Below are 64,554 nucleotides of genomic sequence, written 5' to 3'. Positions count from 1 at the left end.
AATTTTGAAATCCTTCTTAATGCCGCTAAGTGTATCAAGTGGCACAAAACAAAGGAATCTGATTAAAATATCAACCTTTCTTAATTCTATGTACATTACTATTCTTAATTCTATGTACATTAATCATTCACAATACAATTGTAATACATATTAGTTGGCATGTAATAAGAGGAAAATGTGCGATGAAACCTCAACACATATATTTTATTATATCGAAAGTGAAAGAATTATAATAAAAGGTAATCAATTTTTTTTAGAAGCAAGGAGTAGAGCCAAGGCATTTTGCGTGACTTTTATCTTCTCCAGGAAGAAACGAAAGAAAGGATTTGGCGTGACATTTCTACTCCTCCTATGAAGGAATCATGCTGTGTTGGGCCTGAATTTTAGGGCAAAGAGGGAGGTAATCTATATCGTGAGGTATTTTAGTCAGGTTTTTGGAAAAAAAAAACGGGACACATTTTCTTCTTCTTCTCTTGGACGCGAGAAGATATTTGGCTTTGCGACTTGAAGGGCAAAGGTTCTGTGCAACGCGGAGACTAGAGAGGTTTCCTTGTGAAGGGCATTGGAAGGTTTAGCTCAGTTGTTCCATTCCTCTTTGTCAGGCCATGATATGCTTCTCAAACCCTATGATTTGAGTACATATTTTTCCAAAATGAGTAAAGGAAATATGAAAGAAAGGGTTCAGTAGAAGTACTTAGCAGTATGCTGTTCTTTTACCTTTTTAATGTGCATAATAAAATTGGAAACTCCCTCTCTCATGTTGTTCTTAACTGAGAAAAAAATTTATCAATGCTATATATGTATGTTTGTATGTACGTGTATGTGTGTAGACATAATGTAGGTCTGTATATTTATATTTATATATACCTCTCTCTGAAAAATTTGTGAGGATGGATTATAACTTATAATCAAATGAGTACAACTAAAGTGAAAATATAAGAGTCGTATCACTCAGAACTAGGACTGTTACTTCCAAAAATAAATTTGAAACCCTTATGAAACCTGCAATAATATTATACACTTCCAGAGTTATACCAAAATGGAAAAGATTCACTAGCTGGGTACCCTGCCTTAAACAATTAAAAGAAAAAGGGCATGAACAGTCTTATAGTACTGTTATAACACCATTATCACATGCAAAACAATATGAATAGTTGGAAGGTTCTTAGCCAACTGAAATCTAAAATTGACAAACCTAAAATATATTACAACAGAGTTAAACTTTAATGTATCATTTGTATTTACATAATCATACGTATACATGCATACATACATACATACTTACTTATATACATATATATACATATATACATAAATTTACATACATATATACATATATGTACTTACATATATACTTATATGTACACACACACACATATATACACACATATATATATGTGTGTGTACATATATATATATGTACACACACACACACACATATATATATATAGGTGTGAGATATAGCTTGGAAGAAAGGCGAGTGTAACTGTTTAGTTGTGCAGAATGATATCGCTCAGATTAGAGGGTGTGTATATCCAAAAGACTTGTAATATGAAGAATTCACCCTGTTTATTTGAGTTGTCTCAGAAATTGTCTAAGTTTGAAAAATCATAACAATAGTAAGGATGGTCTATTTATTTGAGCTTTACCATCTCTAGCTCATGTTAAAACTAAAACCTTGGTCTAGGAAGGAAATGTGTAAGAGGAGCATAGTTGTACCATGATGCAGTTAGCATCTCAATTAAAGAGAATACCCTCAAAATTGCAACGACAACAGAGACATGTCATGCATGGTGTTTATTCCAAACTTAAGGATCAAATGGACAACTGGTGGCTCTTAAGCCCCTAACCTTTCCAATCCAGGGAATTAATTGTATTGTTAATACATTTTTGCAATCTTGAATGAGAAAAATAAAACAAAAACTTCTTATGAGAATTAGTGCTAATAACGAAAAGAATTGAAAACAATTGTGTGGCCAATAGTCTTTATGTGAGTGCAAATATGGTCAACTGTAAGTTAAAACTCACTTGTTTCTAGACCTATGCCCTATAACCTTAAGTTGCAGCCGAGAAGGGTGGAACTTTGATTTCACGCTTAAGAGTGATTGCAGCTATTTGAAAAACCTTTGAGCCAAGGAAGTGCTCATACTAGAGCGTCAATCAAGATGGTTAAGTTAGCTTTAGCTTGGTAAGAAATGATCGACTAGAGTAGTATTTCAGTGCTCATTAATCCAGTTGAGCATAATAAATATTATATGAGCACTTAGACTTTTAGTGAACATTACCTCAGTGCGAGAAGGTTTGTTAGACGAGGGAGCTTATAACACCTCTTAATGCAGATAGTCATATGTATAGAAATACACAACTTGACAACTTCCTAATGCAGTTTGGCATTCAAACAAAATAAATAGTTTCACTAAACAATATAGTAGCAACACGTATGCTCATAATATGCACAAAACATAGAAGATAATGTTGAGGAGGGAGATAGAAGCTTGTTGTCTATCTCATCATTCCCACACTAAGGTAAGTTTACTGATTTGGGTAAGTGCAAGAAGTTGTGTCCACTTAATGTGGAAGTTTTAGACTTCGAAAAAAGTGAAAATCGGGCGGAGCCAGTAGGAGACGAATTGGGATCCCGATTAGGCACAAGATCTCGAGCCCAAAAACAAACGAGATCCTGAGCCTGAAACCCCAAACAGGACCGTGTTTTAAAATGAAACGAAATCCTATTTTAAAATGAAACGGGATCTCGTTTCGATATTATAATTTTATTTTTTTCAACGGGGTAGAGTTCATTTTTTCCATACGGGATCCCAATTGAAGCAATGGAGCCCTCAACAGAAGCCGCCGTCAAGTCTTCTATGTATGCCCTTTACCGTTTTTTTTCAATATTTCATATTAAAATTAATTTTTAGTTAAAAAAATTAAATTTTTAGTTTAAAAATTATTTTTTTAGTTAAAAAAATTAGATTTTGTTTAATTTTTTTTTTCATTAAATTTTTTGTTTTTTTAGTTTAAAAATTAGTTAAATTTAGTTTGAAATTTATTTTTTTAACTGATAATGGAATAAAACTAGAAGGGAACAATTTACAACTAAAATAAAATAAGGCCTTAAACCTCAGGATGAGGTAGAGTACTGACCGATACAATCAAACATGTCGGACTAGGGAGAACTATTGATTGTTTGATATTCATGTGTGAAAAAGGGCATCATATGTTAATCATTTGCAACTTAATGGTAGATGTCAGTTAATAAAGGCCAAATATGGGCTACTTCTCATGTGTAAACAATACTAAGACTGTGTGAAATGTGAATTATTCAACTATTGTACTTGCGAGAGAGAGTAGGTTGCTAGCTCAAGGGCACAAGGATGAATTCCGTATTAAATTAATCTAGGGTTCTGTCAAAGTAAGAATACATTATAAGAGTATAAGTCATCTCGATTTTGTTGACCAACATGGGAAACTTGGGTCCAAACATGTATGACAGTCAATTACCCTCATAGAGTTAGAATGCAGTAGCATAGAGATAGACATGAGGACTTGGTCACCTTCAGGAATTCAATCCAACCAAGCAGGATGATGAACAATGGACTTCATGATTTAGCGTGTTTTCATTAACATAGAAACCCTCAGTCAAGGTGAGGTTACTTCTATAAGCGTCAACTAGTATGTTAATCCAGATACACAATCCAGTCAGAGGTCATACTAGTTAGGGGTAGCCTCTAGTGTATGGTCGACTAGGGATCTGTGTGGGATTACCCTCCAGTTTAGGTGGCATGAGTCAGACCTTTGTTACCTCCTTGCGAAGGGTCAAGCCAATCCATTTGGATATGGAACAAGGGACTAGTAAGTCCATGGTTGGGTGGAAAAGCGCCCAGATGACACTTTCCCTCCTCAATGGTCAGTGGATAAAGTTATGAAAGATTCAAAATATTGGCATATGGAGAAATGTATTTTCTAAACCTCTCCTTTCAATTTAATAGAAATGATTAAAGTTACATTTGTATCGTCATGCCTACAACATAGATCTTTGTTTAATTCAAGCTTTCAGTTAAGATCTAGTTTCATTTCAGTTATTTGATGATAAAAAAAAACAGTGGTTTTTCCCTCCTTTTCCATTAAAAAGATTTAAAAGTTGTTATTTCAAATTTGCATAAGTTGTTGCATGTTACAATTCTACCTTTGACTGCATTTTAATTGACATTGACATCTCTATGCCTCTCCCTAGGGATGTGGTTCTCATGGTTGGGGATAAGCCATAAACTCAATCATTGGATTATGAGGGCCTCCCCTTTCGTTGTCAGAGATGCTTCTCAACGGGTCATTTAACTTCAGATTGTTCTATGTCTTGCCATAAAGGTGTTGCTACTTGGTGGAAAGACGCTACTGTTGATCATTTGACTGTCATGGCTTATAATTCTGATGATGATGTCTCCTCATATGAGGTTGAGGACCCCTCTCGAGATGAGGTTGTGTCACTGACTACTGTTGTGGCTTCTGTTGGTCCCCTTGTCGCTTCTGCTTTGGCCTCCTTTGGACTTGAGCTTCTTCTCTCGATGCTCTTGTTTTTCAGCAATGGTCTTCTCCTGGTGAGTCTACTCCTGATGTTGTTTTGCAACAATAGTATGCTCCAATTGCAAACATAAACACTGAGGGGATCTCCCAGCTTGATCCTTCTTATGATGTTCCTAATAATAGTATTGCATGGACTATAGTTTGTCGCGGGTGAAAAGGGAAGTCTCCCCCCCCACAAACTCCTCTAAATTGAGTTCTTGGTGTTTCTCCTCACTCTTGAGTCGAGTAATTTTAGTTTGTTACTGGTTTGGCATACCTTTAACAATGGTTCTGCTTTGATGTTAAAGGCATATCGGACCTATGCTTGTTTAGGGTTAGCACCCTTATTTTGTTGCCTTTCTTTTTTTCCGCCTATAGGATGTTTGTATAAAGGGTCAACACCCTTGTTTTGTTGCCTTTTTAGTCAAAAAAATCCCCATGTTACATAATTCTCCACATGGAGATAGGTGGACTAAAAATATTTGATGAATGCATTCAATATTTTATAAAAACATAAGGTGCAAGTAGAGACATGGACATCTATTCAAGATAAACAATAGTAGAACTTGCCTCACTATGCTTCTAAACTTCATCCAAGGAAAGGGACAAACACATCCACCCAATATCAAAGTTATGAATAGGGACACACATATGTTCACAAGAATCATGATTGAGGACTAACACATTAAATCATAATCACCCATTTACAATCACATTTACATTTAATCACTATCACTCATCAAATGTGATTGAAGATGTACACCCAATCACACAACATACACTTGTGATTGGAGACATGCACATCCAATTACAAACAACCAACAAATGTTATTTGAGGCATACACATCCAATTACAAATGTAAGCTTTTTATTTTATTTAGAACATATATCTTCCTCAGTGTTCTCATGTGGAGGGTCTTCAATAGTTGCTTCAAAAAGGCATTCTTCATAATTGTTTGTTATAAATGCTTTATTTCTATTTTTCTTGCCATCAAGGATATCCTTGACATATTGAATGTAGTTCATAATAATGTACCCCTCTTTCTTGCAATAGTAGCACAAAATTCTGTGACCAAAAGTCAATGCGGTGGAGGTATGCATTTGAGAGTCTAAAACCAATCAAATCTATTGGTCTTTGATCCTCGACAGTCCATTTTGTGATTTTGATGTAGCTCCACTCGCCACATCCCATAGATCCTTTTCAATTATAATCAATTGTAGCTTGAATTACTATGTGTGGCAGTCTTTACCTTCAAAATTTTCAATTAATATGCTAATTTTCAACAAAATAAAAGTGTCTACTCCCCAAACAATGTCAAAGGTGTTGGTTTCACGGAAATGCACCTTGAAATGATTGACACTTTTACAAATCATAATATGAACTTTCCTTCCACCCTTTAATAGATCTTCCATCTAATATTAAAACAAATCTAATTCAATATTTACATAAAATTGTTTTTCACTCTATTGAATTAAACTTTTGATGAATTTTAAGAAGTGTAATTTACCATGATCTATCAACTGTTCCTTAAGTTGAAGATTAAAATGTTTGTTGAGATGACAAATATTACTGATAATAAATCACCACAAAAAGAAAAACAATTTCTTCAAACTTGCATATTGAATACTTACCTGGGCGAGGTCAATTAGTGATCAGGAAGGTTGATGGCATAGAGAGAGAACCTTCATTGCACTTGGAAGGGGGCTCTATCTAGAATCTCCCTATGTGGAGAGTGCATTCCATAGTTTGTGACAGAGAGGGCTCACGTTCGTGCGACTCCCAAACAATTTCAAAAAAAAAACTGCGTATTGAAATCACATTCATGTCCCTTATTTTCGATGCAAAATGGTTCTCATTATGAACAATATATTCAAAATTCTTTTGAATTATGTTCTTTGTCTAAGCTTTGCAAAAACATTTTGAATTTTTATTTTTCATTAAGGTTTGAAAAAGAAATCATGATTTTATTGAACTAAAAGTAAAGAAGATATTTGGATGCCTAGCTTTGATACCATTTCAAAGATTTAAGTAGAAATTATAAAAGCTAAATATTTTTGTTTTCGCGTAATAATATTATGCTTCTATATGTTCATTTTATTCAATACATTTATACATATTTTTAGGACATGTATGTCCTATATTATAGGAAACCTCCTATAACAACTCCCTTACATATATAATTATGAGACTAACAAGTAAATAGACATATATATATATATGTCAAACTACTAAATATACGAATTATTTTTTATTAGTAAAGCAACGTTAACTAGGGCGCCGACCCTTAACATAGTAAAAAACTATCAACTAAGAACAAACAACACCAAAAACCATGATGTTGGCAACAAAAACAATTGCCTGAAGGCAGTAAGAAACAAAACAAAGTTAGATAGAAAAGAGAAGCCCAATCAAACTGGGGGACACCCAAAAACGTGATCAAAGAGGGGGAGAGACACCCAAATCCTGACAAATGGGGGTTTGGGGAAGGGAAAAAGACTTCCCCTTTTGCCTACAAGCAACCACATTCCAGGCGATGTTGTCATTGGGACCATCAAAAGAGAGATCAATCGGGAGGGACCCCACAAAGTTATAGTATGTGGAGTTAACAGAGTGCTGCAACATAATAGGTTGCTGCAAAACATTAGCAGGTTGAGGCAAAACAACACTAGAAGTAGGTCCAGTAGGAGTAAAATGTGGCTGCAGAACAAAAGAAGCTGTAGTGGGGACCTCACGAATTGTTATAAAAGCTCATGATATAATTATACTCTCAATTAATAGTCATTGTATGACACATTAACAATCTTTCAAGAATGATATAATATTCCCAATAATGAGAAGGGGAAATGGAAAGGTAAGAAAAATGACATTGCATTGTGTGTTAGTAATGATCATTAACATTATCTTAAGTGTGGAAGTTACATTTAGAATTACATCTAATTAATTATTCTAGTGATGACTATAAGAGATCTATGACATCTTTGTGAGAAATAAAAAGTGGAATTTTGGAAATTTTTGACATAGATAGGCTATTGGTTTGCCCAATTACTAATATGTCTAGTGAGAAATAAGAGAGAAGAGCAGATCATTTTTTTCCAAAATGTTTCACATGCATTAAAATCAATCCCTTTGATTTAGATGAAATTGTTAAGAAGCAATATTTAGAAACTTATGATAGTTGTCATTTGTACCCATTGAGTTGGATGGAATGTGGTTTGGAAATCAAAGTAACTAAATGATGCGAATTCAAACTTTTGTTAATCCATAATATATTAATGTGTTTACTCTAAATTTCCTTCGTGTGGTGATTAGAAGTCCTTGTATTTAATACATGATATTTTCATGATGAGGGCTAACAAATATAAATTAGTCAAGGATGAGGTTAATTATAGCATCAAAATCATCAAGACAATATTAATTTTTCGAAGTGTCAATAAATTTATAATATTTTTTTTTGGAAAATAGATGACTTTGGTTACTCTTTTGAAGGATAAAAAACCATGTATTGTAAATTTTCACTTTTGTTAGTATTAATAAGAATTTGAATAGTTTGGATGATTTGTTTAAGAAGGTTTTAAATATTTAATGTTTACCATCAAAGAGGGAGGAAGAGCATGAGATTTAATTAATGTGGGTGTAAGGAAGAAATAGAACTGGAGGCACTTGATCAGATAACTATTTATATTTGATCTCCTTAACTAGTTACCCTTAGAATAGTAGGAGCTCTCCCGGTTGGGGGAGAATATAGATAGATAGTAGGGATCAATCTATATGGGATGGGTTTAAGTCTAAATCTTCGTTCCTGAGCTAAATTGAGTCTAGTGGGGCATCGACTAGATAATAATGTTCATTACCTCATGTTATATACAAACAATTAATTTTGGAAAGAAATGAATTAAATACAAAAACTTTATAGTTTCAAGGAATGGGCTCATATGCCCAATCACTTTTCTATGTGGATCACCACAGATGGATGTTGGATGATTTTTAAATATTATAGAGCCTCAAACAAGAATAACATGAAAGATAAATGTTCAATCCAATGCATGGATGATTTGTTAGACCAACGAAAAGATGCAAAGTTTTTATTAGGTCCCTAATATAGCTAATGATATGACCCTAATATCATATATTCCTAAGTATTTATCATATACTCCTAAGTATAATAAGTTAAGCACTCATGGCATGCTTAATCTTAAAATTAATTATAGTTAGTATGTTAAATACTCTTAACTAGGATGAAGGGGTATGTCCTTACATAGTTGAGCTTATAAATAAAGGTGGAGATGTTTCTTCCAAAGAATCATATCTTCAATATTGAATTCATATATTATAATTGATTATTGGATGTCACCCCCTCAAAGTGGTCTACTATATTTATGATTTTTACAAATCTTTTCAAGAAATATCATAACAAGTGGTATCAAAGCTATAATTTGGGCCGAGAATTTTTTTCCATCAAACTCCTAAACCACTAGGAATATTTATCTATTTTTTTCTTTTATTTTTTGGGTTTTGACATTGTCTTAGATAAGCTCCCGAAGAAAGTTAAGACTCCCAAGGTATGTTTCTAGAAAGTTATTAAGATTTTATTTTTTTTCATAAATTTTCTTTATAGGTCACAATTTTAGGTTTTTTTTTTTTTAAATTTATATTTTTTGATATCTTATCAAAAAATATAAAGTGTTTCTTCCTTGTAATTTATTTTTAGACATAAAATAGTTCCTTTAATTTGGTTGTCAAAGTTAAGTCAAAGTTTTCTTAAATTTGCTTGATAGCTATAATTTTTGAATTTTTTTCTTTTAAATTTACATTTTTAGAAAACTTATTAAAATAAAGTAAGGTTAGTTCTTTGTAACTTAATATTAGACATAAAATAAGTTCCTTAATTTAGTGGTCCAAGTTTAGACAAAACATAAAAAAATTATGGTTACAACTCAACTAGATATTATCCTTCCATAATTAATAAAAAAGAATCTATAATCCAAAATAAAAATACACTTGAAGCCATGCCATCTATAGGAGAGGAATCTTTTATGAATGTGGAAACCAATAACACCCTTTATTGTCAACCCCCTAAAATTGAGGGAATAATTCAATTGAATTGTAAAAGGGTGATACATTTTATTAAGGATAAGTTATTAGACCCATTTACAACATTTATAAATGAGGGCTTAAATTGGGTTCAAAATGTAACATTCTCAAAATTGAGGGGCTCTCAAAGCCACCAAAGTGGGTACAATCCTAAAAGACAAAATCAAGGGATAGGATAATCTTTTCAAAGTCTCGTGGAACAATATTTTAAACTCCATAATATATCTGATGATGCAAAGGTTGACATAGGTTCAATACATTTGGAATTGGAAACATCAATGCTACCAATGGATGATGAGTGAAAAAAAAGGAAAATTACTTAGTTGGAGAGAATTTACTAATGAATTAGTAACCCACTATGAGAAACAATGGTTCAAGGGGAGCTATTTTACCCAACTTACAAATTTAAAGCAAATAGGTTATGCAACTCACTATAATGTTGAACATATCAGATTGATAGTTCAAACACAAGTTGTCACACCTTATCAAAGGCTACAAACCTACATCAATAGACTTAATGAATATATTGAACATGGCGTTCATTTATTGGAACTTTGTATAGTTAGAAAATCTATGTAGCATGCCTTACATATTGAGCAATTAAACCTAACCATAAAAAGATCAACATAGGGCCAAACCATAGTATGGAAAGATAAAAATGTCACTAATCCTATTAACAAGAATGGAGCCAACTTATTTAGCCAAAGACAAATAACTAAGCTTTCTCCTCAATAAGAGGTAGAGAAAATAGAAAAAGGTCTATGTTGGAATTGTGATAGAAAATGGTATAGGGGCCATAAATGCGGTAATAATCAGAAGAGAATAATGATTATTGAGAATGAGGTTAAAGAAAAGGAAGAGGTATCTAAAGAAGAACCAAATATGGAACTAAACCATGAAATTTTAGAGGAATAAAACAATACTACTATCTCATACATGCATCAAATGAAACAAAAACACCATACACACTTAAAGTGTTTGGTTATATAAAAAAGAGAAAGGTGATAATGTTGCTTGATACAAGTATTATACATTACTTAATTGATAAAAGATTATCTCATGAGCTTAATTGTTTTGTGTATCTAGTCTCTACCTTTCAGGTCATGATAGTTGATGGAAAACAACTCACTTATGGTGGTAAGTGCCATCATATAAAACTTTCATTGGGAAACCACCATCTAGATTTTTCAAAAAAATAAATTGTTGTAGTAGGAGAAAATGTAGCTTTGGGAGTGCAATATCTTAAATAATTGGGAGCAATGTCCTTCGATTTCCAAGAATTTTTTACAACTTTTAACTCTAAAAGACAAAATTATAAACTTTTAGGAGTAAAATCACCACCATGTCAAATTATTAGCTCCCATAGGATGGAAAAATTACTTAAGAAGGGTTGTTTTGGTCTAGTGGCATAACTAAACTTTGTAGAAGCACAAGATATGAAAACTTAACATCCATTAGAACTTCAAAAGATCATTCAAAACCACCAATAAATTTTTCAAGAACCCAAGGAATACCCCTAATTAGAGACCATGATCATGCCTTTGAATTAATGCCTATAAGCATTCCTCCTAACATTAGACCTTATCATTAATTTAATAAACAAAAAAGGTAAAATTAAAAAATTAGCAAATGAAATGTTAGATTTAGGAACCATTCAGCCTAGCAAAATTTCCTATTCATCTCTAGTGGTTATTATTAGAAAGAAGGGAAAGTCATGGAGAATGTGTCCTAATTATAAGGAATTGAATAAGCTCACTCTTAAGGATATTTTTTCTATTCTTGTTACCGATGAATTATTAGATGAATTAAATGGTGCAATTTCCTTTACTAAGTTAGATTTATGTTCTCGTTATCATCAAATCCATATAAACAAATAAGATATAAATAAATTTATCCTTAGAAAATATGATAAATAAATATATGAATTCTTAGTAATGCCCTTTGGTCTAACTAATGCCACATCAACTTTTTAAAGCCTTGTGAAATCAATGTTCTACCCATTTCTTCATAAATTTACGTTGTTATTTTTTGATGTCCTTATCTATATTAAATTATGGAAGAACATTTGCAACATGTAGAGAAGATATTAGAAGTTCATGGAAGATAATCAACTCTATGCCAAGAAATCCAAATGTGTCTTTGGGTTAAAAGAAGTAGAATACTTGGGACATGTGGTGTCACATTAAGGTGTTGAACTAGACCCCAAGAAGATTGGTGCAGTAAAAGAATGACCTAAGCTTAAAAATATTAAAGGTTTGAGAGGATTTTTGGGTCTGATAAAAATTTCTTTGTAATTATGCTCATATCACAATACTCGCAACAATATTATTAAGAAAGATTCCTTTTCATGGTTAGAGCTAGCCAATGCCTTTGAACAACTAAAGAAGCTCTCATCGCAACTCGAATGCTCACTACACCAGAATTATCTAAGACATTTTTGGTAGAATGCGATGCTCATGGACATGGAATTGGGATAGTACAAATACATCAAGGATGTCCACTAGCATTTGAGAGTCAACAATTCAAAGGAAAAAACTTACTAAGGCCCACATATGAAAAGGAAACGTTAGCTATTATTCATGCAATTAAATAATTGTGTCAATATTTAAGGCATTTTGAAGTCAAGATAGATAATGGAAGTCTAAAATATTTTTTGGAAGAACTATCCTTACCAAAACAATAAAAATGGGTTACCAAGATGCTAGGGTATGACTTTGGAATCATTTATAAAAAGGTTAAAGACTATTTCCTTATTAAAACCTAAATGGTTATAAGTTACAAAAGAAAAGTGACAACATGATCTTCAAATACATAATCTCATTCTAAAAATTCAACAGGACCCATCTTCTTTTGATAAGTATGTTTGGAAAGAAGATTCATTATGGTACAAAGGTAGATTGTTTTTATGTAAAAATTCTCATTTAAAAAAAGACACACCATCTCAAATGCATGATTCACCAATAGGACATTTAGTTTTTTTGAAATACCAATCATTGTATAAGGAAATATTTCTCTTGGGAAGGTCTAAAAGTATATGTCAAGAAAATAATTGTTGAATATTTAATATACCAAAGAAATAAAGGTGAAACAATAAAGAATCCATGTCTCTTACAACCATTACACATTCCAACACAACATTGAGAGGAAATATCAATGGACTTCATTACGAGGCTGCCAAAGTCTAATAATCTTGCTATAATTTTAGTTGTTGTGGGTAGACTCACTAATTATGCACATTTTTGTGGACTTTCTCATCCATTTCATGCTAGTTGCATGGGTAAAGTATTTATGGAAAATGTACAAAAACTTCATGGAATTATTAAAGATCATTGCGAGTGATCTTGACCCTACCTTCACTAGCATATTTTAGACAAACTTATTTACAACATGGGGTAAACAACTAGCACATAGTTCCTCCTATCATTCACAATCAGATGACAAAACAAAAAATGTGAATAAATGTTTGAAAGGATATTTACATTACTTTTCTGCTGATAAAAAAACACAATGGTCCAAATTGCTACCACTAGCAAAGTGGTAGTATAATGCATCATTTCACATACCCACTAAAATGTTTCCATTTGAGGCTCTTTATGGATACCCCCATCATCTACTACTTTTTATATACAATCTCATCCTAAATCTCATGCTATAAAGGATCATATTCAACATCAATAAGAAATAGTACAAATCCTTAAGGATAATTTAGTTATCACTAAAAATAGAATGAAACAAGTTGATCAACATCTTAGTGAGAGGAATTTTGAAGAGGGAGATTGGTTATTTCTTTTATTACAACTTTATAAACAAAATTTCCTTCAAAAAAATGAGAACATGAATCTTGCATCTAAATTTTATGGTCCCTATAAAGTTATCCATCCAATAGGAATTGTAGCTTACAAACTAGAAATTTCACCCTTTTTTCCAAAACTCATTCTATCTTCCACGTCTCTTGTTTAAATAAAGTAATAGGTAACAATATTCCACTTGAATTAGAATTTCTAGAGTTAGATGAAGAAGGCAAGTTTATTTAGAACCCGAGGATATTATTGAGAAAAGAGAAACAATTACGAAATAAAGCTATCTTTGAGTTCATAATCAAGTGGAAGAATATGCCAATTGAAGATGCAACATGGGAAGATGACCAATATATACTAAAACATCCAGAATTGTTGAGCATTAATGATAATGCTTTTCTAAAGGGGAGAGGCATGTCAGATCCCTAATATTATAGCTATTGATATGACCCTAATATCATACATACATATATTCCCAAGTATATATTATATATTCCTAAGCATAATAAGTTGAGCACTTGTGGCATGCTTAATCTTAACACTAATTATAATTAGTAACTTAACTCTTAATTAGGATGAAGTGGTATGTCCTTACATAATTAAGCTTATAAATAAAGTTGGAGATGTTTCTCCCAAAGCATCATATCTTCAAATATTGAATTCATATATTATAATTTGATTATTGAAGATCACCCCCTCGAAGTGGTCTACTATATTTCTAATTTTAAAAATTATTTCCAATAAATATGATAACAATTTTTCACTATGTGGGATCTCAAATCTATGAACAATCAAGAATGAAAGAGGGGGGATTTTTGAAATACAACATTCAAAATAAACTAATGTTTGTATGAGCAGTTAGTACTTTTATTTATTTATGCAATGCTCTATCTTATTTTATGGGATCAATCATAATGATGTGTTAAAAAAATTCATAGATACACGTGTGTTGTGAATTGAGATAATGGTCTATTTTTTAGTGCTACATTTAATACAAGGATTATAGGTGTCAAATAAAAAATAACTTTCATGCAACATAAAGAATGCGAGTTTGTAAAAAGATCTCTAATCCATTTAGAACACATGATTGGATGAGGCCTGACATTGGATCCATAAAAGGTCAAGGCTATCACAAATTGACTTACTCCTAAGACCACCACCAAGATCAAATATTTTTTGGGAACATTATAGTACACATGGAGGTTCATTTCAATTTCTTCACCAACAAAACACATCTAGAAACCATCAAAATAATTAATAAGAATATTCATTTATTGTGAGGAACATGATATTACTTTTGAGAATTCTAAATGTAAAATCAATCTTTGAACATTGTTTGACAACTATTCAATATTGAAATGAATGTGAGTATGCTTTAGGATTGGTTTTTGCAAAGCAATAAGCTAGCTTGTTATCATTCAAAGTCATATGCTTCTATGATAAGTAGTTATCTCGTTTATGGTAAGGAAATATACACTCTAGTTCAAGAAATTAATAAATAATGCATAATTTGTTAGGAAAATAAAATATTGGGCACAAATATCTCTAATATACACAAGAAAAATAATTATTGTAGCTGAAGCACTACAAGTGAATGGATTTTTCTCACTAATCGCACATGATGACCAAGTAAAAGAAAGAAGACACAGATGTAGAGGTAGATATGTTATCTAGGACACCAATCATAAAATAAGTTTAATCTTTGAATATAAATTTAAAACTTGATTTTTTAATAATAAAGGTAAATGAAAGATGTCTAAGATGTAAATTTCCAAAAACAATTCTAGCAATTAAAGTGCAAGATATTTTTGGATTAAGGTAAGAAGGAAATAAGGGTCTTGGACCCTTTAGGCTTCCAAAAGGCTAAATGAAACATTTTCAAATAGGCTATAAATTGTAGAAAAAATATTACAAACAGAGAAAGAGGGACAACTACAACCATGCTACCAAAAAAGACAAAAAGTAATAGAGAGAAGAGTATAGACCATCAACATCCCACTTAAAAAATCCCAAGTCGAGAGGGAGTTTACCTATATCCTATAGCACAAGTATAAGATTGGGATGAAGAAGCAAAGATACCTCATATGAACAATAGTCCAAGTACAATTGTCATTGAAATGCTCATTACAAGGGGAAGCATGAAGAGATACCCTTGCAAAGGGCATTTGTTAGCAATGAATACAGAGCATCCACATGCACATGATGAAGTGAATCAAGTGGATATTCCCTAATAGAGAATCCATTGACATGAGAAGAACAAGGAGGTGAACTATAATGTTAGAAATAGGATCCTTAGCCTAGGAATGCAAACTAAGATCTTATTCACTATTTCCACATTCATTAATCCTTCATTGGGAAACAACAAACAAGGTCCAAATTCAATCCAATAGGAGAGTTGAATACTTTGATTGATTGTTTCTTTTTTGAAGGAATGCATGTTGATATGATTAGATATGAAATGCAAGCTCAAGGTAAAATGGTAGGAAATTGATAACATTTAGCTTATACAGAATTGGAAGTAAAGATAGAAGCATAGATATGGAATCAATAGATAGAGAGGAACCTGTCATAAAAATATGGGGTAGAAAGTGCCAGACTATGGAGCTAGGCAAATTAATCTTCAAGGTGCTTTTTTCATTTGAAGGTTCTAGATTCTAGATTAGAGGGCTCCGTAGATTTGTTGAACTATGGAGCTGGGTGAATTAGTCTAGGGGTTTTTGCCTATTCAAAGTCTTAAATTGTGCATCTCAGTCTACTCTATGTAATTCCACAACTTTCAAGTGTTGGATCTATAACCTACACACATAAAAGAGGGAAAAATGTTGGGATGTATAGGGGCTCTCCTAAGTCGAATCCCATGGTGTTTCCATCTCCACAACAAGAATGACGATGAAATAAATAGCTTACCTCTGGTAGGGCAAAGGCTAAATCAGAATTGAAATGCTAAATTTAAATGATATTACCTTAGGATTGATAATGGTGGTGATGTAATTATCTTTAAATAAGTCCTTAAATTGTTGATATAATTTAACATGAGATGAAAATACATATCAAGATCAATCATGAAAACATATTCGCATGTAGGTTACTATAGATTGTTGCTCCATAATGTTGAATACTCAGTTCTATAATTTCTTTCTCAATAGGAATGATTGAACTTGTAACTATGATGATTTATGAATGAGAAATGATTGCTTTATATAGGGTTCACAAGGTATTTCCTATTTTAGGAAAACTTCCAACGGTCAAGTCAAAATATAGAGATCAAATAAAAAATGGCAAGAATCGACACTCACACATGTTTGAATTTGGGTCACTCAAAAAGGGAATAGAGAAAGGTGGTTACCGAGTTTCTAGACTGAGCACAAGATCTAGTCACAACATTAGCATATGACAAAATTTTAGGTAAGAGAGGTCCAAAAATAGGCTTGAAATGAGCTAGGAGAGATCACACTAAAGCGATGGCCCAGACTAGAGTGTGTAAATGTAAGGGGACACAATTTACAACACTATTGGCTCCAAAGTCAAAGATAGGTTGATTGGAAAGGGGCAGTAGGATGTTCCACCGTAGAGTCCAAGGGTGTTGGAAGTGCACTAGAAGCAAGAGAGACATCATCATCTTGGGAGGATTCATTTGACCAATCATCAAAAGTGTGGATAGTTAAAGTGCAAGAATGTTGTTGTTTAATGCAAATGATAATACTACCTCAATGATGGGCTACTTTATATGTTAGATAAATTATGTATCTTGAGAGAATAAATATATCTATTAATCAGGGTAGAACATAATGCAAAGGTTTCAAACCATTTATATTTTGATAAGACCATAGTGTTAATTTTTTTACCTAGGTCTTAGTGACTATGGGCAACCATAAATTTAGGATTTAAGAAATTTATATTCAATATTCAACATATTGGAGAATAATTATAAAGTATATCATAAATATATAGGCCCATTGGATATGTGAATCAAGGAGATGACATGGCCAAGAGATAGGATTTGAACTCCCAATCATTTCCAATCAAGAGATGGGTTAACTCAATTTAACTTAGACAAAGGGGGGCTAGAATAAATAGAGGTGGCACTTGACTATCATAAAAAAAGGAATGATGAGGTGGTGGTGGAACTTGTGTACTTCAATTCAAGGTGAATACATATCATTATTAGCTACCCAAGCGAGAATAATTAAATACTTCCCATAAGAAAATTTAATAAATGGATGTAACATTACACTTAGAATAAACATTATCCTAGATGAAGTATAATATCTACACCACCATCCCCCCTTAAGTGTGAAGAAAACAAAAATGGGTCCTAATGATGAGGCCATGTTAGGTACCCATGTATAATGATACCACCCAAAGAAGGAGAAAGACCCTAGAAAAGAGAAATGTGAAAAGAGAGACTAGGTAGCCCCTAGATGTGATGTCTCTTATGTTGATAGCTAATTTGGTTATTTGGATGCAATTATCAACTCAAAAATAGCTCCACCATTCAGTAGATATGCTAGATACTAAAATATACATGCTCTTAAAAATCTAGAAATGGACTAAGCCTATTGCATCATAAATCAGATACTATGTTAAATTTTCATATATAATAATTCTACCTAGGACCTAAAGCCTATGAATGAGGAAAGTTGCATTGGTTAAAATCCTTCCAATGTACATTTGAATGAAAATAATCTTCGTGGAGGAAAAAGTAGTCCTTTACCTTATTTCTCTAGTGCTAAGAGGAAGTTTTTAACTATGTTAAATGTGGAGTGCTTAATTCCCTACAATCAGTAATGAAGTTTCACAATTTTTATCCTTGGCAAGGGTTTTCCATGGTGAAAATCCTTTTAGGGTTAGTATAATCCATATGAATGACTCTAGCCCAATTAGAGGTTGACTTTGCAAAAATATTTTATGCTAATTTAACACCTAATACTGTAATGCCCGCCAAAATACCCTAGAGAAACTAACTAAACTAACTAAAAAATAGAGATAATTTTTTTTTAAACATCTACTAATGCAACATAATAAACTTAGGATCATAGATTAACATCTACATTAATCATTAAAACATCATGAACATAACCATAATCATAGAAATATAGAGCACAAGCGGAAATAACAATACATCTCACTATCATCCATTCCCTAGGGTACTTCAATGTCACTACTTAAACAACTCTAACACATAAACACATTCCCATCTAACATATCATATTCTCATAATGCAATCATTTCCTAGTCAATCACTTTCTTATTAACCATGAGATTTACTAACATAATATGCATATTCTAACATGTCCCATTATACCTTTAAGTTCATTTTAAAAGCACCAATTAAATGTTCCCACTTCCCTTTTAAACCATCTAACATGATATTATCAACTTTCCATATGAAGTATCACTTAATGCACCTCTAGTTAATTTCCATTAAGGATATCCATTTAAATCTACATGTACTTATTCATATCCACATTCTAAAGATTTCATTAAGAACATGCTTTCTATTACCAACATATGCATTTAACACTTTCACCATGATCATAGGTGCACATTAGATAATTCTAGTAACAATACTCATCCATTTGATTTTCCTTTCCAATCTAGGATTACACATACAATGAATATCCAACTGCAATATTTATAATCTATTACAATTCAACATGAATTCAACCTACTACAAGTCCTATTACACATGATCACAAGCTATTAGATACATGATCTTTCTTACAATTACATTTTCCTTGTGATACAAATACACGATATCACACTAATTTACATAATTAATGCTCCAAAGATCCATCCATCTGAAGAAAAGATAATATTCCACAACCACACACACTAGATACCAATGAAGAACATCCCAATGGAAGAAGGCATCAAACTACCCATCCATGTGGACCAAAAGGAACCACCCCTCATGCTAGGAGATGACATGGGTTCCAACTCGCACTCAAGACCTAGGATGACACCTAACAACCAAGGGACTCAACATGACATCCACAAGATAACAACGAAGAAAAAACAAACCAAATCACATCACAAGGGTAATCATAAACCAATAAACTCCCAAAGGCATAATCACTAACAAAGGCATAAGGATCTCCACTTGCACCCCTGATAGACATGTGCAACCATCTCAACCTATAAGCAATCAAGGGAGTTTGGCTTACCGTCTCCACGATCTTCCCAAGCTCATCCCGAGTCTCCACTCAAGGGCTATGAGTGGGGCACCATAAAACATTTTCATTATCTTGATTATGTGAATTCCTAATTACCCAAACCCACTAATAAATTATTATGGTTATCACTTGCAATTAAACATAAACTCTTAATGTGGTCCCATGGCAGGTTTAGACCCTAAGAATCCTTTCTAGGAACCTCTTAGAAGCCTATTGCTCATGACCCTGGTCCTACACATGCAAGAGCCCACTCCCCCTATCCATGGACCAAGACCTTAGGGTAGAACATAAATAAAAAATACATCAAAGTAATATCAAGAAGGCTCAAGATGTAATGAAATCAATCAGCAACAATAAGAATCATATGACCAACACGTAAAGTTAGAGCCTCCACCAAATCAAAGAATACCAATAAACAAGAGCAAGGATTACAATCTTCTTACTCAAATATATCCAAATACATCCTCTACAGTGAGGCACATTCCTCTCACTAGAACTTACATAGATTATCCCTCAACAACAAGGCATGTATCCTCTTGCTAGAGCAAATCAAACACATATACACAACCCTCGACGATGTGGCATAAACCATCTCACCGGAGCTCAAATAAATATAAAATGATCGAAATATCATCATAAACACCTTTGAGGGTGTTGGAACCCAAAATTTTGTAAAAAATTAGGGCTTCCTAGAGAACAAAAATCTATGAGAACCCCAACAATTACCCTTATGAATCCCAAGTTTGACAGTCAAATTCATTATTCCATCAGCTTCACCTCTCACAAATAAGCATGTGTACCCATATTCAACTTCCTAGAGTCAAATCTGATACATCTATCAAGTGGAAAGTTTCAGGGCGTGCACAAGTTCTTGCAGTTTAAATAACAACCATTTCAAGTAGCCATTTTTGGAACATATTATCTTTATCCCTGTAAGTCGTCAAACCGATCCAATTGTTCCTCTCAATTGTAAGGAAGTCAAGTAGAGGAACAACTTCCTACACTAACCTTGAGAGGAGGGTAATGCAAAAACTTTTACAGATCATTATAACAGTTATAGAAACTTAACAGAAATAGACATATAACATTCAAACCATAACACAGTGATTTACATGGGGAAAACCCTTTCAAGAGAAAAACCCCACACTCCAAAAGCCACCCGATATATTATTCAGCAATCAAAAATAGATTACAATATACTTGCAGAGCAAGCTCTTTATAGGAGTACCACTAATCAAAGATTCAGAGGTAACTAAATAGCCATAAGACTCTTACACACAACCTCTATCTCACGTACCTCATATATAGGAGATATAATACAAGAAACCATCAAACGGTATTACAAAAACCATGGGATAAAACCACCCAATAAGGTGTAGCCGACCTTATCTCCCTTCTAGATTCCCTATGATGTGTTAAAACACACATCAACACATGTCCCTCCCTTTTACAACTCATTTATGTGTCCAATATAAATTACATTTTCTATTTTAGGAGTACAAACTTTCAGAGGCCATAACTTGCAAACCGTGTGTCTGATTGACGAACCGTTTGAAGCGCTGGAAAGCTCGCGAAGTGCTCTATTGCCTTGTAAAATACTAAATCATTTATGCCCACTTTTCATGGTGTATATGGTGAAAATGGATAACTTTAATAACAATATTGAAAGGCTAAATGAATTCAACCACAAAACCCTAGCCTAACAATCAACAAAGATCCACCATAACATATGAAGATTACCTAAGACAATGCAAATCAAATGAAATCACAAAGATTATACCATCACATGTCCAGTAGGGTTTGGATCTCCATTCTTCCTATCTCCATTGATCTTGTTTGATATATTTGCTCTCAGATTTTATGTGCACAAGAGCTCAACAAAGAACAAAATGTGGTTGCAAGTAGGATCGTAGTGTAGTCAATTGCATAAAAGATGATTAGCATGAATGATTAGGGTTTGATAATGAAGGAAGAATCTCCTTATATAGAAGACACAATAAGAAATGGAGGGATAAGATTGAGAGGTGTAAAAGGAGGTCAGCTATGATTAGAGGGTAGGTAGAAGAAATAATAAAATAATGAAAGGGGTAGGTAGTGTATGAATTAAGAGATGAATGACATGTGTCATGGGTAGAAAAGGTTAATGAATTAATTAAATAAATAAAGATTTATTCAATTAATAGAAGAAGTGGGATAATTAAATAAATAAAAATATTTATTTAATTTAGGAAAAGGATAATTTAAATAAATAAATGTATTTATTTAAATGAGAAATAAGGCTAGAAGAGGATAAATGAATTAATTAAATAAATAAAGATTTATTTAATTAATAGAAGAATTAAGCTTAGATATTTATTTAATTAGACTGGACAATTTTGGGTGTCTACATTTTGCCCCTCTTTGAGACAATGCGGCTTGTCACGTTGTTTCAAAGAAGATAAGATGAACTGATACAGAGTTGCCCCAAGATGGGAATGATATGCCCCCTCGAGAGATTGGATGAAAAAATGTCTGAAAAGATCACAGACAATCTCTCGGTAAGAAAGATAGGCTAGAATGGACTGACCGGATAAAGTGACAAAGTCACGGGATAAAGAAGACTGACTCGGGAAACGAAGGCTAGGGGCAGTCTATAAGATAGACCACGGGGGAAAATACATCCTCATTGTCATCTACACATCCACGAGAGCATATTGCAGAGTGAGAATAGAGCAGGAGCAGTCAGCAGCGATGGCCTTCACTCACGGATTCGACCCCGTTCGCCGATTCCAGAGGCTAGTAGAGGTAGGAGAGCCGGTAAGTACCACCAAACCTCGTACTTTGACACATTTAATTTTTGTCATTAATGCATGCTAGATAGGGTCATAAATGCGCTTAGACTAGGGTCCAAAAAGTGTCAAAAACATCCAGGCGCGTCTGCGTTGGTGCCAGGCGCGTCTGCGTTGGAACCCGCGTCTATGTCAATTGCGGCCACGTCTGTGATGGTCAGTCGCGTCTGTGCCAAGAAGGCATGTCTATGCAGCCCAGGCATGTCTGTGCAGAGCATAGGCACGTCTGTGTCAATTAGGCGCGTCTATATTTTTCAGATGCGCCTTTGCAATCTGAAAGCGCGTTTATGTCAGGTAAGCGCATTTGTGTTTGAAAAAGTGTGAATTTGTGTCTTCTAGGTCAAATTGACAGTTCTGTGATGAACATACGCTGTCGATTGGATAAGCTGCTGAGAGGATACACTCAAGTAGGTCTTCTAGGAAGACTAGGATAGATCAAGGCACTTTGTGATGAATAGTGAGTACCAAGATAGAGTACTTTGTGATGAACAGGGAGTACTAGGAAATGAGCAGCACTTTGTGATGAACAGGGAGTGCAAATGTGAGTAACACTTTGTGATGAACAGGGAGTGCCACACATGTAGTACTTTGTGATGAACAAGGAGTACCACTAGGATAAATAGCAACACTTTGTGATGAACAGTGAGTGTCACTAGGATAGAATGCCATATGCATTTAGATAAAGAGTAGCATTTTGTGATGAACAGTGAATGCCACTATGACTGACATGATTGATTTGCTTGACTGCAGGAGTATTTGCCGATGCTGGAGTCACGGGAGAGATTCCCGTCTACTCAGAGGTTGCGACCTGAGTTGACAGTCGAGGAGCAAGCTGCTATCGAGAAGATGGGATTGAGACATGTGCTATATGTGCCTGAGTTTCGGGCGAACATGGGACTGCTGACTGCATTAGCTGAGAGATGGCACTCTGAGACGTGCACGTTCCATTTGCCGATGGGTGAGATGACAGTCACCCTAGAGGATGTATACAGGATATTGCAGATACTGATCGATGGGGAGCTGATCCCATATGATCGAGATGGAGACAAGGAGGCCCTGAGACGAGTATTCCAGGACACAGGATTGGAGATGAGGGTAGGACATGTGGCATGGGACACCATGACAGCCACAGGGTTAGCATTGCCGACAGTGATAGGAGGAGCCATCAGTGGGTTCCTGTGTCCGGATAGGGCGACACGAGGTTTGGCTGTGGGCTGGGGAGGAGCACTGGAGATGCTGGTGACGCAGCACACCAGATATGCTTGGGACCATGTGTGCTGGCCCATTTGTATTATGAGCTTCATCAGTTTGTTTATCATGGATCAGTAGGATTGGGCTGCGGAGTTACATTGCTGCAAGTATGGGCCTATGAGCATCTGTCGGTTACCCGACTGATACACTTCAGGGGCAGGGGTCATGGACACAACTCTGTTCATTTGTATGATATGATCACATCGCAGCCACGGATTGGCAGGCTAGAGCATTGGCGACGAGTGATAGACGATATTGATGTGGTCATATGGAGACCATATCTGGGCTGCGAGCAGTGGGAGGATGATGCAATTGAGCTTCCCTACACCTTCCGGAGTAGGTATTTGATTGAGCGGATGCCCTATGTGCTGAAGAGGCAGCTAGTGGACAGGATTGGCCGACAGTTTGGCCGGATTCAGAGGATGCCCCGGGGTTTAGGCTGGTATGCACGGACAGTCAGAGATCAAGCACAGTTTGGGCCCTTGCTATCATATGATCAGGCAGTGACACAACTGGTAGAGATGATACCTCTACCCTGGGACATGTGGCCAGAGATCGAGGACGCCAACATGGATGCCGAGTATACAACTTATTGGGCGGAGCATCCCTTCCCACGGTTGACAGATCCGGGAGAGGCATTGGAGGGAGATGGGGGTGGAGATGATGATGATGGTGGAGGTGATGGGGGCCGAGGCCGACGGAGGAGGAGGGGAGCAGTTGGAGAGAGGCGGGTTGCACCTTGGAGGGAGGGTGGCGAGGAGAGGCAGGCTCGGGTGGTGAGGGGTCACGGTGGATTGCCGCTACAGGTGCCAGTAGCACAGGGTCCCAGGAAGGTACAGATACAGGGACAGGGACAAAGACAGGTACCTGTACAGGCACCAGTACAGGTACAGGTACAAGCACAGGGGCAGGCAGAGGCAGAGGGGGCTGACCCAGTGGAGGATGAGCTGCTAGATCTGAGGGAGATCTGTCAGGGTCAGGCAGATGAGATCCAGGAGCTGGAGAGGGAGAGGGATCGACTCAGGAGGAGGTTCAGAGATACTGAGCGGGAGCGGGATCAGGCTATCCAGCGCTATACAGAGGCTGAGACAGCACTGAGGGCAAGGAGACAGGCCGCAGAGGATATAGGGGCAGGATATGCTTATGTCCTGCAGGCAGGGGAGGAGATAGCCTACTGGAGAGACCTCTACTATGGTGCAGTGCCAGTAGATCAGCGGGCGAGGAGCTTCCATAGACCGTCGCAGACAATGACAGCTATGGGAGGGAGCCAGAGGAGACAGGCATCGAGTGGTGGGGTTATGGGTCCTCCACCACCACCAAATAGAGGGGACAGGCAGGATGATCCTGGGGCGGGTCCTTCAGGGGCTCAGATTCCACCGAGGCCAGGCGGCTCTGAGGGAGGGAGTTCATCATAGCCTTAGAGGGCTCCCTTTGTATCAGTTTTGTACCATTTTTGTATTGTAGACACCTACGGGTGCTTTTGTAGCCATATGATTTTGACATCATTGTATCATGACACTTTATATATATATATGAGATGATTTATCTTTGCGGCAGCTATATGCATGTGTACCTATGTGATGAGATGCTCTTATGATGTATGCTTATGATGTGGATGCAAATATGTATATGATGCAATGCAATATTTGTTCTTTTATGTTTTATATGTGTATGCATGATGCATATGTGAATGTATGTAATGTAGATGAATATGATAATGCAAATGATTATTGTGCTAACAGGTGTTGTGTGTAGGATGTGATGCCTATATGTATGTATGAAATGCTTATATGTGGTAATGCAGGTGAAACTACATGAAATGCAAATGTTTTTGGCGTGTCATTATACTCAGTCATGTGATAGTAGGCTACGCGGACTCGAGAAGGATGATGGAAGTCAATCAAGAAAGGGGGATGAAAGACAAAAGATATGAAAGTGAAAGAGCTTCTTGTGCGTTATCATCATTGAGTTTTATTATGGCAAGTAGGTTATGACAATCGAGGCATATGTTTGACCTAGAAAGTCATTGTACCTATTTGCATGGAGATAAGACAGTCACAAACAAGGAATGCCCCAGTTCACACTAGACTCACAGTGTCCTCATATCCTTGGACAAGTCATACCATTACTAAGAGACAATCCATAGATAGCAAATAAAAATAGGTGACAATACCCCATCCTCGTCTTTCTAGCCAAAGACATCCTGGAGATAGAATCTCTAGTCAAAGACATCTCAGAAAAGCTAAAAGACATATCACCAAAAGATAAAATCAAAAGAAAACCAAGACTCGACACCAACATCCACTGTAGTCCTCAAGTTTAGTGTCTCTTGCCACTTGTATAAGTCTTATTTGATTATGGTCACAATGTTTACTTTCACATAAAGGATAAATAGCACTGAACCATAATGTTGTCTGAGTCTATTGAAAGATTTGATTTGTTGAAGCCCATTGTTGTTGCTGTGTCATCTGAAACTGACTGAATCCATGAAACTGATACTTTATTGCGGAGAAGATGAAACTTTATTGTGGATCTGTGATGCAGATGTTGCTTTATTGCAGATTGTGCGCGGATAGACTGAAGGAAGCTGGAAGAAACTATACTCCTCGAAACATGTGATGTTCTCAGTTCCACACCCATCACTAGACGTAGGATTTTGCCTTAGCCACAGATAGGATCTGATTTATTATGAATGGAAAGGGGTGAAAAGGGATGTTTATTATGAATGGCTAACCAATCTTAGGGAGATCAATAAAAAGCCATGATGGGAATGGGTAAGTTTATTATGAACTAATAGGTTGTGAGTGTGTGCAAAGTGAAATGATGAAAGAGAATCCTGAAGGAGGGAGGAGCAATGTCTCTATGCATGGCGTTGGTGACCCAGTTTTCACCATGGTACTTGCCCAGGGTGCCACCGAAGTGGTTTTCACCGTTGGACGAAATTATTTCTCTTTACTTTTTTTGATTTTTTTCAATGTTTTTTGTCTCACAAGGCGCCTGTTTTGCCAGGTTTTCACCAAGTAACGATTTTTTTTGTTTTTAATTTTTTTTTTTGTATTTTTAAATTTTTTGAATTTTTTTGTATTTTTGAATTAGGATATTCTGAAGAGCTATGTGTAGAACCTGCAAAGGTGCATGCTGTTGATAGGATCCTCCAAAGGTTCACCTTCTGTAGTTGAAAGCTGATATGCACCAGATCCATATGCTGCTATAATAATGTAAGGACCAAGCCAGTTTGGTTCGAACTTGCCCTTCTTCTCTCTGTCTTGTTGATTTTTAGGATTTTCTCTGAGAACTAAGTCACCCACCTCAAATGTGCGAGGCTTGACTTTATGATTGTAGCTGTGACTCATTCATTGTTGGTAAGCCTTGAGATGACTAAAAGCAGTTTGTCTTCGTTCATCCAATAGTTCTAGCTCTTGCAAGCGAGAGACCCTATAGTCTTCGTCACTGATGATGTTTTGCAAAGAGACTCGTAAAGAGGGTAACTCAACCTCAATAGGAAAGATAGCTTCAGCGCCATAGACAAGTGAATAGGGTGTAGCTCCTGTAGGTGTGCGGACACTTGTGCGGTAGGCCCAAAGTGCAGGATTAAGTTGGATATGCCAATTACGACCAACATTGTCGACTGTCTTCTTTAGGATTTTCAGGATTGTTTTATTAGACGCCTTAGCTTGGCCATTACCTTGGGGGTAATATGGTGTGGAGAAACGATGGGAAATATGGAAGCGGTCACAGAGTTCACGAACATCCTGATTTTTGAAGGGACGCCCGTTATCAGTGATAATGGAAACAGGAATACCGTATCAGCAAATGATATAGTTGAGGATGAATGTAGCAATCTGTTTTCCAATAACTTGTGTGAGAGGCACGACTTCAATCCATTTTGTAAAATAATTTGTGGTAGTGATAATGAATTTATGACCATTGCAAGAAGGAGGGTGAATCTTGCCTATGAGATTGAATCCCCACTGACAAAAGGGCCAAGGAGACGCAAGTGGTTGAAGTTCTTGTGCTGGCGCATGTATGAGATCTCCATGAATTTGGCATTTCTTACATTTCTTGACAAACTGATATGAGTCTTTCTCCATATTGGGCCAGTAATATCCAGTCCTGATGAGTTTCTTGGCCAAGGTAGGACCACTAGCATGTGGACCACATATCCCTTCATGCACTTCCCGTAACGCAATCTGAGCTTCGTCGCTTTCTAAACATCCGAGAAGAGTGTCATCTAAACCTCGTCGGTATAGGATATCAGCTAAAATGACATATCGAGAGGATTGGCGAATGAAAGTGTGACATTGATTATTTGATAGATCAGGAGGTAGAGTATTGTCACGTAGGTATGTGAAAATGGAACCATATAACTGGGATTTGGGACCGACAACACATATCATCTCAGTAGGCATGATCTCATATGAAGGGACCAAAAGGTTATCCACCAAGAACTCATAGCGGGTCTCGTTTGGAGGTAGATCAATCAAGGAAGAAATTGTAGCCATGGCATCTGCGACATGATTCTGCTCTCTTGGTATCTGCTCAAAGTCTATCTTTGTGAAGTGTTGTTTTAGATCTTCCACCATTTGTTTATAAGGCATTAACTTCTCATCTTTTGTTTGGTAATCATTAGTTGCTTGATGGATGACCAGTTGGGAGTCCCCAAAAACACAAAGTTCCTGGATCTTCCATTGAACTGCAATTCGTAATCCTGTTGTTAATGCCTCATATTCCGCTATATTTTTAGTGCAAGGAAATGATAAGCGGTATGATTTTGGTATAGAATCCCCTTGAGGAGTTATAAAGAGGATGCCAGCTCCTGCTCCGTGCTGTGTGTATGAGCCGTCGAAGTACAGTTGCCATGGTTTTGCATGTGACATTGTTAAAATGGATTCGTCTGGAAATTCTGAACTTAGAGGAACATCATCTATCATGGGAGCATCTGCTAATTGATCTACAATGGCTTGTCCTTTTATTGCTTTTCTGTCCACATACTCGATGTCGAATTCACTCAGGATCATTACCCATTTGGCCAGTCGCCCAGTAAGTGTTGCCTTATTGAGAAGGTATTTCAATGGGTCTATCCTTGCAACTAACTTAGTCTTATGAGTAAGCATGTAATGTCGTAATTTCTGCGAAGCAAAGACCACGGCGAGACATGCACGCTCAATTGGTGTGTAGTTTAGCTCGTATCCCACCAATGTGCGACTGATATAGTATACTGCTTTTTCCTTGCCCTCAGCAATTTGTTGTGCTAAGAGTGCCCCTAGTGCTGTTGGAGTAGCTGATATGTATAGTAACAGTGGTTGATCTGGAACCAGTGGCATCAGAATTGGCAGATTTAGAAGATAATCTTTGAGCATCTGGAAAGCCTGTTGACAGTTATCATCCCATTTGAATTTGATGTTTTTATGTAGCAAGTGCTGAAAATGATTACACTTATCTGCCAGTTGTGCTATGAATCTTCGGATAGACTGGAGTCTGCCTTGTAAGGATCGAAGTTGACTGATATTTCTTGGTGGTTGCATTTCCAAGATGGCCTTGACTTTTACTGGATCAGCTTCAATTCCTCTTTTGGATACAATGAATCCTAGGAGCTTCCCGGAGGTTACTCCAAAGACACATTTCTTGGGGTTTAATCTTACTTTGCATTTTTCCAACCGATCAAAGATGACTGAAAGCATGTCCAAATGTGTATTTCTGTCTATTGATTTTTCCAAGAGGTCATCAACATAATCTTCCATAGTTACGTGCATGAGATCATGAAAGATAGTAGTCATGGCTCTTTGATATGTCGCGCCTGCATTCTTTAGCCCAAAAGGCATGACATTCCAGCAGAAAGTTCCCCACGGACAAGTAAATGATGTTTTATGTTGATCCTCGGGCGCGATTCCTATTTGATTATAACCAGAGAATCCATCCATCAATGATAACATTTTATGACCTGCTATGAGATCAACAATCAAGTCAATATTTGGTAATGGGAAGTCATCCTTTGGACAAGCTTTGTTGATGTCTCTGAAATCTGTGCAAATTCTGATGCTACGATCTGGTTTACTAATAGGTACCAAGTTGGAGATCCATTCAGGATAATCAATTGGGCGTATGAATCCGACATCGAGTAATTTCTCAAGTTCTGCTTTGATGAGTAACGCCACTTGTGGATGCATTTTTCTTAGTTTCTGTTTTACTGGTTTTTCCCTCGATCTGACTGTCAAATGATGCATTACCAAATTCGGATCTAATCCAGGCATATACGCGTATGACCAGGTGAAGTTGATTTGTTGTTCTTTGAAGAAACTTATGAATTTTGACCTTTCGGACTCTATCAGTGATTGAGCTAGGAATATGTTGTGTGGAACCTCTTCTGTACTGATGTTTGTTTTGATAGTCTCCTCTACCAACATGGATGACTTTTCCTCATATGATGCTGGGAGAATGTCAAGCCTTCCATCTTCGGATGCCTCGGAGAGGTTTTCACCCTCATATACGTCCTTTCTTTTTACTTTTTTGGGGTCAGACAGCACCACAGTGTGGTTTTCGCCATAAGACCCTTGATTTGTTCTTATTTTCACATTTTTGCGACTGGAAGGTCCGACACCCTCACCAAAATATGCCATGCTATTGAGTTCTATAGTGTATCCCGCTTTATGGTCTCCAGGGGGAAGATCATCTCTTATGCCTAGATAGTCAATAAAAGCTTCATCGTTTTGGAATGTATCAAACTGTGCAGGTCCTTCATGATCCCAGTCAATGAGTTGGTGGTGAACAAGGGGAAGGCCGTTAATGTTTTCAAAGTTAGTGGGGCTAAGAGTGAAGATGTGGTTATATTCAGGTATGTCAAGGTAATTATCGAGGTCATCGATGGCACTCTCCTCATCAGTCTCGATCGTGAGCGAATCCAAATTATCATCACTAGTAGCGCATTCTAGGACAGGTGTTCTCATCCTATGTGATTTCAACCTAGAACCTTGAGACAAGGACTGTGTAGACTCCTCATGGGTTGTTTCTTGACCAACTTTGAACTTGTTATAAAACTCCTCTTCTTCTGTGGGTTCATCTGGCTCTCTGAATGTCTCGGTGAGCTTGTAGTCACTGGAAGACTTGTCGGAACCCCATTCCCATTCGTTGGAATCTGTGAAATAGCGATTCTCTTGTTGAATTTTGGCAGCTTTGATTTGTAAGGCTTCTTCCGTCCTTTGGGTGTGGACCTTGGAAGTTGAGAAACTAAGTCCTTTCGAGCGTTCCTTCTTGAGAGTCAATTCAGGTTGTAAAGGTTCAATGATGCCTTCCTTTTGTAACCCCAGAGGGATTTTTCCATCATACCCAAATTTTTGTAGAATTTTGAAGCCTTTGCCATATTTCTCACATGGTAAATTGATGTGCTCTTGTGTTTCCTCTTCATTGTCTCTGAAAAGCATTTGGTATAAATCTTCCTCTTCTAGTTCACCCCATCTTTGAAAGGTAGTAGGGTCCCATTTAAGCATCATGATGGAGATTTGCTTGTCAGGATGTGGTCTTCCATATTCTTTTGGGGAACTCATGACTTGTCGTAAGTACATGGTCTGATTGAAAGTATATTCCCCCATGCCTTTGTCCTGAAACTTGCCTTTAAGCTCACCTTGTTTTGATGTCGAAGGTTTTAATGACTCAGGATCAATGTATGCCGATGAAGGAACAACCTCACGATTACTGGGAATGATAGTCTCAGTCTTTGATTTCAGGTTATTGCAATATATGAATGGATTAGGATCCCCATTAACTGTTACTTCCACTCTGTTATGAGGAAACTTAATGCATTGGTGATATGTGGATGGGACTGCCCTCATTTCATGAATCCAAGGACATCCTAGCAATATGTTATAAGTGAGATTTAAATCCAGGACTTGACAGACCACATCCTTTGTAATTGGCCCAACTCTGAGAAGTAAGATGACTGTACCCTTGGATGAATTCTCTTCATCGTCATATGCCTTGATGGTGATTTTGTTTGTAGAATTCACAGCTTTATCAGAATATCCCAATTGTGTAATAGTGCTTAATGTGCAAATGTTTAGACCTGCTCCTCCATCTATCAAGACTCTTTTTATTCGATGTTTGTGTATGAAGGCTTCAATGTGTAGTGGTACATTATGTGGCTGACTTATAGAGGCGTCATCGGCTTCTGTGAAAGTAAGGGAGTGTGGAATGGAAAGGTATCCCACCATGGCTTGAAACTGGTCCACGTTCAGATCAGTAGGAACGACAATATCTCTCAAGATTTTGTCAAGAATGGCTTTATGTGCGGGAGATATGTGTAATAGCTCAAGAATGGAGATGAGTGCGGGTGTCTTCCCTAGCTGTTCTACAAGGTCATACTCAGGTTTGGTTGATGAAGAAGCAGTGTTTTTAGTTGGAGCGCCTTGCAAAGTGATTTTACCTCGACGGGTTTTAACATGACATTCAGAGGTAGGTTCAGAAGAAGATTCAACACCTTTTAGGACAATCTTGGGTCTCTGAGTAGAATTCTCAGATGCTTTGTCCTTGATAATAATGGTAGAGACATAATTGTCCATCGAGATGTGATTGATGGTTGAATCATAGTTGCAAGATGCTCTGGTATAGTTGGTTTGATCATCTATGGCTTTATCTTTTCCCTTGTCATGTTTTGGGAATAGTTCCTTAAACATCTCATGTTCTTGATTAGACGAATGTCCCTCAATCTCAATGTCACCTCTATCAATGAGATCTTGTATGATGTTCTTCAGTCAATGACAATAATTTCCTGTCTTATGACCCTTGCTCTTGTGAAATTCATAATATTCATCATCATTCCACCAATTTGGTTTAACCTTTGGTTCATATGGAGGAAAATCTGGAACTGTAATTACTTTGTTTGCCACTAGCTTCTTGAAAACTGACTCAAGTGGTTCTCCCAATGGGGTGTACTTCCTTCGTGATCTGGAAGTTGTTTTTGTGTTCACTTGATTGTTTGTAGAACTTGATCCCAAAAAGATGACTTTGGGTTGCACTGTGTTAGCATCAACAACACCATCATTGACTGTGTTCTTGTTTTTATTCCAAAATCTTGGCTTGTCTTTTCCTTTAAAGTCATCTTTGTTTTCCTTGAATATCTTGATGACTCCTTGTTGCATTAGGACCTTTTCTATCGCTAAGCCTTTTTCAATAACGTCCTTAAAGGTGGACAAACAAGCTTTCCTTAGATCATAACCAATGTCTTTGTTAACATTCTGGGTGAACATTTCTACCATTTGTTTTTGTGGAATTTCACAAGAGCATCTGCTGGCTAGGTTTCTCCATCTTTGTAAAAATGATGCAAAAGATTCTCCCTCTTTTTGCTTAGTGTTGCACAAAGTAGTGACTGATATGTCTGTCTCTATGTTGTAGGAGAAATGTTGAATAAATGCCTCTGCTAAGTCACCCCATGACTTAATACCAGGTGGGAGTTGGGAGAACCATTCCATAGCTTGATCACCTAAGCTTTGTGGGAATAATCTCATCAAATATGTCTCTTCTGCTGCTACCTCAATGCAGGCTGTGAAAAACTATCTTATGTGTGCCTTAGGATCCCCTTTTCCTCTATATTTATCAAATTTAGGCATCACAAAGTGTGTAGGAAAAGGAGGCATTGGAATGCTCTTGTCAAATGGATAAGGAAATATGTCTCTCATTGTGTATGTTGGCTTTGGTGCATTTATGTCCTCCATTTTCTTTTGTAAGTCCCTGATTTGTTGCTCCAAATTGCTCTTAGGTGGAGATCGACTTCTTGGACCATACCCCATGTTTGAGGCACCAATTGGAGGAGAAGCATGTTGCATATATGGATGATATTGATCATACACATGTTCATATGGAGGAGGTCTGTAATGATGTTGCATATATGGACCACTTGGTATAGATTCATGTTGAGGAACACCATATCTATTTTGTGCATGTATACCATACTCTACAGGCATGTCATGTTCTATTGTATTGCCCCCAAATTTGACACGGGGTTTCCTTGTGTCCAAATTTTGCGCATGCCTTGGAATATCCCATTGCTTTGGTGGTTGATCCTTAGCAATAATATGTGATTGAGCATATTTTTCTCCATAAGACTTCCATAGTGGTCTGCGAAGGTGAGTATCATATGTTTGACCATGTGTATGTGGGACCTCTGGTTTTTGAAGCAAAGCTGATGGTGATTCAGGTACCATATATGGTCCTCTATTTCCTCCACTATTAGGTCTCCTTTGATCCATGTTGGAGTGAGGTTGTTGCAAAGGTTGATTTTCCATTATTTGAGACATGTCAAAATCATGAGGTATCTTGGCTCCACTTTGTGCCATCATTTGTAAAAAGTATTGTCTATCCCTCCTCATTATTTCCTCAACCAATCGATTAAAATGGGGATTCATAATGGATTCTTCCACATCTGCTGAATGTACTGAAAAGTTGTCCATATTGTCGTTGTATATAGAATTGTTGTTTATAGTGTCCATGTTCTCAACATTTGGAATGTTTCTATAGGCATCCATGTCAGGTAATGTAGTATGATCCGAATTGAAAAATATCTCATTGTCATACTCATAAGAACTCATGTTCGCGGACTCTTGAGCCTCTTTAGTTTCTCTCCTAGATTTTTGAAGACGGGTTTCAACCATGAACTAGGCATTGACCAAGATGTGTAAGACTAGATGAAAAATGGAAAGAGTATGGAAGACCAAGAGTTGGATGAAATGTAAATGAATCTGAAGTGTACTTGCAATGTCCAAAGTGTAAGACCAAGTATGTATGTAGTAGAGTAGGTGTGACTTCCAAAGAGTGGATAGTTTCTCTTGATGAGGTAAGTTGACCTTGACTCTAAGTAAGACCAAATAAGACCCAAAGGTAAGAAACCTTGATGAGGGATCACTTAGCAAAGTGTTGTTGTATGTAGTGTGTTGACAAAGTATGATGAGGACAAGCAAGTGACTTTTTGACTCAAGTTTAGACAAGTGTGAATGTAAAGTGAGATGTGAAGCAATGATGGATTATGTGAGACCCCAAGACAGGTTGAATGCTAGATAAAACCCTAGAGAAAATGACCTAGGAAACTCAAGAATTCCGAAACTGACTGTGTTTGTTTGCTGGACTATAACAGTTTTTCAATTCTGGACACAGACGTGCCTGTATACTTCATAGACGTGGTTTCCTGACGTAGATGCGGCTCTGTTTAACACAGACGCGTTTCTGAGATTTTTGCAAAGTGTAATGTTGACTGTTGGAACACAGACGCGATTCTGCCCTTCACAGACGTGGTTATACAACACAGACACTATTATATCCGACACAGACGCAGTTTCCTGACGCAGATGCTATTATGTCCGACACAAACGCGTTTCTATAAAATTTGTGCAATTTTTTCCAATCCGTGAAGTCGTTTTGTTGTGACCAAATCTGACTGTTTGACTGTTTTTCGTGACAAGACACAATGTTGATGAAGACCCAATGTTTGCAAGTGTCTAGACTCAAAAATGACTCCAAGAAAAGTGTGTTGTTTGATGTAAAAATGTTTTGCATACACTTGAAGACACAAAAGACACAATGTTTTGCTATTTGGTCTTGAATGTTTTGAATGTTTAACATAAGTCAAGCACAATTCTTATGGCTGGCCAAGACAATAGTTGTTGATCCCACATGGGGTTTTACCCCCAAGGCTACGCTATTCAGAGCGGATACTTAGATGCTTGACTTCACTGGCTCCACCCTCGGCACTCACTTCTCAGGTCAGCCAAGCATCAGTCCCCACGAAAACTCCCCGTGGCGAACTTTGTATCTCTACTAAGAACTGTATGTGTGTGGGCCGCTACCAGAGGTCCGACCTCCTGCCCCAACAACTAGAAGGATTTGGGCTTCTAAAACAAAAAGGTGCTAGTAAGGGCATCCGCTCGTGTGGCCATACATGCGGCACTTTCAGCTCTATAAATATAGAAGGCTCCCAGCCGGTAGGGGTTACGCCCTACAACTGATCAAATAAATTTGATCAAACGGGTTTATGGGGAGACATAGTGTCGGTATGAACTAATCAGCACACGTTATTCATAGTTTTCACCATGAATACTTTTATTTATAGTGGTTCGGAAGAAGATGGCTTTTCTTTTGCTACCACTTGAGTCGTTCTCTTCTCACTAGTAGTCCTAATGACCACACGGGAAGACAGGCCCTCTAAAGATTAAACAAAAAAGAGCCTATTACTCAAGACACACAAGACAATGATTCAATTTTAGTGCACCAATTGAAGTGTTTGCTAGTCTATGAAAACAAGGCACACAATAAAAATCCAAAAACCCTTGCCAAGGACCTGCAACAAAGAGTTGTTAGTAGTTTGAATTGTTTCAAATGATTACCCCTTCCTACAAGCACACAAGTTAGGTAAATTTTAAACCCAAAAGACTTTGTGAAAATAGGGGCCTTCAACCAAACGATTTAGCTTTCAAGACAAGCTGCACCAATTTTGTTAGCTAGATTTGAAAACGTTAACTCAAATAAACCAGATCTGAAACCCTAAATGCAAAATCCAAAAAATTGAATCAATGAAAACCCAAAATTTTGAAACTGATAAACACAGACGCGGTTACCCTCAACATAGACGCGACTAGATAACATAGACACGGTTCTATGAAGCACAGACGCGGTTAAAGAACACATACGCGTCTTCTGGACACAGACGCGGCTAAAACCAACACAAACGCGACTTTACAACGTAGACACATTTTTTGGAACATGCAAAAATAAAATAAAGCCAATACACAGACGCGATTCTAGATGTCTCAAACGTGCCAGAAAATAAAAAACACGATCCGAAAGAATGCAGACGCGGAAATATCAAAATGCTGCCGAAAACGTCGGATCTGCAACTGCAAACACAAAATCTGCAACAAGATGTTAAATGCAAAAGGGACAAGAGTCCCACCAGGCGTGCCAAAATGTATATGGTGAAAATGGATAACAATAATAACAATATTGAAAGGCTAAATGAATTCAACCACAAAACCCTAGACTAACAATCAACAAAGATTCACCATAACATATGAAGATTACCTAAGACAATGCAAATCAAATGAAATCACAAAGATTATACCATCACATGTCCAATAGGGTTTGGATCTCCATTCTTCCTATCTCCATTGATCTTGTTTGATATATTTGCTCTCAGATTTTATGTGCACAAGAGCTCAACAAAGAACGAAATGTGGTTGCAAGTAGGATCGTAGTGTAGTCAATTGCATAAAAGATGATTAGCATGAATGATTAGGGTTTGATAATGAAGGAAGCATCTCCTTATATAGAAGACACAATAAGAAATGGAGGGATAAGATTGAGAGGTGTAAAAGGAGGTTGGCCATGATTAGAGGGTAGGTAGAAGAAATAATAAAATAATGAAAGGGGTAGGTAGTGTATGAAGTAAGAGATGAATGACATGTGTCATGGGTAGAAAAGGTTAATGAATTAATTAAATAAATAAAGATTTATTCAATTAATAGAAGAAGTGGGACAATTAAATAAATAAAAATATTTACTTAATTTAGGAAAATGATAATTTAAATAAATAAATGTATTTATTTAAATGAGAAATAAGGCTAGAAGAGGATAAATGAATTAATTAAATAAATAAAGATTTATTTAATTAATAGAAGAATTAAGCTTAGATAATTAAATAAATAAAATATTTATTTAATTAGACTGGACAATTTTGGGTGTCTACACATGGTATTTAGGAGAGTCTAAATCCCCCAAAAATAAGTTTAAACTTTTAATTGCACCCCTCCAAAACAAAAACTTTAATATCTTCAAAACTAGTTGTTATCTTGTGACGGAACTTTACCAGCATGCTTATCTAACCAACCTGAAGCTTCTAGGAGAATTATGCACCATTTCTCCTAACATTCTCCTACTTGTTAGACACCTCGCAAGAGCAAATGGAGTATCGACACAATAAATCAATTGCTAGAGGCCACAAGGCCCATAGACTCTGAACACCATCTGAACTTTTCTGTTCTCATAGCCTTAGTTAAAAAATCTGCAACATTTATCAAAGTTTCTACCTTAACCATCTTCACCCTTCCATATTCAACCATATCTTTGACAAAATGATATTGAAAATTAATGTGCTTGACCGGGCATGAAATGTCGGGTTCTTAGCAAGGCAGATCACACTCTAATTGTCATAATAAACTGTCACAACTCCTTGTTTTATTCCAATGTCTGAACATAGTCTCTTAATCCAAATGGATTATTTACAAGCATGAGTAGCTGCCATATACTCTGCTTCAGTAGTGGACAAAGCAACCATGACCTGTCGCTTACTCATCCAACTAATTGCACCACCAAATAAAGTAAACACAAAAGCACTGGTGGTTCTTCTGCTATCAATGTCACCTGCCCAATCTGAATCCACATAACCATGAATATCAAGGGAAATCACGTCTCCAACTAAATTACCATGATAACACAAATAATACTCTGAGGTACCCTGCAAATATTTGAAGACTCCTTTGACTGCATCCCAATGAACTCTACCAAGATTAGACATATATCTGGAAAGAAATCCCACTGCTTGGGCAATGTCTAGTCTAGTACAGACCATAGCATAAATCAAACTTCCAACTCCACTCTAGTAAGGCACTATGCTCATGTCTTCCATCTCCGATGGAGATGTAGGACAATCTGCAACATATAATTTCATTCCAACTGTAAAAGGAACACACAATTGTCTACAATCTTGCATGTTGAACCTCTGTAACACTGAATTCACATACTTACTCAGGCCTAGCCATAGCTTTCTCTTCTCTCTATCTCTTCTAATTTCCATCCCAAGAATATTCTTTACTACACCAAGATCTTTAATTTCAAATTTAGCAGCGAGCTGAGACTTTAGTTCTGAAATCATACCTTTCCCTTTACCAATGAATAACATATCATCAACATACAATGCAATGTATAGGAAATGATCACCATCAGATTTATAATAAACATAGTGATTTGATTTAGAATGCTCAAATCCCAAACTCAACACATATGTATCAAATTTCTAGTACCACATCCTAGGACTTTGTTTGAGGCCATACAAGGATTTCTTTAATTTACAAACCAAATTACTTTTACCTTTTACCACATAGTGTTATGGTTGTGTCATATAAATATCCTCCTCCAAATCACCATGAAGGAAAGCAGTTTTCACATCCATTTGCTCAACCTCTAAATCGTAAGCAGAAGCAATAGAAAGCAAAAATCTAATGGATGTCATTTTTGCATCAGGAGAAAATATCTCACCACAATCAACACCCTCAAACTGAGAGTAGCCTTTTGCAACCAACCTTGCTTTATACTTCTCAATGCTTCCATCTGAACCAATCTTTTTCTTGAACACCCATTTACAACCAATAGGTTTCCGTCCTTCAAGCAATGCTACAAGATCTTAGGTGTCATTCTTTTTCAAAGCTACCATTTCTTCTTCCATAGAAATCTTCCAGGATTTCGCATCATTCATAGCTAATGCCTCTTCTATAGATTTGGGTTCAACCACATTAGTATTCAAAGCAAAAATATATCTCCAATCATCAAGTGAATACCTTTCAGGTGGTTGTCTATGTCTTGTATACCTTCGAACAAGCTGAGTTGGAGGTTCTTCCTCCTCTCCTCTTCTGAAGATTAAGAGCTAGATGAGCTCTCCTCAACTTCATGCCTATCTAGGGGTCTTGATTCAATTCTTTCAGGTGTAGAAGGGAATTGAATCACATCTTCCTTTTTAGTCTATTCTAGCTGCAATGTAACAAAAGGAGACTTAATTTCTCTAAAAATAACACTTCTACTATGAATTACCTTTTGTGCAACAGGGTCCCAAAGTATCCTTTCACACCATAATTGTACCCGACGAAGATACATTTCACAAACTTGTTCTCCAACTTTTTCCACTTCTCCTTTGGCATGTGTACATTTGCCTCGCAACCAAAAACTCTGAGATGTCTTAATGAAGGCTAGTGACCCGACCATGCTTCCATAGGTGTTTTATCAACAAGGGCTGATGTAGGAAACCTATTAATCGGGTAGCAAGCAGTGGCAACAACTTCAGCCCAAAAATTTTGTTCTAGACCAACACCACTCAACATACTCCTACCCTTCTCCATCAGTGTCCTGTTCATTCTTTCTACAACTTCATTCTACTGTGGATAATAAAAAGTTGTCTTCTGTATGTTAATGCCACAATATTTATAGAATCTATCAAAATAATGAGAGCAGAATTCACCGCCATTATCAGTCCTCAAACATATAATTTTCTTTCCAATTTGCAACTCAACCATTGCTTTAAATTCTTTTAATTGACTGAAAAATTCAGATTTACTCTTTAGAAAATATACCCATGTCCTTCTACTAAAATCATCAATAAATGAAACATAATATGTGGATTTTCCAATCAAAGGAACATCTACAGGAGCAAACACAATAGAATGAATAAGATCGAAAACACCACAAGTTTTATGAGAACTCGAGTAAAACTGAACGTGGTTTTGTTTTCCATAAATGCAATGCTCACAGAAAACAAAGTGAAGATTACAATCATTCAAACCTTCAACAAAGTTTTTATGTTTCAAGGTCGCTAAACCCTTTTCTTCAATGTGGCCAAGCCTCTGGTGCCATAACATAGTCTTCTCTGCAGGTAATTTTGCTTTAGAAGAAACAACGCCCTTAGGTAACCAAAAGCCATTTCCATCAGCTAAAGGTGAAACCCTCAAATCTTCCATAGATTTAGTTTTTACAAAAGTGCTATTACACTCAACAGTGTATGTGTCTAGCTTATACAAAGTGTTGAACCTAACACCTCTAGCAGTTACCATAGCACCCTGAATCATCTTACACCTTGCTTCAGAAAAGACTACCTGCACACCTGCATCTATCAGTTTGCTCATAGATAACATATTTCGTTTTAAACCAGGGATATGTAACACACCATTAATCCTTCTTATTTTACCATCAGAAAACCTGATTCTAACTTTACCTCGACCAACAATGTCTAAATGTGAATTATCACCCACGTACACCTTACCTCCATTAAATTCTTCATATTCAAAAAACCAATCTCTATTGGCAGTCATATGAAAAGATGCACTTGAGTCAATTAACCAGGGATCATTACCTACATGAGTCGCCAAAGATGCAATAAATGCATCACCATCTTCCTTCTCGGACTCAGAATCATAATCAAACTTCTTCTTTTTCTTCTTCTTTTCTTCTCTGCAGTCCTTATAGATGTGACTTAGTTTACCACAATTCCACCAAATGACTTTGGACTTTCCAGGAGATTTTGATCTCCCTCTTGATTTAGACTTGTCGCGCTTCTCATTCTTCTTGTCTTTCTCCTTAGGTATTCCATGAACAGTTAGGGCTTCCTTCAAACTGAGGGATACCTCCTCCACATCTCTTCACCAAGCAGGGCACCCACCACATCTTCAAACTTCAAAACAACATAAGTACTACCGATAGCCATAACAAGAGAATCCCACGAATCAGGGAAAGAACAAAGCAAGATCCGCCATTTCTCCTCTTCGTTCATCTTAGCACTGAGAAATACTAATTGAGCCACCAACATATTGAATGCTTCCAGGTGGTCTGCAATTCTTCCACCCTCTTCCATCTTCAAGGGATACAATTTCTTCCTCAAAAAAATCTGATTTAATAAATATTTCACTTGATACTTTTCACCAAGCTTAGTCCATAGCTTCTTTGTAGAGTTTTTTTCGTGGACATTGATCAGAACAGAGTTTGCTAGACATAGTCTAATTAGACCCTTGGCTTTTCGGTCCATAACATCATACTGAGCCGCCATAGTAGGATCTGAGGGCCTCTGGACATTCACATCAACAACATCCCATAGATCTTCCATCTTCATCTTCCACATCTCAAAATTTATTTCATTAAATTTCTCCACCTCTATTTTCCATGACAAACTTACCATCTGAAAATTATTGCAATTAGATCAACAAGTGTCTTTTGTACAAGCTCCCAATCAAATCTAGATTAGCTCAAAAAACTCAACAAGCCACATTTGAAACCAAAGGTGATCAAGCTCTGATACCACTTGTAAGGAAGTCAAGTAGCGGAACAACTTCCTACACTAATCTTGAGAGGAGGGTAATGCAAAAACCTTTATAGATTGTTACAATAGTTACAAAAACTTAACATAAATAGACATAATATCATTCAAACCATAACACAATGATTTACGTGGGGAAAACCCTTTCGGGAGAAAAACCCCACACTCCAAAAGTTGCCCAATATATTATTCAACAATCAAAAATAGATTACAATATACTTGCAGAGAAAGCTCTTCAAAGGAGTACTGCTAATCAGAGATTCATAGGTAACCCAATAGCCATAAGACTCTTACACACAACCTCTATCTCACACACCTCATATATAGGAGATACAATACAAGAAACCATCAAACAACATTACAAAAACCATAGGCTAAAACCACCCAATAAGGTGTAGTTGACCTTATCTCCCTTCTAGATGCCCTATGATGTGTTAAAGATCGCGAAGTTCTCTATTGCCTCGTAAATGTTATGCCATTTACGCCCACTTTTCAGGGCATTTCAGAGAGTCTAAAGTCCCAAAAATTAAGTTTAAACCTTTAATTGCACCCCTCCAAAACAAAAGCTTTAATATCTTCAAAACTAGCTGTGTTCTTGTGACGAAACTTTACCAACATGCTTATCTAATCAACTAGAAGCTTCTGGGAGAATTTAGCACCATTTCGTGTTTAAATAAAAAATTACTATAAATAGTAACCTTGTGTAAGTGCAAGGTTGAGACACCATTTTTCCCAACATCAATTGTCTACATGACAATATAACCCTCTGCCCATTTCCATAATCCCAGAGTCTCATTTGATATTTTTTCTAAGTCCAATCCATTTCCAATTTATTTAGTTTGTTGTCCTCACATTGCAAAGTTTATTAAAGTGGCCTTGTACACAAATTGATATTTCATATTCAGATAACCTTCATACTTCACCAATTGATCCATGCAATTGTTAGTATGATTACGAACTTTTGTGCAAATTCCCAAAGCCTCAGTAGTCATTTGATATTTTTTCTGAGCCTAAATAAAATGCAATTCATGTAAATCCGATATTTGCACAATGTTAAAATCAACTATAAAGCCTACTTTGGAAAATTAATTTCTCTCACCTCAAGATGGATTTTATAGAACCATTTTTTCCTATGAATTATTGGCTCATATGTCTACATGTTTTCTATTGTGGGTTGTTTAAAGAGAAGTTTTTGACAAGCTTTTAAATTATTTCCTGACTGCCTCAAGCCAAAAATGCATCCAAGAAAAGTTTCAAATTTTCATATTCTGAAAGCAACCCATCTATTATTTTGATCCCAAGTGATTCTAGTTTCGATTTTGTTGAAATCTGAGCCCTTTTGGCACATTATTTTAAAAATTGCATTTTCCCGCAACATGGTCTAGCGGGCCATTTAACAAAGGAAGTACCTTCATTTGGTGAGTTGTTCAAAATCCATAAAAAAATTACTTCCAAAATAACTGATTATGATCTCTTGCAAATTTTTGTGACTCCAGGATGCCGAGTTTGACTACAATGAAAATACTTCAAAATGGCGAGAAGAGAAATTATAATTTTTTCAACTTTTCTATAGTTTTTGTGCTGATATTAAATACATTTTAAGAATGTTTTTAATATTAAATTATGAAACAATTGAATATTCAAGGGATCATTGGAGAAACAAATACAAGATGGTGAACCTCGCAAAGAGATTTATACTCAGATTTGTTATCAACAACGAATAAGCTATCTATGGAAGCATAAAATGGTTTGCTGAAAACTCAAGTCTCCCCGATAATAAAAGTGAAAAAATCCTATTTAGGGCACTAGACAAATAAACTCATCGATGTAACATCATGTATCTGGAAAGGTAAAAATGGTCTTGTATGCTCAGATTGTGGTACTTGCAAAAGAGACACAAACAACACAAACACACCAATGAAACATTGCATTAGAGATTAAAATCAACAAAACAAGTTAGTCAATCAAAAACTCTCAAAATCGTCTCATTGTCTTCTATCTCCAAGGATCCCTTTAGATTCAAGGTGGCTCTCAGCTTGGAAGATCACTTGATCTTGGGATGACTATTCAAAGAATGAGAGATAGTGTATGATCTAAGATCCAAATGAATGCAACTAAGATCCTAGTGATGATTTTGATAATGGATATGAAATTTTGATATTGATATGGTGCAAGATGATGAGATTGATATGAAACTAAACTAACGTGAAAAATGATATATTAAGTTGATATTAGGCTAGCATGGAAATGAAACTAACATGATATAGTACTAACATGATAAATCTAGGCTATGATGCTACTAAATGATCTAATTACCATTTTCAAAGAGAGGCTAAATGCTCAGATTAACAGCTACACCGAAAATGAATTTAATAAAAAAGGTTTTAGAAACTTTCAAGCAAGTGCAATTAACAAGATGTAAAACCTAATTCCACAACCTTTTGGCATCTTTTCTTCCTACACATAAATATGGAAGCTTCATAACAGCATATGAACATTCATCAGAGTATATTTCTCATAGATTTTTGTCAGATGTCGGTGTTACAATTCCTTTAGTAAGCATCTATGCATGAAAAATATGGAAGTATAGGCACAACAAGAAGACTTTTTGTAGTGCCCTTGTAAAAATCTAGATCCATGCTATGCCATGACAACAAGATATTGAAAATAAATTTACGGAGCATCCGAAACTTTCAAGCCAATACAATTATCAGATGTTGTGATTGCGATTGACCAGGATGATAAGTATGTAAAGTGTGTAAGCATAAATATGGCATGTGAATTGATTGACAACATTCTCAGTCAACTGAGAAACTCTAATCGTATTTGGGTCGTCAACCCCTTGATCATTGATCACTCAAATACCCATATATGATATTGGATTTTATGGTGATTACAACGATTCATATATTGATCATTGTTCTTTACAATCGTTGTTTCTTTACTATCACTTTATACATGGATCGCTACTCATGCATGGATGAAATAGACAATCATATTGAGATTGAGATCACTACCTTGTCTTTGTATATGCCTTGAATTGTTTTACCTTTAAGGAAAGTGGCTTCATAGTGATGTTATTGTTGTATATATGATCAAAATGACATTGGTGAAAAGGTGAATTTTATAAAAACTGAGAGTATCCTTTTGCAACCAACCTCGCTTTATACTTCTCAATGCTTCCATATGAACCAATATTTTTCTTGAACACCCATTTACAACCAACAGGTTTCCGTCCTTCAAGCAATGCTGCAAGATCTCAGGTGTCATTCTTTTTCAAAGCTGCCATTTCTTCTTCCATAGAAATCTTCCAAGATTCTGCATCATTCATAGCTAATGCGTCTTCTATAGTTTTGGGTTCATCCACATTAGTATTCAAAGGAAAAATATATCTCCAATCATCAAGTGAATACCTTTCAGGTGGTTGTTTATGTCTTGTAGACCTTCAAACAAGCTGAGTTGGAGGTTCTTCCTCCTCTCCTCTTTTGAAGATTCATAGCTAGACGAGCTCTCCTCAACTTCATGCCTATCTAGGGGTCTCAATTCAACTCTTTTAGGTGTAGAAGGGAATTGAATCACATCTTCCTTTTTAGTCTGTTTTGGCTGCAATGTAACAGAAGGAGACTTAATTTCTCTAAAAATAATACTTCTACTATGAATTACCTTTTGTGCAACAGGGCCCCAAAGTATCCTTTCACACCATAACTGTACCCAATGAAGATACATTTCACAAAATTGTTCTCCAACTTTTTCTGCTTCTCCTTTGACACGTGTGCATTTGCCTCGCAACCAAAAACTCTAAGATGTCTTAATGAAGGCTTGTGACCTGACCATGCTTCCATAGGTGTTATATCAACAAGGGTTGATGTAGGAGACCTATTAATCAGGTAGCAAGTAGTGGCAACAACTTCAACCCAAAAATTTTGTTCTAGACCAACACCACTCAACATACTCCCACCCTTCTCAATCAGTGTCCTGTTCATTCTTTCTGCAACTCCATTCTACTGTGGAGAATACGAAGTTGTCTTCTATCTATTAATGCCACAATATTTATAGAATCTATCAAAATCATTAGAGAAAAATTCACCACCATAATCAGTCCTCAAACATATAATTTTTTTCCAGTTTGCAACTCAACCATTGCTTTAAATTCTTTTAATTGACTGAAAAATTTAGATTTACTCTTTAGAAAATATACCCATGCCCTTCTACTAAAATCATCAATAAATGAAACATTATATGTGGATTTTGCAATCAAAGGAACATCTACAGGAGAAAACACAACAGAATGAATAAGATCCAAAACACCACAAGTTTTATGAGAACTTGAGTAAAACTGAACGCGGTTTCATTTTCCATAAATGCAATGCTCACAAAAATCAAAGCAAAGATTACAATCATTCAAACCTTCAACAAGGTTTTTATTTTTCAAGGTCGTTAAACCCTTTTCTCCAATGTGGCCAAGCATCTGGTGCCATAACATAGTCTTCTCTGTAGGTAATTTTGCTTTAGAAGAAATAGCACCCTTAGGTACCCAAAAGACATTTCCATCAGCTAAAGGTGAAACCCTCAAATCTTCCACATATTTGTTTTTTACAGAAGTGCTATTACACTAAACAATGTATGCATCTAGCTTATACAAAGTGTTGAACCTGACACCTCTAGCAATTACCATAGCACCCTGAATAATCTTACACCTTGCTTCAGAAAAGACTACCTGCACACCCGCATCTATCAGGTTGCTCATAGATAACATATTTCATTTTAAACCAGGGATATGCAACACACCATTAATCCTTTTTATTCTACCATCAGAAAACCTAATTCTAACTTTACCTCGACCAACAATGTCTAAATGTGAATTATCACCCAAGTACACCTTACCTCCATTAAACTCTTCATATTCAGAAAACCAATCTCTATTGGTAGTCATATGAAAAGATGCACTTGAGTCAATTAACCAGGGATCATTACCTGCATGAGTCACCAAAGCTGCAATAAATACATCACCATCTTCCTTCTCAGACTCAGAATCATAATCAAACTTTTTCTTTTTGTTCTTCTTTTCTTCTTTGCAGTCCTTATGGATTTGACCTGGTTTACCGCAATTCCACCAAATGACTTTGGACTTTCCAGGAGATTTTGATCCCCCTCTCGATTTGGACTTGTCGCATTTCTCATTCTTCTTGTCTTTCTCCTTAGGTATTCCACGAACAGTTAGGGCTTCCTTCAAACTAAGGGATACCTTCCTCCACATCTCTTCACCAAGTAGGGCACCCACCACATCTTCAGACTTCAAAACAACATAAGTACTACCGATAGCCATAACAAGAGAATCCCACGAATCAGGCAAAGAACAAAGCAAGATCCGCCATTTCTCCTCTTCATTCATCTTCACACTGACAAATACTAATTGAGCCACCAACATATTGAATGCTTCTAGGTGGTCTGCAATTTGTCCATCCTCTTCCATCTTCAAGGAATAAAATTTCTTCCTCAAGAAAATCTGATTTAATAAATATTTCACTTGATACATTTGACCAAGCTTAGTCCATAGCTTCTTTGTAGAGTTTTCTTTGTAGACATTGATCAGAACAGAGTTTGCCAGACATAGTCTAATTAGACCCTTGGCTTTTCGGTCCTTAACATCATACTGAGCTGCCATAGTAGGATCTGAGGGCCTTTGGACATTCGTATCAACAACATCCCACATATCTTCCATCTTCATCTTCCACATCTCAAAGTTTGTTTCATTAAATTTCTCCACCTCTATTTTCCATGACGACCTTACCATCTGAAAATTCCTGCAACAAGATCAACAAGTGTTTTCTGCACAAGCTCCCACTCAAATCTAGATTAGCTCAAAAAACTCAACAACCCACAATTGAAACCAAAGGGGATTAAGCTGTGATACCACTTGTAATGAAGTCAAGTAGCAGAACAACTTCCTACACTAACTTTGAGAGGAGGGTAATGCAAAAACTTTTATAGATTTTTACAACAGTTACAAAAACTTAACACAAATAGACATAATATCCTTCAAACCATAACACAATGATTTACATGGGGAAAACCCTTTCAGGAGAAAAATCCCACAATCCAAAAGTCGCCCAATATATTATTCAGCAATAAAAAATAGATTACAATATACTTGTAGAGAAATCTCTTCAAAGGAGTACCACTAATCATAGATTCAGAGGTATCCCAATAGCCATAAGACTCTTACACACAACCTCTATCTCACACACCTCATATATAGGAGATACAATACAAGAAACCATCAAACGGTATTACAAAAACCATGGGCTAAAACTACCCAATAAGGCGTAGTTGACCTTATCTCCCTTCTAGATGCCCTATGGCGTATTAAAACACACATCAACATGTGTCCCTCCCTTTTACAACTCATTTATGTGTCTGATACAAATTATATTTCCTATTTCAGGAGTACAAATTTTCGGAGGCCATAACTTGCGATCCATGTGTCTGATTGACAAACCGTTTGAAGCACTAGAAAGCTCGCAAAGTTCTCTATTACCTCGTAAATGTTATGCCAATTACGCCTACTTTTTAGGGCATTTTAGAGAGTCTAAAGTCCCAAAAATTAAGTTTAAACCTTTAATTGCACCCCTCCAAAATGGAAGCTTTAATACCTTCAAAACTAGTTGTGATCTTGTGACGAAACTTTACCGACATGCTTATCTAACCAACCAGAAGCTTCTGGGAGAATTTCGTACCATTTCGTGCTCAAATAAAAAATTACTATAACTAGTAATGTTGTGTAAATGCAAGGTTGAGACACCATTTTTCCCAACATCAATTGTCTACATGACAATATAACCCTCTGCCCATTTCCATAATCCCAGAGTCTCATTTGATATTTTTCTAAGTCCAATCCATTTCCAATTTATTCAGTTTGTTGCCCTCACATTGCAAAGTTTATTAAAGTGGCCTTGTACACAAATTGATATTTCATATTCAGATAACCTTCATACTTCACCAATTGATCCATACAATTGTTAGTATGATTACGAACTCCTGTACAAATTCCCAAAGCCTCAGTAGTCCATTTGACATTTTTTCTGAGCCTAAATCAAATGCAATTCATGCAAATCCGATATTTGCACAATGTTAAAATCAACTATAAAGCCTACCTTGGAAATTAATTTCTCTCACCTCAAGATGGATTTTACAAAACCATTTTTTCGTATGAATTATTGGCTCATATGTCTACATGTTTTCTATTGTGGGTTGTCTAAAGAGAAGTTTTTGACAAGCCTTTAAATTGTTTCCTGACTACCTTGAGCCAAAAATGCATCCGAGAAAAGTTTCAGATTTTCAGATTCTTAAAGCAACCCACCTATTGTTTTGATCCCAAGTGACTCTAGTTTTGATTTTGTTGAAATATGAGCCTGTTTGGTACATTATTTTAAAAATTGTATTTTCCCGCGAGATGGTCTAGCAGGCCATTTAACAAAGGAAGTACCTTCATTTGGTGAGTTGTTCAAAATCCGTCAAAAAATCACTTCCAAAATAATTGATTATGATCTCTTGCAAATTTTTGTGACTCCGAGATGTGGGGTTTGACTACAATGAAAATACTTCAAAATGGCGAGAAGAGAAATTATAATTTTTTCAACTTTTCTATAGTTTTTGTGCTGATATTAAATACATTTTAAGAATGTTTTTAATATTAAATTATGAAACAATTGAATATTCAAGGGATCATTGGAGAAACAAATACAAGATGGTGAACCCCGCAAAGAGATTTATACTCAGATTTGTTATCGGTAGCGAATAAGCTATCTATGGAAGCATAAAATGGTTTGCTGAAAACTCAAGTCTCCTCGATAATAAAATTAAAAAAATCCTATTTAGGGAACCAGACAAATAAACTCATCGATGTAACATCATGTATCTGGAAAGGGCAAAATGGTCTGGTATGCTCAGATTGTGGTACCTGCAAAAGAGACACAAACAACACAAACACACCAATGAAACATTGCATTAGAGATTAAAATCAACAAAACAAGTTAGTCAATAAAAAACTCTCAAAATCGTCTCATTGTCTTCTATCTCCAAGGATCCCTTTATATTCAAGGTGGCTCTAAGCTTGGAAGAGCACTTGATCTTGGGATGACTACTCAAAGAATGAGAGATAGTGTATGATCTAAGATCCTTACATGGATGAAATCGACAATCATATTGAGATTGAGATCACTACCTTGCTTTTGTCTATGCCTTGAATTGTTTTACCTTTAAGGAAAGTGGCTTCATAGTGATGTTATTGTTGTAGATATGAATAAAATGACATTGGTGAAAAGGTGAATTTTATAAAAACTTTTGGCTACAAAAAAAAAAAAAGATTAGTTGAAAAGGCTTCAGAAACATTTGAGCAAATGCATTTGGCAGCCGTCAAGCCACATTTCACAACATTTCTAACACCTTTGCTACCTGTGGGTGTCTGTCATGGAATTACAACAAGTGCACGACACATGTGTAAAGCTAAATTCCACAAACTTTACACCTAAAATGGAAGAATTGAAACCAGGTATGGACATTTACAAGAGTTTTAATTAAAAAAATAAGACTTATATATAATGTTATTAGTGTTAGTGTCCTTACAGATATACTTGCAAAATATGGAATTAATGACAAAATGTGAATTGTATTTTTATTTATGAGCAAACAAGAAGATTTATTTATTTATGAGGCACAAAACATGAATGACAAAATAGGAAATGGAGAAATGATATATTTATGACCTAAAATTATTTCAAGTAAAATGAAATATTATTATTTCCCAACAATGAAATAAGGGTGCAAATGATCATTTTAATTTGAATGGAGATAATATAAAGTGTGCAATATTAATACATAAATTGAGATGGTGAATAGTGTATGCCAAGAAGTGTGGTACCTGCAAGAGAGACACAAACCACTCAAACACACCAATGAAACATTATGTTAGAGGTTAGGAATCATAAACAAGTAAATGAAACAAAATCTCTAAGCATGTCTCATTGTCCTCTATCTCCAAGGATCCCTTTAGATTTAGGGTGGCTCTCATCTTGGAAGAGCACTTGATCTTGGGATGACTATTCAAATAATGAGAGATAGTGTATGTTTCTAAGATCTAAATGAATGCAACTAAGATCCTAGTGATGAGATAATGATATAGATATGAAACTATGATATGGTGCAAAATGATAAGATTAGTGTGAGATTAAACTAGCATGAACATGATATGGATATGATATGAGACTAGCATGATATACTAAGACATGATATGTAAAACATGATTATTCTAAGACTATAATTCTATCAATCTAAAAATGCTATGAGAGGTAAGATGCTTAGTGTTATGAGACTATAGTGTAGATGCATAAAACTTGGATATTTGGATTGAAGAAATGGGCTCTATTTATAGAGGAATTGGTCAAACGGATGGCCAAGATTGAATTGGCTTGAGAAGGGTTAGGATTGAAAGTTATCAATCCATGTGAGATTTTCAACCCAATCTCATGTTGACAAGTGTCATATTGAGGAGGCCTGAGAGGATGTTAAGTAAGCATTAGATGCTTATTAAGCTTTGAGGGTTAACCTTAAGAGGATAAGCCATTGGATAAAGCTATTATCCAAGGATGAAGGCTATTGTCCAAGAGTTAAACTCTTGTGCAAAGTTGGAAGATGGTCAAAGGGACAACCATCATGGGCTAGGGTGATATCTTGTAAGAGGCATTAAATGCTCTTTGAAGACTTTAGAGGTTAACTTGTTGGAAGGTAGATAACCTTCAAGGATTTTGTAAGGGCCTTACAACTTTGGAAGACTCAACAAGTTAACTTGTTGAAAAAGGTTAAGTCTTCAACACATTTTGAAGACTTTCCCCAAATCTGGAGAAGTGACTCCCCCAAATCTAGGGATGTGACATGATTAGAGGAATTTAGGCTAGTTAAGTGGGATTTGAGGACTTCTAGAAGAATGATTAGGAGGTTAATGGAAAATGTCAGAGAATGCAAGTGGGATAAATAGGAATTTTATTTGAAATAAAAAGATTTATTTCAACTAAAATTAATGCAACTTGGAAAATGCAAGTGGGGGGGGGGGGATTTTACAAATAAATATTGACTTATTTATTTGCAGAATGGATTTTAATTAAATGTAATTGAATTAAAATGGTCGAAGGGAATTTAATTAAATAAATAGAATTTATTCAATTAATGGAAGAAAGGAAATATTAATAAAATGTTGTATTTAATTAATGGTTAGATAGAAGAAAAAGGGATATTAATTAAACCTTAGTTTAACTAATAGGATGGATAAATGATAATTAAATAAATAAAATTTATTTAGTTAACTGTGCAAGTTTTAGGCGTCTACATTTTCCCCCTCTTTGAAGTTACGTGTGACCACATGTTGATTCAAATAAAATCACTTGATATGTCACCAAAATTTTTGATTTTGTTGTCACTATCAAATTTTTTGATATGATGCCCTAGATACTTATTTTTAGATGTCGATACTGATATGATGTTGTTATGATAATGATTCCCCCTCGAGAGATGAATTGAGAAAATTTTTGCCACTCGGGGTGATTTTGTTGTTTTTTTACAATTTTTGGAATTTTGCAAAATTTTGGCGATTTTTTGGATTTTTTAGATTTTTGCAAAAATTTTCGATATAGATCTAACGAAAAAATAAAAATAAAAATGATATTGTGTGTAAAATTACATGCCCAGTACAAAACATACACTGTGTACGTCCATGTAGGCAACCTACTTGGTTATATAAGTCTCCACGGGTCCATTTCCAGCTCATTTGCACACTTGGCTTTTAGAGATTGGAGCCTAGAGAGGAGAAGGAGAGAGAGAAAAATGGTGCCACCTTATCACAACCACAAATTCAAGTGAGTTCGATGACATGAGCGACTAACAGCGTATGGACTGCCGATAAGTGAATTTTCTACCCTCCTTGTGTGATATTTAGCTAAATTTAGCTAGATTTTTTAAGATTTTTTTACGATTTTGCATTATTTTTCTGTGCCCTAGCTTTAGGTTTTTTTAACACATTTGTCAAATTTTGAGGCACATTTATAGTTTTGTGTGGTGCATTTATTTTTTATCGTGGCACATATGTTTTTTATTTTGGCACATTTGTTCGTTGTTTTAGCGCATTCACGTAATTGATTAGCGCATTTGTGCTATAGATTAGCACATTTGTCCGCTTATGTAGCGTGTTTGCATTAGTGCATTTGGAAAATGTTTTGGTGCATTTATAACTGTTTTAATTTTTGGATTTTGGTGAGATTTTTGACATGTGTCAAACTGATATTTAAGATGTTTATGATGTTGGATAGTGGGTCCAAATGTTGATATGAGTCTCTGAAGTTGATATGGGTCATCGATATGAGTTGTTGTCGATATGGTTCTTGATTCAATATGAGTCTGGATTTGGTAGGATTCATTGTTTTATCATTATGGGTCTTGATTTGATATGGGTCAAACTGATTTCGATATGAGTCTTGATTGGATATGAGTCGATGTTGTCGATGTGAGTCAATAGAGTTGATATGGGTCATTGTTGTCCATATGAGCCATTGTAGGATAACTGTGAGTTTGATATGGGTCAACTGTGTCACTGATATGGGATAACTTGTTGTCAATATGGATACCTTGTTTTTGATATGGGTTAAATTTTGTTTGCATTGGTTGTTGATATGGGTCAAATTTTGTTTGCGTTGGTTGTCGATATGGGTCAAATTTTGTTTTTGATGTGGGATATGTTGGTTGTCGATATGGGTCAATTGATTTGATAGGATAGGATAGGTGGTTAAATTCACCTAACTGATAAGAATTTAAGATTGAAGCTCTTGTGAATGATATCGTGACTTTCATCACTGATAGGAGAGTGTGTCTTTGGTGTTTAGGACTGATATGGTGTCTATTGTGGTTTTGTAGGCCGCATTAGGTGTTGATACTTTGGGAGCGATACCTGAAGACTTTGTCTATGCGAGGAGTGCTGACAGATGTAGACATAGTTGTTATTGCTGCATGTAGTTTATCTCATATCCTGTTCATGCCTTTCTATTAGAAGAATAGGGCGCTTCTGATTACCTTGGTGGAGAGGTGGCATAGTGATCATAACACCTTTCATTTACCCATGGGAGATATTACTCTGACACCTGAGGACGTATATAGGATTCTTCAGATCTCAATCACTGGAGAGTTAGTTCAGTATGATGTGGAGGAGCAGGGTAGGATAGATGCATTGCGAGAGGTGTTTGTTAATCTACAGCTCAGTGGCTACTCAATGACATGGTAGGACATGGTAGATCAGTATGCCCCACTGTCATCGATACTAGCAGGGTTGATAGGTGGTTTCCTTTGTCCCGATAGGATATCACATGGGTTCTCAGTTGGATGGGGTCAAATACTCTGGCGGATGGTGAGACATCAGACATGATATGCCTGAGGAATCTATGTATTGGAACACTTGTACCACGAGTTACACCAATTTGTTTATGATAGGGGTGATAGCCTATCAGTGGGAGCCACATTGTTACAAATTTGGGCGTGGGAGCACATAGTTGTGACTTGTCTAGTGGTAGAGAGGTCTCAACCAGTGGCACTTCCATATTTATTTATCTACAAATAGGCCGCTTCTCAGCCCATGCTTAGGAAGTTAGAGTACTGGAGACAAACCCTCAATGACATGGATTCAGTGATATGGATACCTTACATGGATTGTGAGGTTTGGGCCGAGGATACAACAGAGATTCCAGTGCTTTTTCAAAGCAGGTACCTGATAGGGAGGACTCCCTATATTGTTGAGAGATTTATTTTGCCATGTGTGTACCAACAGTTTTGTCGTACTCAGAGGATGCCTCAAGGTTTGGCCATATATGCTCAAGTGCACAAGGATAGAGCTGACTGGGGGGCCCGATTGGATTTTGATACAACATGGGCCGAGTTTGAGACACTACCACAAGTTTGGTGGGATGTGCGCTGAGGGTTGGCAGATCTTGGGATGACTAATCAGTATGCCTAGTATTTTGTGAAGCATCCCTTCCCACGACTGACAGGACTGGGGGAGTCAATACCACCTTTGGAGGAGGTTGTTGATGATGATGATGATGAGGGAGGGCCTGGAGGTCGGCGAGGGTGGGGGAGAGGGAGAGGGAGGAGAGGTGGTGGTGCAAGCATAGATAGATGTCAGATTGGTCGAGGTGGAGAGGGTGGAGGAGGTGATGGTGGCGGTGGGGGAGGCGGTGGTGTTAGAGGGAGAGGTGGAGGATGGAGGCAGGGTGTAGGCTGAGGAGGGTCGTTTCATCCAGAGGATGCAACAGGAGGGGATGGGATGGGGGAGGAGGTGATGGGGGGGATGGGTGGGATGGATGAGGAGGAGGAGGAGGAGGATGTGCAATGTTTGATCAGGAAAAGGATGATAGATATGCCTCCACCTGCTGCCCCAACACTAGTTATAGTAGCATAGGTGGGTCAGGATCTACAACCATCACAACCATCAGAGGTTCAGATATATCAGTGCCACCACATCAGCAACAGGCTCTGATAGTAGCTCTATAGTCCTCAGTATAGAGGCTACAGGGTCAGTTGACACAAGCACAGGCTCAGACTAGCCAACTGCAAAGACAGGTCATTAAGTTATCTCTAGAGTGAGATATGGCTTGGGTAGAGAGAGATACAACTCAATGGGAGTTGCAGGCAACACAAGATTAGATAGTATAGTTACTGGCACATGTTTCTACAATCACTACTGAGTGGGATACGAAGATAGAGAGATGTGGGTGTGCAAAGGATCTTTCCCAATCTCTTCAATGTGCTGCATCTCAGGGGTGTTTGGTGAGACATTGAGAGAGATGTTGTATCAGACTGGTCGGGGGGATTATTACAAGGGTATATATTTCCAGGCAGTGCCTCTAGATAGGTGAGCACAATATTTTGTTTGGAGCTTGAGGTGTGGGGGTTCTTAGCGAGAGGATGTGAGCCAAGGGGTTACAGGACCTAGGAGAGATCCTAGTGGAGATGGTATAGATGTCGGTGGGAGTCGAGTTCCCAGAGCATCAAATTCGGGTGGTAGCCACTCTTAGAATTGTCCCTCATGTATTTTGATCATTTGATGATATGCACATACTAATGTATTCATTTTTATCCTTATGATATAATGTACTTATTGATGTCTATTGACGATTCTGAGCTTCTTGTTGATGTACATTTATCTTTTGATATGATATCCAGGGACATTCGGGCATTTATTCTTTCAATTTGATTCATTTTGACATGTATTAGTTCTTTTCTTTTGGATCTTCATGGGTCACACATGCATGATGATATGATACTAACATGCTTATATATGATTATGGATGCATTTACTTTGATGATCTAGATGTTTTGATATGCAGATCTACATGATTTACCCCAATGATTGCTTTTTATGTGATTGTGTGTGACGATGTGATTTATTTGGATGAGATGATCTATATGTTTTGAAGGTGATATATGCCTATATGATGATTGCTTTTATGATATCAAAATGTAAATGTAGATGTGTACATGTGATGAACAAATGTCCTATTATGTTGTGATGATATATGTGTGTGTAGATGATATGAAATGCAGATGATATGGTAAATGATATGATAATGTTTTGATATGGTACTAAATGATAATGATGACATGTTTTCAATGGAAATGATGCTAAATGATTAATGATATGTGATGCTCTGCAAAAAGGATTAGAAAATTTGTTTGATGGCAACACACACAAGAGCACAAGAAATAAACGTTAGTGTTAGCAACAAAAGATTATCCTAAATAGGCATATCAAGAGAGATATTAAGCATGAAATAGAAAGCATACAAACATAGAATAGATAAAATATACTCCTCCAAATGCTAATCAAGATGCTCATAGTTGCTCCTCCCTTGTTCCTCTCCTCTCCAAGTTCCACATGAGTGTAGCTCTCAGATTTTAGCACTAGCCATGGATGCCATATGGAGATTCAAGATGGTTGAATATGATAAGCAAATGCTATGCAAGTGTAGATAGTGATGCTATGAAAAAGATCTATGCTAATACCAGTATAACAACAATACTCTAATGCTTCCCTCTTTGCTTGAGGAGAAGGGTTCTATTTATAGGACAAATGGGGAAATGAAGGGTTAAGATTGAGAAATCTTAACAAGGGTTAGGACTGAAAGATATTCAATCCATGTGAGACTTTCAACCCAATCCCATGTTGACAACTGTCACCATGAGGAGGCTTGAGAGGAGAGAAGGAGGGGACATGATGGTTACCCTAGGGGGTTGGGTTAGGTTAATGGATATTCCTTTTATCTAAGAGATAAATGAATGTGCAAGGGTTAAATGGTTACCTTAGTCAAAGAAATAAATGTTTTGAAGAAACCCATGAGTCAAAAGGATGGTTAAGTTAGAGGAAAGTCTCTAACCAAAGGTAAAAGGTGAGTTAACCATAAATGGTAATGTAAGAGCCTTTAATGGTTTGGAAGACTTTAGAGGTTAACCATTTGAAGACATAAAGCCTTTAATGATTATTGAAGACTTTGGAGGTTTTTGAGAAGTGACTTCTTTTTATTTAGGAATGTGACAATGATTAGGATAGGATTAGGCTAATTAGAAGGAGTTAGAAGAATCTAGAAGGGATTTAGGCATGCAAGTGGATTTTGTAGGAGAATGCAAGTGGGAGGAATTTTGGGATTTTTAATTAAAATAAAATCATTTATTTCAATTAAATGGTGTAATTTGCATTTGGATAGATATTTAAATAATTATTAATTTATTTAAATGTGAATGTGAATTTTGGATTTAAATAAATATTAATTTATTTACATGAGAAAAAAGAAGATAAAGCATTAAATGCTTGAAGACTTTGAGGGAAACCATTAAAGGTTTAAGAAGACTCTAGAAGGAAGCCATTAAGTTTGAAGACTTTAAGAGAAACCATTAAAGGCTTAAGAAGACTCTAGAAGGAAGTCATTAAGTTTGAAGACTTTAAGGGAAACCATTAAAGGCTTAAGAAGACTCTAGAAGGAAGCCATTAAGTTTGAAGACTTTAAGGGAAACCATTAAAGGTTTCAAGTGGTGAGGATAAATAAGATTTTAAATAAATAATTTATTTATTTAAAATAGTTGTGCAACTTGCATTTGTAGGAAAATGCAAGTGGGTGGAGGATAAAGGTGATTTAAATAAATGTAAATGTTAATTTATTTAAATGTGAGAGATGGGATTTTGGGGGATTTAAATAAATATTAATTTATTTAAATGTGAGAGAAGATTTAATTAAACAAATATGATTTATTTATTTAATTAATGGTCTGAATTTGGTTAAGTGAATTAAATCAAATAAATTCAATACTTTATTTAATTAATAGGAGAAGAGGGTTAAGATGAATTAATTAAATATGAATTTAATTAATTATTGATTGATGGTCAAATAATCAAATAAATACTAAATATTTATTTAATTAAGTGGACAGATTTATGTGACTACATTTGCCCCTCTTTGAGATGGTGCGGTTTTATCGCGTCATTTCAAAGATAGAAAAATAGGTGTGAAGAAATATGCCCCATAAAATGCTAATTTAATGGGTGTTATGCCCCCTCAAGAGATGGGCCAAATTTTTTTGAAAAATCGGGCGATCTCTCGAAAAAGAACGAAAATTGGCAGGGTGGTAGAAGAGAAGTTTTTAGCAATAATGGGGAAAGAATGGGAGAAAACGGAGTGAAACAGAGAAACAACAAGCTAGTGAGTACCTTTAGGTCAGGCAAAATATACGGTGCAAATGTGGTGTGTGCATTTGATTGATGCTATACAATTGATTAAAATTGATTGAACAATCTGGTGCAATTGGTTTAATTGCCCCGGTCGAGTCAAAGCATGACAGTTGATGTCAGTTGGTCACTTGGAAAAGATAAAGTCTGAGTAAGTGAATCAAAATGACTTGATGTGACTTAGATAATTGATGCAATTGCCTGATGAAGTCAAGGTATATGAAACAAAATACTCATTGCGACTTAGACAATTGATGTAATTGTACATTGGATTGTGTTTGATTGGTTGATCAATTGATAATGTGTGTGTGTGATGGATGGTTGTGGTGAATCATAGTAGCCCCGTTGAGACTAGGTCATTATGATAAATGCCTGATGTAGTCTAGGATTACCATGATCGATTACCTGTTTGAACCCGAAGATACTTGATTAGAGTATCTGTTGATAGTCTAGGTGTGTGTGAGTCAATGTACCTGTGTAGATAGAGTAACTTGCTTGATTGGGTTGACTTAGGATGGGAAACATAGTCCGTCCTATTTAGAGATGGATGGTGATGAACGTGGCTCTATTGGGTTGATGGGAAACGATGAAGGGATTATGATGATGACCAAGATAGGGAGGGTGAGGAGGGGGATTCAATGTTAGATAGAAGATCTGGAGGACCTAGGACCGAGTCCTATGGAAGAAGATGAGTAAAATAGAGTATGCATTGTTATGACTATGTATGTATGATATGAAACTATTATGAATGTATGGATGGGTGGAATGCAATGGAATGCAATATATATATATATATAGATGAGATGAAATGATGATCCTTAGTGCTTTATTTTCATCATTGAGTTTTTAAAAATGTTGTAAGAAAATGCAAGCAACTTGACATACTGATTCAAGATGACCTGAGTATTCCTTACATGGATTTTGATGTAGCAAGTTAATACAAGCAACTTGATATAATGGACCAAGTTGCCCTGAGTATTGCTTGCAGAACAGACAAGGATTATCTCCTTTCATGCATGACTGGGAACGTCCTCCTTAATCTTTTGTCGATCATATCTTGAGACAAGTTCATACCGTAGTCAGAGATAAACCATTATCGAGTTTGGGTGAGGCAGTAGGAACCAAGGATGGAGCATTGTACCCGCAATCAACAACATATACAAAGAATAAAGAATATGGACCCTCGATAATGGTTCATGCTCATATGGTCGAGGTATACATTGTAGTCAGCAAGCCGAAGTGATCTATGACTATATTTTGCATAAGATCACGTAGCTTATTGAACTTCCCACTTAGACATCATTAGGACATGCCCCAGTATTTCATCGGAATAATTTGCAGAAGATACACAAACAATGCTGTAGGAACCTGATATATATATAAATGAATGAATAACTGACAAATCAACCAAGTACTTGATAGCTTAAACAGAATTTTCTTTGTCAAAGAAAATGTCATTTTGTCTTTGTTTTTGGTAAGGAAGGATGCATCCTTGTTTAGACAGTTTGCATGTTTGATGTTGATTGTTTGGTTGATCGGATAACTAGTCATCGTTGGAGTATTTCACAATGTTTATTTGGTATATGCTTTGAAAAAAGTATGTACAGGGCGTTATCATGTTTTTGGATTTTGTGAGATAGTTTTGAATGTTTTTGTATTTTCTGAGACAATTTTTTTTCAATGTTTTTGGTATTGTGATGATTATTTTTAATGAAGAACTCAGTGAATCATAAAAAAATGTAGTATCCACTTCCATCAAACTAGATTAAGGGTATTGCCCCCAGTTTTAGACATGACTATGAAAAAGCGTGATGCCAGACATGTGAGGTACTTATCCTGGATTGTAAATCAATAACAAGCCATGGTTTGGACGGATGGATGAGTGAATGTGATCACAACAAGTCTAAAAGACAATGGAGCCATAGCCTTTATGAGTGGCACCTATTTGCCAAGTTTTCACCATCGCACTTGCCCAAGGTGCCACCAGAGTGGCTGTTCATCGTTTGGATGCATGATTTTTCTTTATTATTTTGATTTCTTTTTGTATTTTCTTCAGGTCATTTATCTGAATGTTTTTGGTGTTTTGTCGGTATGTATGGGAGCCTGATGCTCTGTGCAGCTTATGTATAAAACCGTTTGAGGTGCATGATGTTGATCGGATCTGCTAGTGGTTCTCCTTCTGAAGTATTCAACTGATATGCCCCAGACCCAAATACAATAGTAATAACATATGGACCCAGCCAGTTTGATTCAAACTTTCCCTCATGTTCTTAGTTTGGTTGGTTACGAGGATTTTATCAAAGAACAAGATCACCTACCTCGAATGTACGAGGTCTAACTCGGTGATTGTAGCTCTTGCTCATGCGCTGCTGATTGGCCTTGAGGTGATTGTATGCAACTTGTCGCTTCTCATCAAGTAGCTTTAAATCTTGGAGATGAGATACTTTGTATGCTTCATCATCTATGAGATTGTGTAAGGAAACCCGTAGAGATGGTATCTCGACCTCAATAGGTAAGATAGCTTCTGCGACATAGAATAGTGAGTAGGGAGTTGCGCCTGTAGGGGTTTGAATGCTAGTTCGATATGCCCATAGTGCTGGATTCAATTGAACATGCCAATCACGACCAACATCATTGACTGTCTACTTGAGGATTCTTAATATGCTTTTGTTTGATGCTTCAGCCTGACCATTTCCTTGTGGGTAATAGGGAGTGAAAAAGCGGTGTTGGATGTGAAATTTCTCACAGAGCTCACAAACATCCTGATTTTTGAAAGGAAGCCCATTATCTGTAATGATGGACATGGGTACACCATACCGACAGATGATGTAATTAAGGATGAATGAGGCGATTTGCTTGCCGATGACTTGGGTAAGTGGAACAACTTCAATCCACTTTGTGAAGTATTCGATAGCGATAATGATGAACTTGTGGCCGTTGGATGAAGATGGATGGATTTTACACACAAGGTCAAGGCCCCATTGATAAAAAGGCCACAGTGTTGTGATTGGTTGTAATTCCTATGCTGGTGCATGTATCAGGTCTCCATGAACTTGGAATTTCTTGCACTTTTGGACAAAGTAGTAGGAGTCTTTTTCCATGGATGGCCAATAGTATCCAGTGCACAGGAGTTTCTTGGCTAGTGATGGACTACTTGCATGAGTTCCACAAATTACTTCATGTACCTCTTCCAAGGTCTTTGTATCTCATCTCGTTCCAGACATCGAAGGAGAGTACCATCAAGACTGCGTCAGTATAGGGTTTCAATGATAATGGTATATCAAGCGGTTCGGTGAATGAAAGTTTTGCATTGGTTATTCGATTGGTTAGGAGGAAGTATGTGATCACGTAGATAGGTGTAGAACTCACCGTACCATGGGGATTCAAAACCGATAAGGTGACATATCATCTCAAATTCAGGGATATTATAAGTGGGAATCCAAAGCTGTTCGACCAAGAACTCGTAGCGTGTTGAATTTTGTAAAAGATGTAGGAGAGATGCAATGGTAGCCATAGCGTCACCAGCTCGATTATGATCTTTGGGTATCTGCTCAAAGGTGATAGTAGTGAATGATACCTTTAATTTGTCCACCATTTGTTTGTATGGCATGAGTTTGTCATCCTTGGTCTGATTTTCATCTGTGGCTTGTCGAATGACCAGTTGGGAGTCGCCATATACTTGTAGTTCTTGTAACTTCCATTGTAGAGCTAGTCTGAGTCCTATGATCAAGGCCTCATATTCAGCTATGTTGTTTGTGCATGGAAATGTGATCCTGTAAGACTTCAGGATGCTATCACCTTGAGGTGTGATAAGTAGAATGCCTGCCCCCGAGCCATGTCTAGTGTATGAACCATCAAAGTATAATTTCCATGGTTGTGCTGCTGTGACCTTGAATATCTCTTCATCTGGAAAATTGGAAATGAGAGGATGATCGCCTATGAGTGGTGCATCGGCCAATTGATCTGCAATGACTTGTCCTTTGATAGCCTTACGGTCCACATACTCGATGTCAAATTCACTTAGAATCATCACCCATTTGGCCAAGCGGCCTATCAATGCTGCTTTACTGAGCAAGTATTTGAGTGGATCAATCTTTGCAATTAGCTGTACTTTATGTGTCAATAGATAGTGCCTCAGTTTAGTAGCTGCCAAGATTACTGCTAGGCAAGTTTGCTCAATAGGTGTGTAATTGAGTTCATAGCCAACCGGTGTGTGAGAGATTCTGCATTGTGTTGTGCCAATAGTACACCCAATGTTGTACTTGTTGCTGATATATAGAGTAATAAAGGCTTACTCAGATCTGTTGGAATCAACAATGGTGTATTCATGAGATAGTCTTTAAGCATATGGAATGCTTGCTGGCATCTAGTATCCCATTGAAAGCGAATGTTCTTGTGTAACAGGTGTGAAAATGGGTGACACTTATCTGCCAGTTGTGCAATGAATATTTGAATGGATTAAAGTCATCCTTGTAATGTCCTTAGCTGACTGATATTCTTGGGAGGTGGCATGTTCATGATTGCTTTGACCTTTGCAGGATCGACCTCAATTGCTTTGCTTGAGACAATGTATCCTAGAAGCTTCCCTAAGGTTACTCCAAAGACACATTTCTTTGGGTTGAGTTGAACCTGATATTGTTCTAGTCTATCAAAGATTTGCTCCAATATGTCCAAATGACCTTCTCTTGTTAGTGATTTTGCCAGTAAGTCATCAACATAATCTTCCATTATGGTATGCATCATGTCATGAAAGATGGTGGTCATTGCTCTTTGATAGGTCGCTCCTGCATTCTTTAGACCAAAAGGTATTACATTCTAGTGTTATGTTCCCCATGGAAAGGTGAAGGCCGCCTTATGTTGATCCTCTGGTGCGATCTTTATCTGATTGTACCCTGAAAAGCCATCCATGAGTGAAAGCATGACATGTCCTGCTGTTAGGTCTACTATGTTGTCGATGTTTGGTAGGGGGAAGTCATCTTTAGGACATGCTTTGTTCAGATCTCTAAAGTCAGTACAGATACAGATGCCCCCATTTGGTTTGCCGACAAGCACAATATTGGATATCTAATCTGCATAATCAATTGGTCTAATAAAACCAACATCTAGGAGTTCCTTAAGTTTTGATTTCACTAGTACTGCAATCTGAGGGTACATCTTGCGAAGCTTCTGCTTGATAGGTTTGGCTCCTTCTACTACAGTGAGGTGATGCATGATTAAATTAGGATTAAGCCCAGGCATGTCTGCATATGACCATGTGAACTTGATCTGGCACTTTTGGAAGAACTCTACAAACTTAGGTTGTTCCTCTGGAGTTAAAAGAGATGCCAGATGTATGTGGTGAGATGTTTCAGGAGTCCCCACATTGTATTCTTTTGTCTCTTCAATGAGAATTGTTGATCGTTCCTGCTGTGCACTAGAAGGGAGGATGTCAAACCTTTCATCCTCAGGCGCCTCAGAGAGGTTTTCACCATTGGATACACTCTTTCTTTTTACTTTTGTGGGATCAAATAGTGCCACCGTGTGGTTTTCATTGGAAGATCCATGTTTTATTGTTATATTTTTGCAGCTGAAAGGTTTGGCATCTGCCCCAAAGTATGGTGCGCTGTTAAGTTCTATGGTGAATCCAACTTTGTGATCCCCGCTTGGTATGTTATCCTGTAGTTCCAAAAAGTCAATGATCGCCTCATCATTTTGGAAATGATCAAGACATGGGGGATTACGCTGGTTCCATTCGATGAGTTCAAGATGGATAATGGGCATTACCTCATTGATTAGGTTAAGTCTGTTAGATGTATCAGTGAGGGTTAAGACGTTATGGTGAAGGTCGTTGATGGTACTCTCCCTGTCAGATTCAAGCATAGGATGTGATGTAGGGTCTATGGAAGAAGTTTCCATCTTAGGAACCCAAGAGGTCTTTATCTGTGCTTCTTT

The 64,554-nt window shown here is 36.6% G+C and overlaps 1 protein-coding gene and 1 non-coding gene across 2 annotated transcripts; both read left to right on the top strand.

Annotated features, from left to right (window-relative positions):
- The first annotated feature begins 4,412 nt into the window (after positions 1 to 4,412).
- LOC131857925 (uncharacterized) lies at positions 4,413 to 55,128 on the top strand. Its single transcript, XM_059210716.1, has 2 exons — positions 4,413 to 4,595; positions 54,874 to 55,128. Exons 1-2 carry the CDS (start codon positions 4,413 to 4,415, stop codon positions 55,126 to 55,128), a joined length of 438 nt encoding a protein of 145 aa, XP_059066699.1.
- Positions 6,185 to 6,344, top strand: LOC131071309 (U1 spliceosomal RNA). The gene has a single exon (XR_009112496.2). It is a non-coding gene; the product is annotated as a U1 spliceosomal RNA (small nuclear RNA).
- Positions 55,129 to 64,554: the final 9,426 nt, after the last annotated feature.

This window comes from Cryptomeria japonica, chromosome 8, assembly GCF_030272615.1.
Source record: "Cryptomeria japonica chromosome 8, Sugi_1.0, whole genome shotgun sequence".
Taxonomy (NCBI): Eukaryota; Viridiplantae; Streptophyta; class Pinopsida; order Cupressales; family Cupressaceae; genus Cryptomeria; species Cryptomeria japonica.
The sequence above is the reverse complement of the archived record's forward strand: the minus strand, read 5'-3'. Positions and strand labels throughout refer to the sequence as shown.

What these genes read in the sequence shown, in the direction of transcription:
- LOC131857925 (XM_059210716.1), top strand. Translation starts at nt 4,413, where the DNA reads ATGGCTTATAATTCTGATGATGATGTCTCCTCATATGAGGTTGAGGAC. An exon ending in TCAGCAATGGTCTTCTCCTG is followed by an intron (nt 4,596 to 54,873) that starts GTGAGTCTACTC and finishes TATTTTGTGAAG; the next exon opens with CATCCCTTCCCACGACTGAC.